Source organism: Malus domestica, chromosome 12 (genome assembly GCF_042453785.1).
Source record: "Malus domestica chromosome 12, GDT2T_hap1".
Classification (NCBI taxonomy): Eukaryota; Viridiplantae; Streptophyta; class Magnoliopsida; order Rosales; family Rosaceae; genus Malus; species Malus domestica.
Window position 1 is genome coordinate 24,527,401 of NC_091672.1, and position 72,089 is coordinate 24,599,489.

At 36.1% G+C, this 72,089-nt stretch overlaps 4 protein-coding genes and 3 long non-coding RNA genes across 11 annotated transcripts; 1 reads left to right on the forward strand and 6 right to left on the reverse strand.

Annotated features, from left to right (window-relative positions):
- Nucleotides 1–4,677: 4,677 nt before the first annotated feature.
- LOC103451209 (receptor-like protein 7) lies at nt 4,678–8,051 on the reverse strand. The gene has a single exon (XM_029089885.2). It carries the CDS (start codon nt 8,049–8,051, stop codon nt 4,869–4,871), a length of 3,183 nt encoding a protein of 1,060 aa, XP_028945718.2. The 3' UTR covers nt 4,678–4,868.
- A 12,706-nt stretch (nt 8,052–20,757) lies between these two features.
- Nucleotides 20,758–23,700, forward strand: LOC139189768 (uncharacterized). Its single transcript, XR_011573648.1, has 5 exons — nt 20,758–21,321; nt 21,405–21,564; nt 21,670–21,738; nt 22,437–22,495; nt 23,440–23,700. It is a non-coding gene; the product is annotated as an uncharacterized lncRNA (long non-coding RNA).
- A 17,336-nt stretch (nt 23,701–41,036) lies between these two features.
- LOC103423496 (uncharacterized) lies at nt 41,037–41,660 on the reverse strand. Its single transcript, XR_003767286.2, has 2 exons — nt 41,378–41,660; nt 41,037–41,235 (listed from the first exon to the last, which is right to left on the reverse strand). It is a non-coding gene; the product is annotated as an uncharacterized lncRNA (long non-coding RNA).
- Nucleotides 41,661–42,764: 1,104 nt separating this feature from the next.
- LOC139189897 (uncharacterized) lies at nt 42,765–46,019 on the reverse strand. Its single transcript, XM_070809163.1, has 2 exons — nt 44,990–46,019; nt 42,765–43,933 (listed from the first exon to the last, which is right to left on the reverse strand). The coding sequence occupies exons 1-2, from the start codon at nt 46,017–46,019 to the stop codon at nt 42,765–42,767; spliced, it is 2,199 nt and encodes a 732-aa protein (XP_070665264.1).
- Nucleotides 46,020–46,983: 964 nt separating this feature from the next.
- LOC114819944 (uncharacterized) lies at nt 46,984–49,807 on the reverse strand. Its single transcript, XM_029089682.2, has 5 exons — nt 49,701–49,807; nt 47,995–48,072; nt 47,784–47,882; nt 47,616–47,696; nt 46,984–47,514 (listed from the first exon to the last, which is right to left on the reverse strand). Exon 5 carries the CDS (start codon nt 47,506–47,508, stop codon nt 47,002–47,004), a length of 507 nt encoding a protein of 168 aa, XP_028945515.1. The 5' UTR covers nt 47,509–47,514; nt 47,616–47,696; nt 47,784–47,882; nt 47,995–48,072; nt 49,701–49,807; the 3' UTR covers nt 46,984–47,001.
- A 3,451-nt stretch (nt 49,808–53,258) lies between these two features.
- LOC139189769 (uncharacterized) lies at nt 53,259–54,690 on the reverse strand. The gene is made up of 4 exons (XR_011573649.1): nt 54,397–54,690; nt 54,198–54,298; nt 54,046–54,070; nt 53,259–53,322 (listed from the first exon to the last, which is right to left on the reverse strand). It is a non-coding gene; the product is annotated as an uncharacterized lncRNA (long non-coding RNA).
- Nucleotides 54,691–65,819: 11,129 nt separating this feature from the next.
- Nucleotides 65,820–67,507, reverse strand: LOC103450682 (EG45-like domain containing protein). Of its 5 annotated transcripts, none has more exons than XM_070808970.1 (5): nt 67,252–67,400; nt 67,106–67,147; nt 66,703–66,762; nt 66,228–66,510; nt 65,820–66,081 (listed from the first exon to the last, which is right to left on the reverse strand). In XM_070808970.1, exons 1-5 carry the CDS (start codon nt 67,259–67,261, stop codon nt 66,075–66,077), a joined length of 402 nt encoding a protein of 133 aa, XP_070665071.1. In that variant the 5' UTR covers nt 67,262–67,400; the 3' UTR covers nt 65,820–66,074. The 5 variants fall into 5 exon arrangements, with proteins under 5 accessions (XP_070665071.1, XP_070665070.1, XP_070665073.1 ...); XM_070808969.1 differs by having other exon boundaries at nt 65,820–66,086; XM_070808972.1 differs by lacking the exon at nt 67,106–67,147 and having other exon boundaries at nt 67,252–67,507.
- Between the last annotated feature and the right edge of the window lie 4,582 nt (nt 67,508–72,089).

A 72,089-nucleotide genomic window follows, 5' to 3' on the forward strand; every position in this document is an offset into this window, starting at 1 on the left:
TATTGAAACTTTGGAGAATGTTTATTTAGTCAATTATCTATTAGTTTATCAAAAAAAAAATTAGAAGGAAATGCATTACATCATGGATTTAACTGATTTAAGTTGATTATACAGCGAGCTGGAAAACATTGTGAGTGTAGAAAATATGTAGTAATTAATGAAAAAAAGATTAAACACACAATAATCATTTATATATAATGACTTACTACAATATTTTACACTTTATACATTGCATGGTAAGATACATGAGTGATTTAGTACCACATAAAGTTCCTATGAGGTTCAAAATTTTCACTATCTTCATCATCTCTATATGTAGAGTAAGTTTATTGTGAAGAGTATTCATTAAATGATAAATCCCCAAAATAGTTTTGCATGTAATTGTTAACATGCCACTCATATAAATATAAATATTTTAGCATATTATCACTAAAACATAAGTGATATATGGTGGTTACAGTGTTGGAGGAGTAAAATGGGAGGGATTCAAATCCCCTTTATGTTTTTTTTCCTCTCTTTTTTCCCTTTTTTTTCTTCTTTTTCTTTTTTTTTTTCCTTCTTTTACATCAATATTTTCGATATTTTAGCGATATTACACTGATATTTTGACAAAATATTGCTAAAGTGTGAGCGAAATTATCAACATCGATATTATCGTCGATATTGTCGATATTTGTACAATATGTACATGGATATGTTCCGAAATATCCGTGATTCGAAAAAACCGAAATATCCTCGATATTTCGTCGATATTATCGATATTTCAGACTATGACTATAACGCAGTGTTTGAATCCAAACCTATTTAAATCTGAATGCACAATTACAAAACAGGAAACAGACACTGCAACAAAGTGTCTGAATCCATAGAACAAGAAATAGGCACTGCGTTGTAGTGTCTGAATCCACAAACCTATTTGAATCTCAATGCACAATCACGAAACACGAAACAGGAAACAGACACTGCAGTGTCTGAATCCACAAAATTTAGAATTTGAAATGGAACACATAACCTAAGAAAAAGAGCATGGGAAGCGACGATTAAACTAAACGACATAACCACCATGAATAAAATACACAGAGCCAACAAATGTGCTGAAACGGACTATATTTGTTATATGCCCAAACCAATTTTAACATCCAAACAAGCTCAAATTCAAAACCAAAAGGTATAGTGTGCAAAATTACACCAAATCTCTCAAAACGTAAAAATTCAAAAACACAACTCAAATAACCTAAAACGTAAAAATTGAGGAATAAGAAGAAAATAGGAAGAAACAAATTACCTTAATCGTGATTTCTCAGTTGCAAGTGCAAATTGTTCGTTGGAATCAGCGCAAGTACAAATTGTTTGTTGGAATCATTCATCAGATGATGAAGGTGGTAGGAGGCGATGGAGGTTGAAGGTGTTGTGAGGCCGAAAAATGGAGGTTGAAGGTGGTAGGAAGTGATGGAGGTTGAAGTCTGAGAGTGTTTTATGGCTGTTGCGTGATTTAGAATGAAGGAGACGGAAATGTATGGTGTTTTAAATGATAATGGCATCGTTTGTAATTTTAATTTCATTGAGGTGTTTTATCTTAAAGTCTCATTGACCTATTTATAATTCCAATAAATTTGATTGACCTATTATTAATATCATAACTTTTAATTGATTTTATACAAAATCATCCTAATATTAATTTGTTAAAGATTGACGTTGTTATTTTATGAGTCTATTCACATCTCATATACGTAGGGCTAGAAAAAAAATTCAGAATTACCCAAACCCAACCGAAAAATCCCAAATAAAAAATCTCGAAAAATTTGGTAACCCATACCGAAAAAAATCCCAACGATTCGGTACAGGAATTGGAACTTGGTTGGCAGATGTTTGGGAATCCCAAACCAACTTTTTTTTTTTTTTTGAGTTGAAACGATAGCAACTTTATTAGAATTAAGATGGCATACAATCACCCAAGAGGATGCCCTGGATTAAATCCGGAGGGTCCTTGAACCAATGAAAATTAGAAGGAAAATCTAAGGCCAACTTGGCCATTCTATGGGCCGCACCATTAGCGGAACGACTAATATGACTAAATTTAGAAGACCCAAAACCCCTCAAGTACTCCCGAACATCCTCCAACAATAGATCCGAAGAGGAGAACCCTCGTTTCAAACTCTTCACCCCCTGAACAACCTGCAAGGCATCACACTCTAAAATAATGCACTACACATTTCGTTGGAGAGCCCAGTGAAGACCTTCTCTAGCCACCATTAATTCAACCGTATAGGGGTTACTGACATGGGTAATTCGACGAACGAAACCTCCAACATAGCTACCGGCTTCGTCCCGAAATACCACACCAATTCCCCCCACCTCAGAAGCAACACGAAAAGCACCATCCACGTTTACTTTTACCTAACCTGCAGGAGGAGGAAACCAACGGGACTGCAAAGGCATAGGTTGATTATGAGATAAACGCTGAGCATGTGTATAGGCCTCCAATTGGAGATTCACAGTGTAGCTGACCAGAATTGGGTTCTCAATCCTGCCATCCCACAAAAGAGCATTCCTGGCACGCCATATCGCATGATTAAGCATAAGAAACAAATCACATCGGGTGGGAGGAAGAAACTCAACAATCACCAAAAACCAATCCCAAAAGGATGAAGCCGCCGAAAATCGTTGGCCCAAATTCAAATTAGAGGAGGAGAAAACTGTTCGGGCAAATGGACACGCACTAAATACATGTAGCGCCGACTCCGAAGAGGAACTACAAAAAACACAAATGTTGTAACCGTTGGGTAATGTAGGATTTTTTGTGTTCCAAGAGGGATGTCAAATGAGTCTTCAAATTTAGGACTTTTTTTGTACTCATAGCATGAGCAGCGACTGTTTTCAAAATAAGACGGTAATTTTTCTTTTTCTTTTAATTTATTCGCATGACAAAAGACTTTGAAGAGGATATTAACTTGACGTTTGTTGGAGTTAACTTATAGTAATATTTATTTATTGACGATTACAAGATCATCAAGTAGTATTGCAGTCTTTTCGTTCTTTTCGTTGTGATGCCTTTATGGTGGTTCTACAATTTGCAAGGTTTAGTCCATGACTGTTATCTTTCATGTTGGTTATTATTCTGATTAAAGAACTGTATTGTATTGCTAATAAGTTTGACAAATCAATAATGCATATATTATATTTGCGAGGATTCCAATCTTTTTTTTAACGTGAAACATTTGACGCATAACATTCTATGGTGGCTTAAATTTGATATTTTCGCACCATACAAGTACATCTTTGCTCATCACTTCATGTCTCAATTTTGAAGTATTTAACTAGAATTATATATAAAGTATTTGTTACGAAATATTGGTTGCTGTGAAGAGGTTAGCAAAGATTTGCAATCTAAAGAGATGCGTATTGATGTTGTTATAGAACAAGTACAAGGATTGATCGTTTATTTTGAAAAGTACAGAGAAACTAGTTTGCAGAGGCCATAATTAATGCTAAAAAGCTTGCTATTGAAATGAACATTGATTTCGTGGTTCTAGAAAAGCATCAAGTTCGTAGCAAAAGACACATTGATGAGAATGATTATGAATCATCCCAATCAACTGAACAATCGGCGGAATAATCTTTTAGGGTTCATTACTTCTTACATATAACAGGTCAAGCTATTGGTTCACTAAAGAGAATGTTTGAAGAATATCAAGCATATGATGATATATTTGGGTTTTTGTTCACTTCAGAAATGTTGAATTCGATGGACAATGATAAATTGAAAGATTGTTGTGATCATCTTCAAAACTTTCTCAAGAAAGGTAAGTTCTTTGATGTTGATAGGGATGCATTATTTGTAGAGTTTAAGCTTTTACGAGAGCGTTTGCCGAAAGAAATGAAGACGTTCATTGACATATTGAACTACTTGAAGAGAATGAGTAGTTTCCGGACCACAAGAATTGTATACAGAATTTTGTTGATTGTCTGCAGAAAAAAGTTTCTCAAAGTTCAAATTATTAAAAGCATAATTGCAATCAACCATAAAGGTTAGATGGACTTGCTTTGATATTGATAGAAAGTGGTTTCTTAGACAAAATTGATTATGAAGGTTTAATTGATGATTTTATCGCAAAGAACGCATGAAGAAGCATCTTTAAGTGAAACTTCAATGCTAGACTTTTTTAAGTTTTGTTCATTTGTTTCCTAAGATTGAACTAGTTGTTGATTATTTAGTAATATGGTTATTTTTGTAGCTTTCTTTACTTTTAATGATATTTAGAAACCGATAATTATTGTGAGTTTTTAAGTTTGTTTTGGTATTTGCTTTTTAGCACCAATACATTGTTCAATTTTTTTTCTAAAACTGTCTTAAAAATTATCCTTTTATAAATTTGGCACAAGACCCTTAAAATATCTCAGAGGCAGCCCTGAGGTACACACGGTAAGTGCAGGGAAACAGTCCTCGCAAGTTGGAACGGCAAGGGCGGAAACAATATAGCCCCTGCAGATTCTGAGCAGCAGCGGCACGGTGGTACGTTAGGTTTTCTTTAGACCTAGCTCTCGATGCTAAGTAGAATTGTACACCCAAAATACTTTCTTATTTATTATTCACTAAAGCTGTACAATATATACACACACAAACCTTGTCTTACAAGGAAAACTATAAACACAACATATTTCCTTCCTAGTAAAAGACTCCTACAATGTCTCCAATGATTCTTACAATATATATTCTTAACGACTCAAGTTAACAGAAGGTTGTGCCTCGAACCGTGTCTTTCGACAGGGTTCAATCCTGTTTGCTGGAACTTCACAACTCATAATACAAAACATTTCAAAGAGAAAATGTTACTGCAGAGCACGGTGTATTGCTCTTCGTAATCATTTCAACGGGTCCAGCCTTGGTGTATGTGAACATGTCTTCGATGAGGGCCAAATCTTTCCTCCAGCTGAGGGAATATCTTAGCAAGGATTTTATACATGGTTTTGTAATACCATTTACTCCACCTCTTGCAAAACGCAAGTGATCCAGTAGCAATTCCAAAGCCAACAATAAATCCAACTTCAGCACCAATCAGATCCCATTCAATTCCGTGCGTAGAATTTGAATCTTTGCCTTCTAATGTTGGTGACAACCTTGCTGATCCGTCATCTATGTTACCTAGCGATAACGGTGGCCCATATAATCCTTTATTGCCTACGAAGGAATCTGCTGAAAAAGACTGAATCTGAGTGCCGGTTGGAATCTTCCCGACTAGTCGATTGTTCGAGAGATTCAGGAATGAGAGGAAATTAAGTTTGGAAAACTCTGATGGAATTGTTCCGCTCAATCTGTTGTTCGAAAGGTCTAACGATTCAAGTTGTCGTAGGTTGCCTAATAACGATGGGATTGAGCCGGTGAGAGCATTACTGGACAAGTTGAGGCCATAGAGGGATTTCAGCTCTCCCATATCCTCAGGTATTGATCCACTAAACTTGTTGCATGAGATGTCAATCAAGGTGAAAACAGTTAGAATCTTTACCAACTCCATTTGCAGACCTTTACTGGTAACTGTTATAGCATCCTGATAGTACACCTGCTCGAACTCAAGAACTTGAAATCGGAGGTGATTAATCTTTGACATGGCACCGTCTTCGTCAGCCATCATTGCTTGCCATGTTTTCAAAAAACTTCCTGGTATTTCGCCAATAAAATTATTGCGAGCTATGTCAATAATTTGAAGCTTTGTCCAGGCACTGTTGGTTTTGAGGCATTCAATGCGATCATAAAGTTTGTTGCAGCGCAAGACAAGTACACGCAAGCTGGATATGCTCTTCAGTAAGCACGGAAAGACATCTGTTATCTGATTGTTTCCCAGGTTTAACACCTCTAACATTGTGCAATTGGCTAGAGATTTTGGGAACTGACCACCAATCACATTGCCATTGAGGTCTAGAGTTTGTAGACTGCAGGGCTGAGGAAAATTATCTGGAAGAGTGCCAGAAAGTTTGTTTCCCCTTAAATTAAGTACTGCCAGTGTCTGGCTCATCGCAGTCAAGCACTGGGGAATCGGGCCACTTAGAGAATTATTGGACAAATCAAGAACCTGAAGATATGGTTTGTTGCACATTGATTCTGGAATGCTTCCATTTAACTTGTTGCTTGAAAAAGAGAAGAACATAGTGTACGTAAGGAAATCACCAATGTCAGCCGGAATGCTTGAGCTGAAATTATTTCTTGAGTAATCCAGATAAGTGGCCAATTGTGGAAGCATTGGGATTTGTCCCTGAAGCTGGTTGGAATGAAGGTCAAGCAGAGACAAAGTAGAAGTAAGATTGAGGAAAGGACCTTGTAGAGTTACCAGAGAGTTGCAAGAAAGATTTAGTTGAACAAGATTACTGATTCTCCAAATCCAGTTGGGTATCTCACCATGAATCTGGTTTTCTGATAGGTCCAAAGTGCTTAATGTTGATTGATTTCTCAAAAAACCTGGGATTCTTCTCAAATTGCCAGAAGCTAACTTCAATGTGGTAATTTTCGGAAATGAAGAATGAGAGGAATTGGTGTGATTGTAATTAATAGACAAGCTATTGCATGAAAGATCAAGACTTGAGAGATTTTTCAGCTGCTGAATATTATTCAGAAGGAAAGAGCCAGTGAAGTTGTTTGAAGAAAGTGAGAGTATTCTAAGCTCTCGTAGATTAAAGATGGACACAGGTAGAGGACCTTCCAAACTGTTGCTGCTCAATTCAAGGTTGTATAGGGTACAAATATTTCCAAATTCAGGCAACTGACCAGAGAAGTGATTGTTGGAAAGCTGTAACTTTTGCAGCAAGGGAAGCGAAAACACAGAAGGTGGAATAGTCCCATCGAGTAGATTGTGTCGCAAATCGAGGTTCACCAGATTAGTAAGGTTTTCCCAGTGAGAGGAATTAATCTGACCTGTTAGCTGATTGTAAGAAAGATTTATTATGGTCAGATGCTTTGCCATACTGAAGGATGGAATTGAACCGTTGAACTGGTTTCTCGACAAGTCCAAATAAACCAACTGTGTAAGGTCTTCCATTGATCTCGGGATTGACCCAATGAAATTGCAAGTTGAAACATCTACGTTGGACAGCAGTTTGAGGTTGCCAATAGAGTTTGGAAGGAACTGGCCCGAAAAATTTGCCCCATTGAGAACCAGGGATTGAAAAGATCCACTCTTCGGAAATTCTGGTAAGGATCCTTGAAGCTGCGGATTACCAGATAAGTCAATACTCTGTAGTGTAGGTACGAGGAAGATCTTCACCGGAAATGTACCATATAATCCAGAATTCATGAGGAGCAAGGAAGTCAAATTTTTGAACTTTGAGAAGAATTCCGGAACTTGAGTAGACAGATTATTGTTCTCTATCCGAACAACTGAGAGTGATTGAAGCTTCAGTAATGAACTATCAATAGGGCCTGAAAGATTACAAGCTGATAAGCTCAACACTCTCAAGTTTGGGAGTGAAGACGATATCGCTTGGCACCAATTGCTCCCCTGTTCTGATATCCTTACGCCATCTAGATGAAGTTCAACAAGCTCAGAAAACTTCCGAATGAGCACATTCAAATTCGGATTCTCAAGATTCAGTGAAGGATTTCCTGGAAAGTAAAAGGTAGATAAGTCAAGAATTTCCAACTTTGTCAAATGTGAAATCTCAATGGGAATTTGCCCGGAATAAGCAGTATTAGACAAGTTTAGATAGCTCAAATTGGTAAGCTTTCCAATTGCAGATGGAATTTGAGAGCCATAACCAACTTCATTGTCGGCCAAATTGAGGCTTTGAAGATGTTGAAGATCAAAGAGGCTGCTTGAATTGCCAATGTTGCCTGAAATACATTCACCACTGATGTCAAGACCAACGACACGTCCATCACTGCAACTAAGACCAGCCCAAGAACAGCAGTCAATGCTTGAATTCCACGATACGAGCTTAGAGGAAATGGAAGGATCAAATACAAGGCTTTGTTTGAAATGGAGCAATGCAAGTTTCTCATCTTGAAGACATTGGCTGTGAACTGGGATGACATTAACACAGAGGTGGATCAACTTAACAGTCATTAAAACTAAAAAGAAAGGGAGCAAAGTTTTCATCTTGATAAACTTTTAGAGACACTGCTGGAAGATAATTAGGTGCTGTTAATGGATACGGTGGCTGGCGGCTATAATCTTGTGGAAAACACCTTCATGAAATTTTTCAATATTAGCTCGACTTCGAAGTCTTTAATTAACCATCAAAATAATTTTTCTGACTCGAACCAGGAAAAATGGGGCAGGAAAATAAGGGTTTGAAATATTATATATCTCTTACGTAACAGATGCTATCAACCTTTTCTTTTATATTTTTTACTTGTTTTGCTTGTCAAACCATACAACAACAATGACTTATCCCATTAAGTGGAGTCGACAGTATGAATTTTAAAATGCTATTACGCTCGGTTTTACACCAGGTCTATTGTTAGCTCCAAGTACTTCATGTCGTTTCTTAACGTCTTTCCAAATTTTCTCTTTTCTTATGATTTTGCTTGTCAAACAAGATGCAGGAAATTTTAAATTGTGACGATGTCATTTCATCGAAAGCACTGTATATGTTACATTTTGATGACAAACAGTTTGGCTAGGTTATTACAGTTTGAATAATTCTTGGAAAACAAGATCATAGAATCTCAATTTTTTTTTTTGTTCAAAATAACAGAATAATTAGAAGAATCGGTCTTCAATTCTGACCAAGCGGTGGTTGTCTCTCACATCTATATTAATTAATTCTTGTAAGGCCTGGTTATTGCAAAACCAGACCGTCATCATCCTTAAATAATTAGATTTTAAAGATTTAAATGGTGCATGTTTTAACACTATTTTAGGGCCTAAACATATATAATGTAATAGGCTCCCTTCAATCTTATTGCCTGAAAAATATGTACGTAGGTTCTTATGTACCAAATATCTTCACTATTTTGGTTTTTAATTGGTGCTTGGCGTATTAAACAATGAACATGCGAATTTCTAATTTGGAATGCATCATTTTCTTGGTAAGAAATGTTGATTTCAATGCCAAGGATTCTAATCTATAATTTTAGGGTGTATTTTTGCTTATCACCAGGAGAATAGGCACTATATGGCCAGCATTGGCCTAGGCCTACCCTCACTCTTTCAGCTTTCTAAATAACTGGTATTATACTTTCATTTTTTCTTTATAAACTCATTATGTGGATTCAGCAGCTTTAATTGGTTTATGAGTAGTTTCTTCAAGCATTATCTAAGATTATTCATTTACTTCAAATATTTTACTTTCCTTTTGTCAATTTACACATATAAATACATTTAAAACATATAAATTGCGCGAAACACGCCGTGATTAAAAAAATACCTTATGTACGCGCGGGAACTGTGCATGAAGCTAGTAAAAAGTAAAAAGAGACCACCAACAGTGGGAAAAAGTAAAAAGAAGACCAACGAACCAAAGATAAATTGTTGTGCAAATAGGGACATCGCCATAAGAGTTGAATAATAGACAGTTAGAAAAACTTTGACAAGCACAACCATAGGACAAAGCATTCAGTAATTTCTTGAAACACCAAGAGAAAAATAATATGTTTGGCTGCAACGACTCCGCTTTATATAACACTGCAGGAGGGAGTTCCTCGGACCTTTCTGCAAAATGTAAACAAAGACATCAACTGATATTTTAATGGAGAAGGGGCATATACAACAAGAAGAAGATTATAGATTATATATGAGAGACCTTTCAACTTTCATGGGATGAAAGGAAAAGACCTAACAAAATAATTAGATTTGTCAAATTTGGGTGAATAATTTAATGATTTAATTGACAAATGGGATTTAATTAGGGGCATTAGTGAGAAGAGAATAAAAAAATTAAACACAATTAATTAATAGATTTATGTGCAAGATAAGTCCACATGACATCTTTTAAGTAGAACAGGCAAATAAAGAAGTAAGTGGGGAATGTAGCTAATATTCCTCATAGTGTAATTAGTCATTTTGCTATGTTATACTATAATTTGCATATAAAAAAAGACTCAGAGCTCGGAAACTGTTATTGTAGAAAACATTTTTGTTCATGAACGCTTTTGTGCCCATACCAACTTAGAGTCCAGACAAGCAAAAGGAGTAGTTGTGTGGTACATATTTCTCGCAGTCTTTGGAGTTCGATTAAATATTCTGCATAATCCGGTAAAAAAAATGTCTCATGCGATGTGATGTGTCCTGCCCTAACTACCCTGTTGTAAGGAGAGGTTATGCTTGGTGGATTCACGATGGTAGACCATTTTCTAGTTGGATTTTGTTGAGTGGTCCGAAGTTAGTTTGAAACCCTAAAATTTAGTGAATAGAAATTGCTCATGATAAAAAATTGTGTTAGTAAATTAGTGATCATAACATTGCTTGGGATCTAGATAAGAAATACAGTGATTGCTTTATTAAATTTCCCGAATTATTACTTTATTTGATTGGTTTACATAGTTACAATATGCATCTTTGAGTCATTGAATCGATAAGTTGATGTGATTGTGGAATGGAGTTGGAAAGCATGTAAGATATGTGAATGACGAAATGACAAATCTTGGCTAACATATGATTGTTATGTAGTATGGAACTCTATGTTTTCCGCTATAAAGTATCATGAAAAATGTTAGAGTTTTACAAAGGATGAATTACGTATGGGCTTGATCCCGTCTTAAGGCACATAGGCAATCTAACACAAAGGTTAGATGCAGCCATGATGTACAAGAAAAAGTTAATGCCCTGTCGAATCGTTGTTTTGTTTTTGGTCATGTCTCAGAGGCGAGACATGATAAATGAACAGGTACGTGGTGACGTAATTGGTCGATCCTGAACGTAGCTCGGGATCAGGGCGTGACAGTTGTTATCACCCATAAGGTGAATAGTGTTTTTGGTGTCACCAAGCTTCAACAAAAAGATTTGGACAAAAATACCCCCAAGACAAAAAAAACTTCAAAGGCATCCCAAAATATGCAACAAATAAGGTACGGGCATTTTCATCATTTTAACAATGTTTTTTGAATAATTAATTTTTTGTACATTTTTTTATTTTTTTAATTAGTACCTCACAATAGGTTAACAATAATGTGATTCATAATTCAATATTATTTTCTCTATTTTTAAACGCCTTCAAAACATCTTAAGAGGCATGTAAGTAATGTAGGTTATAAAAAAGGTCTTTCGCACGCGGATAATAATGTGGTCAAATTAGTTGTCAAATGATTTTGTTTTTCAACAAACTATATTATCAACACTAAGGGGGAGGGAGTGGACTTAGCCTCACAACGGGCTAACAATAATGTGAATCAATCAGTTGTTTATTAAATATTATTTTCTCTATTCTTAATGTAAATTCTACAGAGACCGATTTTATTATGTGGATTCAGTTGGTTTAAATGGTTGATGAGGGGTTTTTTATAGCATGATCTAAGATTATTCCTTTACTTCAAATATTTGACTTTTCTTTTATCAATTTACGCATATAAATACATTTAAAACGTATAATTCGCTCATAGCATGCTGTGATTAAAAAAATACATTTTGCACGCGCTTAACCGCTTCCATTAAGGCTAATAAAAAGTAAAAAGAGACCACCAATCAGTGGAAAAAGTAAAAAGAAGACCAACAAACCAAAGACAAATTGTTGTGCAAATAAGGACATCGCCATAAGAATTAAACAATAGACAAATAGAAAAACTTTGACAAGCACAACCATAGGACAAAACATTCAGTAATTTTTTGAAACACCAAGAAAAAATAATAATATGTTTGGTTGCAACGACTCTGCTTTATATAACACTGCAGGAGGGAGTTCCTCGGTCCTTTCTGCAAAATGTAAATAAAGACATCAACTGATATTATAATGGAAAAGGGGCATACACAACAACAAGAAGATTATAGATTATATATGATAGACCCTTCAACTTTCTTGGGATGAAAGGAAAAGACTTAACAAAATAATTAGATTTGTCTAATTTGGGTGAATAATTTAATGATTTAATTGACAAATGAGATTTAATTAGGGGCATTAGTTAGAAGAGAATAAAAAAGTTTAAACACAATTAATTCATAGATTTAGATGCAAGATAAGTCCACATGACATCTTTTAAGTAGAACAGGCAAATAAAGAAGTAAGTGGGGAATGTAGCTAATATTCCTCATAGTGTAATTAGTCATTTTGCTATGTTATACCATAATTTGCATATAAAAAAAGACTCAGAGCTCGGAAACTGTTATTGTAGAAAACATTTTTGTTCATGAACGCTTTTGTGCCCAATACCAACTTAGAGTCTAGACAAGCAAAAGGAGTAGTTGTGTGGTACATATTTCTCGCAGTCTTTGGAGTTCGATTAAATATTCTGCATAATCCGGTAAAAAAAATGTCTCATGCGATGTGATGTGTCCTGCCCTAACTACCCTGTTGTAAGGAGAGGTTATGCTTGGTAGATTCACGATGGTAGACCATTTTCTAGTTGGATTTCGTTGAGTGGTCCGAAGTTAGTCTGAAACCTTAGAATTTAGTGAATAGAAATTGCTCACGATAAAAAATTGTGTTAGTAAATTAGTGATCATAACATTGCTTGGGATCTAGATAGGAAATACAGTGATTGCTTTATTAAATTTCCCGAATTATTACTTTATTTGATTGGTTTACATAGTTACAATACACATCTTTGAGTCATTGAATCGATAAGTTGATGTGATTGTGGAATGGAGTTGGAAAGCATGTAAGATATGTGAATGACGAAATGACAAATCTTGGCTGACATGTGATTGTTATGTAGTATGGAACTCTATGTTTTCCGCTATAAAGTATCATGAAAAATGTTAGAGTTTTACAAAGGATGAATTACTTATGGGCTTGATCCTGTTTTAAGGCACATAGGCAATCTAACACAAAGGTTAGATGCAGCCATGATGTACAAGAAAAAGTTAATGCCATGTGGAATCGTTGTTTTGTTTTTTGTCATATCTCGGAGGCGAGACATGATAAATGAACAGGGACGTGGTGACGTCATTGGTCAATCCTGAACATAGCTTGGGATCAGGGCGTGACAGTTGTTATCACCCACAAAGGTGAATAGTGTTTTTGGTTTCACCAAGCTTCAACAAAAAGATTTGGACAAAAATACCCCCAAGACAAAAAAAAACTTCAACGGCATCCCAAAATATGCATCAAATAAGGCAGGGGCATTTTCATCATTTTAACAGTGTTTTTTTAATAATTAATTTTTTGTACATTTTTTTTTTTTTTAATTAGCACCTCACAATAGGTTAACAATAATGTGATTCATAATTCAATATTATTTTCTCTATTTTTAAACGCCTTCAAAACATCTTAAGAGGCATGTAAGTAATGTAGGTTATAAAAAAGGTCTTTCGCACGCGGATAATAATGTGGTTAAATTAGTTGTCAAATGATTTTTTTTACAACAAACTATATTATCAACACTAAGGGGGAGGGGGTGGACTTAGCCTTACAATGAGCTAACAATAATGTGAATCAATCAGTTGTTTATTAAATATTATTTTCTCTATTCTTAATGTAAATTCTATAGAGACTGATTTTATTATGTGGGTTCAGTTGGTTTAAATGGTTGATGAGGGGTTTTTTATAGCATGATCTAAGATTATTCCTTTACTTCAAATATTTGACTTTTCTTTTATCAATTTACGCATATAAATACATTTAAAAAGTATAATTCGCGCATAGCATGCTGTGATTAAAAAAATACATTCTGCACGCGCTTAACCGCGTGCATTAAGGCTAATAAAAAGTAAAAAGAGACCACCAATCAGTGGAAAAAGTAAAAAGAAGACCAACAAACCAAAGACAAATTGTTGTGCAAATAAGGACATCGCCATAAGAATTAAACAATAGACAAATAGAAAAACTTTGACAAGCACAACCATAGGACAAAACATTCAGTAATTTTTTGAAACACCAAGAAAAAAATAATAATATGTTTGGTTGCAACGACTCTGCTTTATATAACACTGCAGGAGGGAGTTCCTCGGTCCTTTCTGCAAAATGTAAATAAAGACATCAACTGATATTATAATGGAAAAGGGGCATACACAACAACAAGAAGATTATAGATATATATGATAGACCCTTCAACTATCTTGGGATGAAAGGAAAAGACCTAACAAAATAATTAGATTTGTCTAATTTGGGTGAATAATTTAATGATTTAATTGACAAATGAGATTTAATTAGGGGCATTAGTTAGAAGAGAATAAAAAAAATTTAACACAATTAATTCATAGATTTAGATGCAAGATAAGTCCACATGACATCTTTTAAGTAGAACAGGCAAATAAAGAAGGCAAGTGGGAATGTAGCTAATATTCCTCATTGTGTAATTAGTCATTTTGCTATGTTATACTACAATTTGCATATAAAAAAGACTTAGAGCTCGGGAACTGTTATTGTAGAAAACATTTTTGTTCATGAACGCTTTTGTGCCCATACAACCTTTAGAGTCTAGAGAAGCAAAAAGAGTCGTTGTGTGGTAAATATTTATTGCAGTCTTTGGAGTTGGATTAAATATTCTCTACGTAATACGGTCAAAAAAGGTCTCATGCGATGTGATGTGTCCTACCCCAAACTAGCATGTTGTAAGGAGAGGTTGTGCTTGGTAGATCCACAATGGGTGATCATTTTCTAGTGGGATTTCATTGAGTGGTCCAGAGTTATTCTGAAATCCTAAAATCTTGTGAATAGAAATTGCTTACGATAAACAATTGTGTTGGTAAATTAGTGATCATAACATTGCTTGGGATTCAGATAAGGAAATACAGTGATTGCTTTATTAAATTTCCTGAATTATTACTTTAGTTGATTGGTTTACATAGTTACATTATGCATCTTTGAGTCATTGAATCGATAAGTTGATGTGATTGTGGAATGGAGTTGGAAAGCATGTGAGATATGTGAATGACGAAATGACAAATCTTGGTTGGCATATGATTGTTATGTAGTATGGAACTCTATGTTTTCCACTATAAAGTATCATGAGAAATGTTAGAGTTTTACAAAAGATGAATTACGTATGGGCTTGATCTCGTCTTAGGGTACATAGGCAGTCGAACACAAAGGTTAGATGCAACCATGATATACAAGAAAAAGTTAATGCCTTTTCGAATCGCTGTTTTGTTTTTGGTCATGTCTCGAAGGCAAGACATGATAAATGAACAGTTACGTGATGACATCATTGGTCGATCCTAAAAGTAGTTCGAGATTAGGGTGTGACAGTTGTTATTACCCACACAAAAGGTGAATAGTGTTTTTAAAGTCACTAAGCTTCAACAAAAATATTTGGACAAAATGCCCCTATGACAAAAAACTTCAAAGGCATCCCAAAATAATGCATCAAAAAAGGTAGAGGAATTTTCGTCATTTTAACCGTGTTTTTTAATAATTAATTTTTTTGCACAATTTTTTTTTAATTAGTACTTCATAATATGCTAGCAATAATGTGATTCATCATTCAATATTATTTTCTCTATTTTTAAACGCGTTCAAAACATCTTAAGAGACTTGTAATACAGGTTATAAAAAGGTCTTTCACACGCAAATAATAATGTGATTAAATTGGTTGTCAAATAATTTTTTTTAACAAACGATATTATCTACACTAAGGGGAGGGTGGTGGGTTTAGCCTCACAATGGGGTAGCAATAATGTGATTTAATCAGTGGTTTATTAAATATTATTTTCTATATTCTTAATGTAAATTTTATAAAGACCGATTTTTTAATGTGTATTTAGCTACTTTAATTGGTTTATTAGGGGTTTCTTCTAGCATGATTTAAGATTATTCATTTACTTCAAATATTTGACTTTCCTTTTGTCAATTTATGCATATATATATATATATATATATATATATATATACATTTAAAACGTGTAAGTCGAGCATAGCACGCCATGATTAAAAAAAATGTCCTATGCACGCGCGTGAGCGCGTGCATTAAGGCTAGTAAAAAGTAAAAATAGACCACCAATCAATGGAAAAGGTAAAAAGAAGACCAACTAACCAAAGACAAACTGTTGTGCGACGCGCGTGCATTAAGGCTAGTAAAAGGTAAAAATAGACCACCAATAAGTGGAAAAAGTAAGAAGAAGAGCAACAAACCAAAGACAAATTGTTGTGCAAATAAGGACATCGCCATAAGAATTAAACAATAGACAAATAGAAAAACTTTGACAAGCATAACAATTGAACAAAACATCCAGTAATTTCTTGGAACACCAAGAAAAAAATAATATGTTTGGTTGCAACGACTTTGCTTTATATAATACTGCAGGAGGGAGTTCCTCGGACCTTTCTGCAAAATGTAAACAAAGACATCAACTGATATTTTAATGGAGAAGGGGCATATACAACAAGAAGAAGATTATAGATTATATTTGAGAGACCCTTCAACTTTCATGGGATGAAAGGAAAAGACCTAACAAAATAATTAGAATTGTCAAATTTGGGTGAATAATTTAATGATTTAATAGACAAATGGGATTTAATTAGGGAATCAGTGATAAGAGAACAAAAAAATTTAAACACAGTTAATTCATAGATTTAGGTGCAAGATAAGTCCACATGACATCTTTTAAGTGGAACAGGCAAATAAAGAAGATAAGTGGGGAATGTAGCTAATATTCCCCATAGTGTAATTAGTCATTTTGCCATGTTATACTATAATTTGCATATAAAAATGATTCAGAGCTTGGAGACTGTTATTGTAGAAAACATTTTTGTTCACGAACTCTTTTGTGCCCATGTTAGCCTTATAAGGTTATACAATTAAAACACAAATGAATGAGTGACTGACCTGATTCCAATGGTAGTTATCGAAGATGCAGCAACCATGCAAGCAAGACGTGATCAATAAAACTCCAATCTTTATGTTTGCCGTGACAAACAGAAAAAAACACCAACTCTTCTGTAAACTCCTAGCTTTATGACAATACTCTATGGGAAGCCTTAGTTGTCGTGTCTAGAGTTAGCAGGGACCGGTATTTATATACTAGCCAAAAAGTCTTAGATTCCGTCCATAAGGGAAAACTAAAACTCTCCTTTCTTGGCTCTCAAGTAAAATATCATAATCATATATTATTAAGGATTCCATCAATCTTATTTCCAATATAAAACACCTTATATAGAATTAATATCTTTAAGAGATTAAATCACAATTAACATTATTCTCCAATATTACATTCCTATTACATGTAGTAGACCACTTAAGGTTGATTTATATTGGATAAATCCAACATTCTCCCACTTGGTCTACAAAATGTAATATTCACGTTTATACTTGAGATTGGAGACTAATGTCACTTTAGTGGCCATGTAACAGTGATTACATCTCGTCCTTAATGCAGCTTCTGTCAAATGCATTTCTTAACATGGAACTAACAAGGTTGTAGGATTGACACAACCCAGAACCTTCATAATCACACATGCTAAGATCCTCATTCACATGAAACACAAATTATGATCAAGCGATGAAACTTTAAATAAACTTTAAATTAACTAAAATGTCTTACTTTATATCATCTCAGGCCCACCTTATTGTAACTCACAAGTTACACTTTATGCTTTTTCGAAGCCTTAAATCTGCCAATGCAGATATCCTTCATCTAATGAAACCACCATAACCTGCAGGTGTGAATACATCTCCAAAACAATCGTGCATCACTTTCATTAGATCAATAATAATACAAACGATGTTTGTAGCCAACGAACACAACTGAAAATACCAAATAGGCACATGTCCAAGTAAAATATCCCAAAAACTTCATAAAACAAATTAATTCAACACTTGTGAGCAAGATGAATTAATATGTTTTTGACACTAATCTATGCACCATACCAGTTACTTTCATAGTGATTTCCAACACCTGTGGGCAAGATGGAAATCCTCACAACTGAGGTAGTGCACAAACCATGTCATGCCATTTAATATGCAATTTGATAACAACTTGATATCTGATATATATATTTCATCAAATAATTGACTAGCATACGAAAAATGTGACTTAATGAATCCAACTGGAGATTAATATGAATACATGGATTCTATACATACTTTATAGGTCATCTGCAAATGTAAGGCATTACTAACTCGAAACTCAAACTCCCACTGATCTGCAACATCATTACTTAATTTGCAAATCAATACTTAAATCATACTTTTGAAAATATGCCTTTGGGAATAGCCTTACTTAGTCAATGACTGCATATTACCTCAATGAAAGGTACAACTAAGCATAAAAGCATTCACTGTTGTTTACACAAAAAACGTGCATCCAACAACCATCGTATATGTATTAATAAGTCCACATTTATGCTAAGTCCTTATGAGCCCCAAAACAATATGATCAATCAAGAAATCTAAATGATTGCAAGTAATAGAAAATGTACGCATATACCAAGTATCCATTCGTGCAACTTAAACATATTATAGACATTCAAGTAACACAAATTCTTGGAAGATAGAATAACGCTTTAATAGATTCATGCAAGGCCACTTAATGCTCACAATTTTAGAATAACTCCCACTAAGTTTTCAGAGTTTATACTTGCAAATAAGTTAATGAGTGTGAAGCCCAATTTTCGTTCACTAATTCTCCCACTTGGGCAAACACTCTTTCAAAGATGTACCTAAAGAAAATTTCTCTATATTTTAGACATAATAAAATAGACATTACAACCAACATAAAGTTGGCAAACAGAATTTTCAGCAACGAGTTACACTTACTTTAGAATTAATCATAATTAATTTATAAGCTTGATTTCTACCAAATTTATACTGATCAAATTAGACATACTAATCTTCATAAAATAAAAATATAGAGCCGTTTTGGGTCAAAAAAATAGTCTAAAGTCACGTCTCAAAAGACCAACACAATCTGCCAGTAAAACTGTCTAATACGAGCATGGGTTACTAGTAAATTCACCATAATTAAAATACATGGCATAAAATTACGAAAATTTTCAGAAACATATTAGACATCTATATGTTGAACATTTCCAAAATTCAGATCATTTGGTGACCATTAGACATGTCATTCACCCGATTTAAATCAAGACACGCAATCTGCCAGAAACAATTATGTGCATCTATCATGAATTTATGCATCCATAACAAATTCAATTTCATATCATTTCAATTTCGATGTCCAAAGGAAACTTTAGTAGTCAAATTTCATCCTCTAAACCAACATCATAATTCAAATTGAAAAGATTTACAAGCATAAGACTTAAACAATGTGTACCTTAGCAATCCTTGATTAACCTTCATGGGTCCAATACTTTGCATCAACAAGTCTCATGAAGAGACACAAAATACGTCATGATGCAACCGATTTCCATGCCTTCAAACCACAACCTTTTATGGGGCTCATTGTGGAAATATTTGTCACTAATGGCATGGAACTTTATCCCAATAAACTTCATGAAACTAAATTAATTTACACCTGTAGGCAAGAAAAATAACTAGTTTCTAGTACTAGATTTTATGTCACAAAAGTTCCTTCATGAAAAACTTCAACACCTGTAGGCAAGATGAAGGTTTTCACAACTTCTGCGAAATAAAACTCATACTATGCCATCTTAATTAAACTAAAAGAAGTAATCCACACCTGTAGGCAAGAAGATTATCCCTTTTATTCTAATTAAGATGCAAAGTTGACCGAAGTAACTCAAAAACATAGTCCAATCGTCAACTAAGCCGTTGCGTCTTGCTTAGTTGAAAAGGCATTGGTCAACTCCGCCCTGAAACAATACAAGAAGTCACATGGATTAATTAACTGTAAGTGACAAAATTATGATAACCTGATTCGAGCTTTGAGTTTTGCCAACAAATGGCACTAATTCCTTCATGACTCCCTTTGACATCAAATTAATCTCAAAAATACCTGACAGCATACTTGAAAGAGATTAATCACATATAGAACAAGTTTTATTCCACCACAAGAATGTCAAAACTTATCATTATGGAGTCAATTACTCAATAGAAATACTTTATGTAATGGGAAAGAACAATACATTCCTTTAATTTAAAAACTAAATTGCTCAAATGTTTTCTTAAGTCAAACGGGTTCCTTTTCTTTTGTACCTTTCTTTCCGTAGTACAAGGCTCCTAAATCATTAGCATCAAAATCGTGCATTAGCCTTGTAAATACCAAATTAAACAAAGGAACTACCAAAATTCTTTTCTTTCAAAAGAAACATCTCCAATACATGTCATACATTAGGCTTGTATAAGTTTCTTTTCTTCTCCCCTTATGACACATAAAAATTACTAATCAAAGTACTGTTTAAATTCTTTAGGCATAGGAAAAACCACAAACAATAATACATGTTTGAAAATTCATGCTTATCAATTAAGCCACATACTTTGAATGGATTACATACCTCATGCCTTCATATGTTCACCACTTCTTTGTAAACATATGTATAATCACATGACCAATCAAAATTCTCATATAAGAATAGATAAAAATACAAATGAGAATTGTCACATAATTACTACAAACCTTATTCATTTGTATAATACCCTTATTCTTGTCACTGGATGCTTTCTGTCATTCTTAGTCAATTCACAAATTATACATCAATTTTTCACAAGTAACTAGTCATGTATAATTTCAATGACTTTTGAGATAAGAAAGCAAATTGTAGACAAACTTGATTGATTAGTCATGCATATTTCTTGTGCTATTAATGGCATAAAAGTTCATTCACATCTCGTGAAAATTAGTGAAAACAACACTACAATTCACTATAGTCCAAAACCCATGGCAATATTAAAAATATGTTATCTCATGCTTGAACCAAATTAGCCATACAAGCAACACTATACATGCCATTTGCTTAACAATATTAAAATTTGGTTCAAGCAAATTAGTTACAATTTATCATATGCTACGGTCATGGAAGAAATTGTGTCACCTTACACATCTTTGAAACATATCCGTGATGCTATAGATGTCACAGCCCGTCCCGGAATTTTAATTCCGAGGACATGAAAAGACGAAAATGCCCTTAAACGGGACTAAGGGGCGAAAATTTAACAATTTGGATTGAGTTGGACACGTGGGATCCCCACACCCCTCAATCCTCTCCCTATTTTCTGCATACTGTCTCTCTCTCTCCTCCCTCACGAATCTCTCTCTCTCTGTCACTCTTCTTCTCCGTTCGAACAAACCAACCACAAAACAACCTTAAACTTCCACCAACGACGGAGTTAAGACCACCATCGAACTCCTGGAGACTCCACGATCACGTAGACACCAATTTCAGGTAAGTTTTACTTCGGAAAACCTAGATTCTAAACTCCCCGTGAAAGTGCACTGTTCATGATCTTCGAATTGACTTTGTTTTAGGACAATCCAAGCTCACAGTGAGCTTAGTGAGGTTCCAAGGAAGCTCGGAGTGCTTCGTTGGAAGTTTTTGGACGTAAGAACACGGAGATCGATAAGTTCAAAGTTTGGCCGGAGCTTTCGAGGCATTTTCCGACGAATCCCCGGCGAGTTAGGCGTCGAGGTAGGTATCAATCTCTTCGTCTCGTCAAGTACTACAACTTTCCTTTTTGTTTCACTCAATTTCGTTGAGTATTGAAGAAGTTATACTCATTTGAAAAATACCCAGTTTCCGGCGACCTCCGAGGCTTTCGAGGCAGTTTACGGCCAAACTACGGCGAACTAGGTGTTGGGAAAGGTACCATTCTCTTTGTCTCTTCAAGGGCTACAACTTTCGTTTTTGAATCACTTGATTTCGTTGAGAAATGACAAAGTTATGGCAATTTGAAAAACTGCCCAGAAAACGGCCGCCGGAAAAACCAGTCCGGCGACCCAAGGAAGAAGAAGGTGCTACAGTAAAAATAAAAAATAAAAATAAAATTATTTTAAAAATATGTCGACGTCCGTGACGTCGAGTAGATCACTGTGGTATATTCATATACCTAAATTGAACACCGTATGAGAAAGTTATTGAAGATTGTTGGTTAGGTGTTCAAATAACGTTTTATAGTTTTCACATTTAGGTGAAAATGTGAATTGATGATCTGACCGTTGGATCGTCACCAAACTTTGATACGTTGTAATACGTAATATTTGAGGATTATTGGAACTTACGGATTGGGAATCCGAGTTACGGATCTTCCGGAATTGGAATTGTAAGTCCATAATATAAAATGTTAACCGTCACTTAGTTTTGGAAATTGACGGAGATCCGACCGTTGGATGGTAATGAAATTTTAGGATGTTGTCCTAGAGGTATAATGTGGACCTCTGGAAGTTATGGATTTAAAATCTGAGGGGTGGATCTTCCGGATCAATCTACGTAGTGACGTATTTTATATAAGTTATATATTCTATCGATATGAATTCTGAGGTTGGAATTGATTATTGTTTTAGGCGCCGATCGTCATGACGCCTTGGCGTATTGTGCTAGGGAGTTGTAGGGCGAACTCCAGGTGAGTGGGCAGTTTTGTTTTCCGTATATATATATATATATACTTAACGTTTTCCCAGAAATTGAAAATGCATGAAATTATGTTTAAAATGAAATGCATATGAGTTATGTGGAAAAACGGGAAGTGAAATACCATGCATAGAATTGATATGAAAAGTATATAGAAATGTGAGTTGAAATGCCATGCATGAATTAATATATGATGCATATGTATGAATTGGTGCGGTGGACGCACAGGTAAGAATTGATTTATGATGCATATGTATGAAATGGTGCGGTGGACGCACAGATGAGTATTTAATTACTGTTATGATGATGATGATATATATTGAGCTCAAATCCTGCACCATGGTTTAGTGCTTATAGTATTCACCGCATCGCACGCTCGCCTTGGATCCAAGTAGATGCTAGTCGTACAGTCCACGCGGAGTGGGTACGACAGACCAGTCGCGAGAGTGTTAGTGAGATTCCGGCTGGTGGGTGACCTTAGATTATGTGCACAGATGATTTATGAGAAGCACTAGAGCGTAACTTGTGTGCAGAAGGCCGGACGGGTCACAGAGGTGACTCCGGTAGAGTGATAATGATAGATTTTGAGCTTTAGGTTCAACCGTATAGGGCTATTAGAGGGCCTACGGTTGATTACTTTCTTGCACCTGATATGATTATGTTGATGCATTCATACCTTATTACTGTTGAGATGATGTGGCATGGCATAATTAATATGAGAAATGTTGAGATGACATGGCATGGCATGATTGATAAAGAGATAATGTTGAGATAGTAAAAATGAAGTTTTGAGAATATATATGTATATTTATATTTTACATTTCTGGGAAAGTATACAGGTTTTACGGAGAGGGGTTACAACGTTTTGAGAAATGTTTGGATTTGGAAAAGAATTGTTTTACTGACCCACTCAATTTTGGTTTTGCGCCCCTCCAGGTTCAGGAATCACAAAGGTGTGGTGACTACGAGGAATTCGACGGTGTTCTGACAGATTGGCCAAAATTAGGACTCACCTTCGGGTGTATCAATTTAAATTGTATCTTAAAGCTTCCGTACTGTGCAAATGGTTACGTCACTCTCACGTGACGGCCAGCATGCCCTCCTTCGGGACGGGGTGTGTCAATAGATGCAATAACAAAAATTGCCAAAATTTATATTGACCTGCTTTCAAATATAGACATATATAAACTTAGCACATGCATTCTTGCAACACAACTTTAACATATGTTATCACAATCATAGGCACAACATATCCCAATAGTATTGATAAATTATAGAATATGACTAATTCCGTCTCCTACAATCAGTAAGACGTCACGACATGGTTGGATTGTGGGAACAATATAACACTTTATGAATCCAACATAACCATTCCTTATATAATTTATCATGAAGACCAAAAGGAAAGATCATACCAGAATTTCATATACCGATGTAATACGAACCTCTTCATTGGGCTTGTTCGACTGAGGGATCTTAAGAAATTCTCCAATGCAAGGTTAGAACAAATGTAAATACATATACATGCTATGCGAACTATAGATATATAATTGGCTTTAGAAAATTATGTATACTTGCTTGATCAAACAATTGCTAGCACTTATGCAATTGTTTCTTGTCACATTAACATATCACCCGTAGCAATTCATATAGAATACAATTCATGGAAAATAATATTAGTTCTTATTCAATAAGCATATGCCCATTTAGATATGTATTGCCCAAATATATCCAAAATTGGATCCATATTCATGACATACTTAACCGATACAACGTATTCAATGTATGTACATGCTCTACAATAATTAGCACATCACTCATGCAAGTATATCTTTATCTTATTACCAATTTAAGCCTTCAGGGATCAACCCAAATATATATCAGCCAAAATACCATAAACCATCATGGAAATCAAAGTCAATGAAACAAACCATTTTGCTTTGGGAGATGACTTCGTTCTGCTTGCTAATTGAAGGGAGCTCTTCAGTAAGGTCTATTCAAATATAGCATGCTTACAAAAATTGAGATCATCAGTGGCACATGGTAAATCAATTCAACCAAAACACTAGCATGAAAATTGAAATAGGACAAAACTATTATTCTTCTCAGTGCCTGGTTCGTGGCTTTATACTTGTGACTTGATGTGTCCCTAATGCAAGCTATTTTCGATGGCTTAATATGGCTGGTCAAAAGGAATCACTCTAAACTATATTTGAAATAGAAAAATCTCCCATGGTTTCCATTGTAAAATAGTTATGATACCATGATTTATATATAAGAATTGATACCATGATTTGCATTCGTGCCATAAAATTATTAAAATTCTTGACTAAAACCGAATGGTTATATAACTTATTAACAATCATCAATTGTACCGATTGAAACAACATGGTGGTGTTGCCAAGTATATGCAATCATATGTGGAAACGTACTATGCAGTTTTCAAGCAAGTCCAACATGGTGATGTTGCCGAATGCAATAAGGATTTAAGATCAAAACCGCAGTCCAAAAAGAAAGATATTATATAACCAAACTTCAAACCTAATAGGTTTTAATCATATAACCAGTGGCTCTGATACCAATTGTTAGCCTTATAAGGTTATACAATTAAAACACAAACGAAGGAGTGACTGACCTGATTCCAATGTTAGTTATCGAAGATGCAGCAGCCATGCAAGCAAGACGTGATCGATAAAACTCCAATCTTTATGTTTGCCGTGACAAACAGAAAAAACACCTAACTCTTCTGTAAACTCCTAGCTTTATGACAATGCTCTATGGGAAGCCTTAGTTGTCGTGTCTAGGGTTAGCAGGGACCGGTATTTATATACTAGCCAAAAAGTCTTAGATTCCGTCCATAAGGGAAAACTAAAACTCTCCTTTCTTGGCTCTCAAGTAAAATATCATAATCATATATTATTAAGGATTCCATCAATCCTATTTCCAAACGACACCTTATATAGAATTAATATCTTTAAGAGATTAAATCACAATTAACATTATTCTCCAATATTACATTCCTATTACATGTAGTAGACCACTTAAGGTTGATTTATATTGGATAAATCCAACAGCCCATACCAACTTAGAGTCTAGACAAGCAAAAGGAGTCGTGTGGTACATATTTCTTGCAATCTTTGGAGTTGGATTAAATATTCTGCGTAATATGGTCAAAAAAGGTCTCATGCGATGTGATGTATCCTACCCCAACTACCCTGTTTTCCCTTGGAAAAGGACACCCTGAATCTTGTTGTCAACAACAAGGGAGACTTGAAAGCTTATCGGTTAGCTCACTCATCTCCAAGTCTACCCTAACGTTGTAAAAATTTCTTCAATTTTGATCCGGTTGATTATTGAGTGTAATTTCTAAATTTATGATTCTGCGTCCTAAAACAATTAACCATGTGAATAAATGATATCAAAATTGAAATAAATTCCGAAGAAGTTGTTGAAGCTTCATAAGAATGAAACCTGAAACTTCACGTTCATTCAAACTTCACAAGATTGAAAATTGAAAGATTTTGCTTAAACCAAACTCATTTCATGCCAAACATTAAAATTACATGACAATAGTTGACGAATCGAGCAATTCAGCAACTGTTAATGCATTCAAAACTTTAACATGCATTTACCTTACTAAGAACAAGATCAGCTCGTCGATTTGATCAGACGGCTTCTTATTTGCAAGGTACGTAATGAAAATTTGAAACCAGAAAAACCAGAAAATTTCAATATCTCCAAAATTTGTTAATGTAAACATGTCTCAGTAACCGCTTCTTTTACCCAGACGAGGGAACATCTTGAAGATGTTCTCCACAGTTTTGTAGTACCATTTTCTCCATCTCTTATAGAACACGAGTGGCCTGATGAAAACTCCATAGCCAAAGCTACATCCAATCTCAGCACTTATAAGATCAAAATCAATTTCAGGTTGAGCATTTTAGTGTTGGTGGTGGTGGTGACAATCATGAGGTGATAACAACTGTCACACCTTAATCCCGAGCTATGTTCGGGATTGACAAATGATTTCACCACGTACTTGTTCATTTATCATGTCTCGCCCCCGAGACATGATCAAAAACATAACAACTATTCAACAAGGCATTAACTTCTTCTAGTATATCATGGCTACATCTAACCTTTGTGTTAGACTGCCTATGTACCTAAGACGGGATCAAGCCCATACGTAATTCATCCTTTGTAAAACTCTAACTTTCTCATGATACTTTATAGCAGAAAACATAGAGTTTCATACTACATAACAATCATATGTCAACCAAGATTTGTCATTTCGTCATTCACATATCGCACATGCTTTCCAACTCCATTCCACAATCACATCAACTTACCGATTCAAAGATGCATAATGTAACTATGTAAACCAATCAAATGAAGTAATAATTCAGGAAATTTAATAAAGCAATCACTGTATTTCCCTATCTAGATCCCAAGCAATGTTATGATCACTAATTTACCGACACAATTGTTTATTGTGAGCAATTTCTGACCAACTCCGGACCACTCAATGAAATCCCACTAGAAATGGTCACCCATCATGGATCTACCAAGCACAACCTCTCCTTACAACCCTAGGTAAGCAGTGATCACCCGTCGCGGATATACTCAGCATGATCACCCCTAGAGTACGTATGGTTCCCCATTGTGGATATACCAAGTAGGACCATATCCTATAGTACTTGGTATTATCACCAATCGTAGATATGCTAGGCATGATCAGCCCTAAAATGTGCATGGTCCCACCATGTGGAAACTAAGCATAACCATATGCATAACCTGATCATGTAGGCAGTGATCACACATCGTAGATATATCAAACATGATTACCCCTAAAATACGTATGGTCCCCATCGTGGATATACCAAGCAGGACCATCCATGTACCACACTGGTACATGGTGCAGTCACATCATCACACAACATGCCTCCTACATCGACACGACAACACCTATGATTTACAGTGTGAGCACATACATTATCAATTTCTCATGACAATCTTGTCATACAGGCATACAAATTTTACATAATACTAATAATAGGGCTTCAAGCTCATATTTTCATGCTAGTAATCATAAATACAATTTGTAACATCTAGAAGTTTAATAAACATGTATATCACGATAAGGTATCACTTGCACATAAACCAAGGTGCACATTAACTGGGATAGCTCGCTAACTGAGATAGGCCCACTAGGCTCTACCGAGTCTCTAGTAATGTTAATTTTATTTATTTAAGAACGATTTGAAACTTGTTGACCAAAAGTCAACCCTTGGTCAACTTGGACAACAGAATGGTTAACAACCCTAGTAATCCAATCTAGAAAATCCATACATCAGATTTCCAATTCGTAACTTCATAAGGCTCATTTTTCTCCTAGAACAACATACTAACATTTTGTGAAGATCCAACAGTTGGATAGCCGCCAATCGCAAATTTAAATGGCGAACCACTACGAAGCTATTAAAACATCGGAATTCCACAAAACAGATGCTAAAAACAGATTCAGGGCATCGAAATTAGCCTAACAGGTGTCCCGGGCCTAAACCCGAAATCAACATTGGACGGAATATTCACAAAACGGATGCTTTTACCAATTTTGTTCATCTGTTTTTATACTTTTTGATGACTAAATGACTTTAGTTTTAATTGTTTTTTTTTTTTTTTTGAAGAGGCGATATTTATAGAATGATTTATAACATGAACGTTTGTTTATCATAAACACGAAGTTCAATGTATCGACAACGAACAATTTGAGTAGGAACTCTTACACATTTTTTAAGTAGCCAAGTATTAGGTTTGAATCTTAGGAATAGTTCTTATAGCTATTTTGTTTGGAAAATTAATACAATTCGATGACTAAATGACTTTAGTTTTAATTGATTTTTTGCAGATGCGATATTTATAGAATGATTTATAATTTTGATCATAAACATGAAGTTCAATGAATCGGGAAAGAACAATTTGAGTAGGAACTCTTACACATCCGTTGAGTAGCCAAGTATTAGGTTCAAATCTTAGGAATAATTCTTATTATTCAGAAAATTAAGTTCGTTTAGTCAATCTGTTGTAGCAAATACATGAACAGTTTGTAATACTTTTACCAACTCTGTTCATCTATTTTTATACAATTCGATGACTAAACGACTTTAGTTTTAATTGATTTTTGCATAGGCGATATTTATAGAATGATTTATAATATGAACGGTTCTTATCATAAACACGAAGTTCAATGAATCAGCAACGAACAATTTGAGTAAGAACTCTTACATATCCGTTAAGTAGCCAAGTATTATTCAATTTTTTACGGCAATTTTATGTGTGGGTACTCTTTAAACAACCCGACCAATCTACAATCTACCCTACACACCTGTGGTGGGGTACGTTGAGTCGAGTTTAATAATCAACTTTTGGATTTGTGTTATAACCCGCCCACCCACCTAGATATGGATTAGTTGTCAGTTTTAAACTGTTAACCCAAAGAAACTCACACTCGCTCAAACTCCATTCATTTCGTTATGAGATGTTGATAATGCTTATTACTTGAAAGCATAAGCAAGCAAGGTCACAAATCTTGGAAGCATTAGTCCATCTTCAACCTGCAAAAACACCTAACCCAAACTGAATGTAGGTAGTTTGGGTAAGTTGGTGATTAACGTTGTTCGGTCACACACAAGTTCCACCAAATGATAACCCAATTAATTGGGTCGGCTAAGAGCAACTCCAGCCCAAGTTTTTAGGCTAGCTTAAAGTCCAAAAAAGAGGTCGGCACCCCCAAATATCACTCCAGCCGAGCCAAATAAGCTGGCACCCAGCCCAAGCCAGCTTCTAGGTCGGCCCAAAATATGTTAAGCAAAGGCCCAACCTATGTGACGTGTCTATGGCATCAACATGACGTCACATAGGCCCACTGATTTTTTTTGCGTCAGGCGCGTGCGAAACACGCGTGAGTAGGCACGTGTTGGCGACAGGAAAAGCACGACGAGGACCGTCATTGCAGTGCACTAACTCAGGGCTGTAGATGACACGTGGTGCAGCTTATGCCGTTGAATTTTCAACGGCTAGTTTTCTGGACCGTTGGATTTCCAACGGTCAAAAAAATTGAATTTCTAAACCAACGGCTAATGATGTGGCGCGTTCTAAGCCTAAGTCCAAAAAAAATGATTTCAAAAAGGAAAACAAAAATAGCAAACGGTCATACACGTGTCCACATCTGGACTGTTGGATTTGAATATTTTTCAAATCCAACAATCCAGATTAATTAACTTAATAAAAATTAATAAAAAATTGTTTAAAAATACAGAAAAAATAAAAAAATATATAAAATTTTTCTATAAATACCTAACCAAAGAAAAAAATGAGTTCTTCCAAAAATGACTACACAAAATATATGGACGAACTTGCTCGCCAAGGTGAACTGAACATAGCACGGGAAGCGGCTAGAGATGAGACAAAAGCTGCGACTATGGAAGCAATCTTAGCAGCTACTGAGAGATGTGATGCGGCCAATGAGAGACAAAGAGAAATACTTAATCAAGAAAGCCAGATGCTTTGAGAAGAAATGACGGCTCAAGCAGATTGTGACACTATGAACAAGCTTCTAGTAGGAATGTCTCTGAATTCTAAATATTTTTGGACATCGAAAAAAAGAGACGTGGCATTCAAGAGACGAGGAAACAAGTCAAGGGGTTCTAGCTACACATATCCTAGCAACAAAGATCCTAGCACCACATATTCTAGCTCCTCAGACTTTGTATAATTTATTACGTATTTACTTATTTTTAATACTAGATGTAATTTCTTATTTATTTTTAGTACTTTATTTAAACACACCAAATAAAATTACATAAACTCACCAAAAAAACTTAAAAAAAACACATCAAATAAAAATACATAAACTCACCAAATAAACTTAAAAAAAAAACATCAAATAAACTAAGAACTTTATTCTTCCACCACAAGCTCCTTTTAATTTTCTTCACCTTGTTGCAATCCCCATGGTACTCAATCAAGTCACTTTGACGACTTAAGTGCATGTATGGCTCTTGCATTGAAGTGTACCACTCAACGATCAATTGATTGTAACGTCCATCCCGTTCCAATGGCTCGTGTTGCACCGGATCTTCGGTGCAATCATGAGCACAATAGATACGTTTTCTTGAGTTGTTCATCGTGTTTGGCTCGTATTCATCGATGACATCATAATCATACTCATCTTCCACAATCATGTTGTGAAGAATAATACACGTCATCATGATGGATCGAAAAGCCTCAACATCAAACATTCTGGCAGTAGGCCTGAAAATTGTCCAACGAGTTTGCAGGATACCAAAACAATGCTCCACATCCTTCCTACACCCCTCTTGACATTTTGGGAAGTGTTTTTCTTTTTCACTTTGTGAATGTGGCACTGTTTTGACAAACATTGTCCACCTTGGGTATATGTCATCTGCTAGGTAGTATGCTCCTTCGTATTTATGGTCATTGACCTAATATGTGACTCTCGGTGCTTTTCCTTGCAGCACCTCATCGAACACTAGAGATTGGCCAAGGACATTAATGTCATTTTGAGCTCCTGGAACACCAAAAAAAGCATGTCAAATCCATGTATCAAATGAAGCCACTGCTTCCAAATGATATTGGTGACTCCTTTTTTTCGCCATAAGCTCCTTTCCACGCACTTGGACAATTTTTCCAAGTCTAATGCATACAGTCGATGCTTCCAATCACGCCAGGAAAGCATCGCATCTCACCCTTCTTTAGAAGCTTTCGTAAGTCCTTTGGCGTGGGTTTCCGGAGGTACTCATTGTTGTAAAGGGCTTTGATTGTGGAGTAAAACTGCATCAGGGACTCTAGAACAGTTTATTTTCTCATCCTCGCTATCTTATCCACTTAATCTGTAGATCTCCATATGCAAGCATCTGCAAGACAGCAATAATTTTTTGCTTAGGAAGAAGACCTGGAACATGAAAAACATCCTCTCTTTTTTTCACAAAGTATGGATCATGGTTGCAAATAGCACTCATGATTTTGTCGAACAAACTTCGTTGTATTTTAAAATGACGTCTAAAAATATAATCAAGGAATAAACTGTTGGGGATAAAATAATCTTCCAAGAGATTTTTACCTCATCTTTCCCTCTTTCTATCCAAGTTTGCGGCAAATCTGGGTTTGGATATCTAACCTACAGCTTCCATGACACGATAGGAATGTGAGGCCATCTGCCTTCTATGTTCATCATCCTCATCCTCTTCCATTGCAAAAGTCTCATCTCCACCTTCCTCAAGATTGAACAATTATTCATGTTGTGCCAACAATTTTTTCTGTTACTCATCGATTTCATACAATCTCCTTGAAAAATACATTGTAAGAACTCAAGATTTAAAAACGATGAAGAATAATTCTGAGCTAAAAAAGAATGATTGAGTTTGGTGTATGAATGAGGATGGATGTAGGGTTTTTATGGACAAAAAAAAAGGATGAGGTTCTGGACAATGCCACGTGGCACTACGTGATTGGTTGAAAATCTTACCAAAATATTGACTAAATTATTGTAAACAAATAATGACACGTGACGCGCTGGGATTGGTTGAAAATTTTATCAGAAATTTATCCACAAAATAGTACGTTTGGATAATGACACGTGGCGTGATAAGATTGGCTGAAAATCTGATCGAAGTCTTGGCTAAATTCTTGTAAACAGATAATGACACGTGGCGCATCGGAATTGGTTGAAAATCTTATCAAAAATCTATCCACAAAATGGTACTTTCGTGTGACAACCCGTCCCTAATACTACGATTTTATAAATTTTAAAAGTGTGAATTGACGAAAATGCCCCTAGAGGCAAGGACTTTGACTTCCGCTAACCATTGTTTAGAGAGATGTATGACTCATCCTTTTAAAAAAAAATCCTTGTAGTACTAACGTGTAGATGCAAACAAAACGGAATTCGGAGTTACAACGAAGATTCTACAAAGCACTGAATATTTGGGGTAAATTTGTAATTTCACGTCACAGGGATATCTTGTTCTTTTTATATATTTTATGGCTTTGGGCTGTGTGCCAAGTGGGGCCCACACTCCACTATTCTCCCTCACCCCGTGTCTCCTTCTCTTTTTTCCCCATTTTGTGGAAACACTCTCATCTCTATCACCTAACTCTCTCTTCTTCTCCTTCAACCTGTACCATTCCCTTCTCTCTGCAAACCGAAGAAAAATCATCAAACACAGAAAAACAAGCTTCAAAACACCACCATCATAATTCTCTCATCCTCACAAGTCCATCCACATAAACATAATCGAAATCGATTGAGTTTCGAAACATCGAAAAAAGGTCCGAGAGCTTTCAAGCCATTTTCAGTCCAATTTCGCCCACTTCTTGGACTTTCAAAAGGTATAAACTTGTTCTTCTCTTTCTAAGCTTTATTTCCATATAAAGATTATCGATTTTGGTTAAGAATTGAAGAAGTTATAAACATTTAAAGTTTACCCAGTTTTCGGCGACCTCCGAGGCTTTCAAGCCATTTTCCGACCAAACCACGGCGAATTAGCCATTGAGGAGGTTACCAATCTCTTCCTCTCATCCCGAGGTATGATTTGGATCACTCAATTTCATTAAGTGTTGACAAGGTTATGGACGTTTAAAGTTTGTCCAGTTTTCCAGCCAATTTTCCTAATTTCCGACGGACCAATCGTCTTTCATGCCATTTTCTGATCATCTTCGGCAACCATTGGGCTTCAAGTAGGTATAATCTTGTTGTACACTTTCCTAGCTTCGTTCTAATATATTATGGGCAAAATTTGGTTGTGAAATACATCTGAACGGAGCATTTGAATTCATCCTAGAAAATCTGCAAAAAAAAAAAGGGGTCTAAGCCCAAATCCGGCCCAAACCTTTGGGTCTTTGTCCAAGTCCATTTATGAAATTAGAGGATATTCCCCTTGGAATATTCCATTAACTCCCAAGTAACCTTAACAGAATATTCCTTCTGATGAGGAAATATTCTGTTAAAGTTAACCGTTGACTGTTAGTTGACATTTTCAAAATTTTCTCGGAAACCTTGCTAGACTAATTTTGACGGTCCGAGTCCATTTTTGACATCCATTTAGTGAAATTTCGAGGTTTTAGCATAGTTGACCATCAGGACGTCTCGGTTCACTTTTAGGGTTGACTGTTGACTTTTTGTAAAAATTTTCAGGGACCCTTCTTAGCGTATTTTGATACCCTGATTCCAAATTTGCACTCCGTTTTCTCAAATTTGATTGTTTAAGTTGAGTTTTACTAACGGGCCCCAATGTTATGCTTAGGTACGATTATTATCGGTGACTCCAGCTTTTCTAGTTTGAACGACTGCGACCTTGCCAATAACTATGAGTGGGTCTTTGCTTTTAAATATTTTATATTTATATAGTTTCCATTTATATGTTTGAAAAATAATTTCTTACGTATGCCCGGATTAGACTAATGCTTATAAGAATTAGCGAAATGACGAAATTTACTAAATTATTCTCAATTTTGCGGAATGCATAGGTATGCATACTAGTATGAGATGCTTTAATTATATTTGCGGCCATGAATAGTGTTATGGTTCATTAGAATTATCGATTACTATTATATGATCATGATTATATTTTCTGCTCATCGTGTGCTGCATTGGTGTTGGTACTCGCCCGGGCTAAGGCCAGTCTTTCACGTGTATGTTCACATCGCACCGTATGCTCACTTTGGATTCATTGTAGGTGCCAGTCTTGTCCTAGATTGCTATAGGCAATTAGGACTCGCATGTGATGCGCATAGCGCCAATCTTCATGTGATTGTAGTACTAGAGCGTAAATCATTATTACACTTAGTCTTGTTTATATCAGAATACCTTTGCATGAACTCATGTGTCAGCATATTTCGATGAGCACTCGATATGATATGCTTATGTATGTGAGATATTGTGATTACGAAAAATGGTGACGAATTGAATTCTTGAGATATTGCAGGTTACGGTAAGCATTTTCTTACTATATGTAGTATGTATATTTTGGAAACTATACTTGTTTTATAGCAAGGGGTTATTATGTTTTCGAAAATATTTTTATAAAACTTTATTTTTGGCCCACTCACCCTTGTTTTTCGCCCCTCCAGGTTTTAGTGGCTGAGCTTTCATGTTGATGAGGATTCTTGGCAAACTTGAGCTTTCGTATTGATGAGGATTCTTGGCAAACTTTGGTAAAAGTGATTACCTTCAACTGTATAATTCTTATCCTACCTTTACTATACTTTCCTTATGCTCTGACATCATGTATGAATTGAGTCCATTCCCGCTCACAAGCACACTCTTACATTTAGGCACTTTTAGGTTTAAATTTATTCACATTTTCCACACCACCACATTTTATGGCTTCGTCACCCTCCAGGTGTCTGCCAACACAGCTCGAGTCGAAGTCCAGGTGGACATTCTGGGTCGAGATGTGTCATTTCGGATAATGACACGTTACGTGACAAGATTGGTTAAAAATCATATCCGAAATTAAAACTAATTTTTTTATTATTTTATAAAAAAATTAATAATATTTTAAATGGGTTGGATGCTAGCACATTTTGTAGGGTTGGAGATGCATTTGTGCCAACGTATTTTTAGACTTTGTGCCAGCGCATTTTTAGAGGTAAAAGATGCATTTTGCCAATTATTGTTCATTATGGTCAATCACTATTTATTTGAATGGATTAAATGGACTGAGTACCAGTGCATTTTTAAGGATGGAGTTGCTCTAATGGGTTGAGGATTAACGCGGCTCAACCCACCCATGTCCACTCCTAACCATTGTGCCATTGTGCATGAGCACTAAGGCGTATCTAACCCTAATCTGTTTTGAGTGAAAATGAGGCGATGGTCCATCAGATTGTGCTGGGTGGATTTGACAGGTCGCTTTAACCATATTATTGATGTAGTGTAATTGAAATCATAATCACAAGCCGACCTAGATTTCCCAATATATAGCACTTGTATGAAAAATAAAAAATAAAAAAAATAATTCTGAAAAACTGTCAAAAAATAATAAGCCGACCTAGATTTCCCTATATATAACTGTTTAGAGTATCTTCAAAGGAGATTTCAAATTTTAAACATAAAATTTAAGTTTAAAGGCTTATAAATATGTAGCACATTGATCTTTTTTTTTAATTTTGTTATCCAACTGATATGTCAAATGTAAACCATTATTTATTACATTATTTACTTTTATAGTTGTAACTAGTATTTTTTTAAACAAAAGATAAGAATAAAAATTATGAAAAGCTATTATTAATTTCTAAAAATAGATTTGAAGCAGCTGTCACTTCATCTGCCACCATTTCATGTCATGTCACATAGGAATTGGCAATTCGGTGGGAAAACACTGGTGATGTTTTTTTTTTTACCGTTATTGCTGATGTGAACTTTTTGACATCTCATTTGAAGATGTTTTTAGAAAATAAAATAATAGCGGAAATTTTTGAAATGTCATATAAATTTATACATATTTTTAATTTGTCATTTGTACTAAAATTTTAAGCAATTTGTCATACGAATTTTCTGAAATCATTAATTTGTCATCTCACACTAATTATGTTAAGTTTTTCATCCAAAAGAATGTTATTTTGGACCTTTAACCTCATTTTTCATAAGTTTATTTATTTATACAAAGATATATGTACGCTAGGGTGGGCGATAAATTATTTTTCATGAACTTATGGTGAACTATTAAAATAGTACATTAGGCTCACTAACATGAAGCTTAACTAATTACAAGCTTTGAGAATTCAACGTGGTTAATCATGTTCGTTAAAAATAAAAGGCAGTTGAAATGTTCCAAAGAACCTTGAAAATAAGTCATGTGCCTTGAACATCGTTTATTTTGGATAGAAAACTTAAAGGAGCTAGGGTGAGATGACAAATTAATTGTTTTCAAAATTTGATATGATAAATCACTTAAAATTTAAGTTTATATAACAAATCATAAGACAATTCAAAAAAAATTGAAAAATAATATTTAGTAACAACATTAGACATGAGAAAGCTACTAAGAATGCACAAGGCACATGTCAAGTGGAAACAGGTTAGTGTATCTTTTTATAGTTGTTGTTTTCAAAGTTTATTTATTTATTTGTAGTTGGTTACAGAGTCATTTTTCTCTCTAACCAAAAAAAATGTGAAATGTAGAAATTAGATTACCAAACTTACCATTTTGCCTTCTATTGTCAAACAAAAGTGAAGTTCATTTCCTCTAATTTTTTCGGGTGAATAAATTTAATGTGTAGCTTCAATCATATAAGAAGTAAAGAAAAAAACATGATTGATTCCTAATATTAAAAACATTTTTACCTAACCGAAATGTTTTTCTTCTTTTTTGTAGGCAAAATCGCATTTACCGATTCTTTCCAATTGCCCATTGGGCATATAGTAAGCCCAGATGCATTTTATATGGCCCAAACAGTGTTCGTTTTAACGGTTTAAGGTCCAACAATGACTCCGTCGCAAGACCCACGGGCAGGAACCGTACGCGTAGCAAATCTAACAATTTCCAACACTTGTCACTTTGTAACTACTGTCTATTATTGTTGCTCTTCATTTGTCAGTGAGAGTTTTTAGATGAGAAATTTTATTTAAACCCATCTAACATATTTCTACACCCAACTTACTCTTTGCTTCCATTTGATTTTTAACTAAACTATTAATATCTCTCTAAACCCAAATTTAATACCTAATGTACCCCATAAACCCAATTTAATATGTGGATTTATTTTTACACCCATTTCTTCAACAATTGCTTCAAAGTTTTTTTTTTTTTCGAAGAATGAAAAATGTAACAGCTTTATTCTCGATTCTTTTATTCAACCAAAGTAGATGAACAAATATATATATATATCAAGGCAATTCAATCATATCATGCCATGCAGCATTCTTAGTCCTTTATTTTCCGAAACGTTTTCAATTGTAAAATGATTGAATTCAAATGTACTCATACAAATTTATAGAGAACAAGTAGACCACCTGAAGTTCCTCTGGGGTACTTTCCTCAAGGACTACTCCGAGTAAACGACAAGTTACCTACAGATAAGCTTAAAAGGGTGAATTTGTTGATTCAAATTGTCACCCCTATAAAATCAAACAAATTCTCGGGACATTAAATTATTTCACAGGGTATCATGTACCAATTATTAGCCATTATTGAACATTTGAAGCTTAGCAGTTTTAATCGTGAAGTACAGAAACATCTAAAAGTAAAACCCAGAGGTTCCATAACTTCACCACGAAATTTTCACAACATGCAGGTGCCTGCCGCTTTGGTTGCCTTCTTTGTGGTCCACCGGGTGATCTAAGTAGCCTCCATGTGAAAACTATTGCAACAGCAAATCCGGTGATGGCCCCAATAGAATGCGAATTCTGACACCATTTAAAATTTCTTGAGAGAACTCAACTTTACCATCTCCATTCGAACACAACTTTGATACTTAAATGCCAAAGATGAAGCAACTGACTGGGATAATCCCAAAAGTGAAGAACTGATACTAATCGTAAGGCAATTCACATATTCCTCGACTCGAGAATCATATCATGCCATGCAGCACTCTTAGTCCTTTATTTTCCGGAAAGCTTTCAATTGTAAAATCATCTTCCAAGATTGTATTTGTAAAATAGAATAGGATTGTATTTAGTCAGAATGAACGTAGGATAAACAAAGAATGATCGTAGGGTTTAATTATAGTGTTTGGGTTTATTGATAAATTTGAGATTTATTATTAATTTCATTTTGTACTTAATAGTAATTATGCAATAGGGTAAAATAGACAATTAACATTCAAAATTTTAAGTTGGGTGTAAAAAGAGGTTGCATGGGTTTAAATAAAATTTCCCTTTTTGGATTCGATTCCCGTCAAAAGCGAACTTGAACCACACTATAGCACAAGTACGAGGCTAAGCTCACCCTCCTTAATATGAATAATATCGTTTATTAAAAAAACTAGTACATGACCACAAAGTGTGTGAAATTTTTTATTTTTGTTTTTAAAATTGAATGAGAGAGGGAAAAATGAGAGAGAAAGTGGAACTGGAGAGAGGAAGAGAAGTTTATTTTTTATTTTCTGAGAATTAGAGATATTAAAATCAAGGAAACTTTAATGAAAAACTTCATGTATTGTTCACTTTAACGAAAAACCACATTTTTACACTAAAAAGTCAATCATGGTACTATTCATTTTACCATTTTATTTTGTCCTTATCATTTTCAAGTCTTTTTCATTAGTTTTCTTTAAAATCAATTGTAGGTGAAGCTTAAACAAAAAATAAAAGCAAAATTTTGTTTTGTGAAATTATGTTTTCACCCCTACCTTCTTTTTCTTGTTGTAATAAGAGATTAAATAGTTTTTTAGCCTTTTTTTTTTTTTGGGTCAATTTTCAACTTTTTTTTTTTTATTGACAAAGAAGTTCTATTAGGGAGGGAGGGATAGAATGGCGCATTTCTGTTCACGTACTTACCCTATAAATTTCCACTTTTAGCCGCTTATTTGGTGTACTAGTTTAATGGGGAAAGGCATCCTCTCGTTTTAATCCTCATGACCCACAAAACCAGATCTTTCAAATTTGATCCAACGGTTAAAGCTATTATAACTTTTAATGAAACTTCCTGTTTTTAGCTGTTGGATCAAATTTCAAAGGTCTCGATTTGTGGGTCATGAGGATTAGAAGGAAGGGATCCGGAAATGATCCCTTTCCGTTTAATGGCTCACCACATGTTTGATGAAAGTCCTTGCCGGCATTTTGGGGTTTATAATTTTATGAACGTATCACACGAACAAAGTAAAAATTAAGAAAAAAAATATGAAGAATAACCCCTCCCACTCCACTAAACTTGTTGCATGAGATGTCAATGTAGCTTAAAACAATTAGAATCTTTACCAACCCATTTCCAGTCCTTTATTGGTAACTGTTATAGCATCCTGATAGAATACCTGACTGAACCGTAGAACTTCAAATCGTATGTGATTAATTTTTGACTCAGGCATCATCTTCACCAGCCATCATTGCTTGCCAGGTTCTCAAGCATCTTCCTAGTAATTCACCACCAAAATTGTTGCGAGCTATGTCTTTGAAGCTTTGGCCAAGTACCACTGGTTTTGTTGCATCCAACGCGTCCACAAAAAGGATTGGATCGAAAAACAAGAACACTCAAAGAGGACATCTGCTTCAACAAGCAAGGATAGATACATGGTCTGATAGATCAGCAGGATGCCTGGCAGGCACATGGCTTAACATAGCAGCAGGATGCTCCACAGATGCCTAACACCAGCAGCAGGATGCTTCACGGACACAGGGTCTCAAAACCGTATGGAGTCGGAGAAATCCAACCAGTTACCATTTGCGGAGCACATCAAACAGGAAGTATGCTGGATGCTTCCCTGGAATCTCATCCTGAATATCTTCCAAGCCAAGCTTTAACATCAGAGTTACCATTAGGCCAGGAACTTGAAGTTATGAAGCAAACGCTGGAACCATTAGATTCTACCCTTCCTAGATCAGTCCTGGCCCCTGAAGCTACTGTGGTCAATCTGGAAGACATGCCACCATTGCCACCTTTACCACCAATGCAATGGAGGATGGGAATACAACATGCCTCCCCTTTTTTCACAGAGAGAATTGGTTGGAGTTGGTTAGGATTCTTTGCTGCCAATACAGCCATCGGAATCAGTTGAGAAAGCTCAATTTGATATGCCAGCACCACAGGACCTGGTAGATTTACCAGAGAGTTGCAAGAAAGATTTGATTGACTAAAGACTGCTCAACTTCCAAATCCAGTTGGTTATTTCACCATGGATCAGGTTTGCTGAAAGGTCCAAAGTGCTTAATTTTGATTGATTTCTCAAGAAATCAGGAAATGTTCTCAACTTTCCAGAAGACAATTTCAATGTCGTAAGTTGAGGGAAGGAAGAATAAGAGGAACTAGTATTAGAATAAGTAATCAACAAGCTATTGTATGACAAATCAAGACTCGAAATTCACAAACCCTCCGTGCTGTTTTCAAATTAATTGTACAAAAGCTATAAATTTGAGACTAAGACATGTCTAGACAATATTCCAACCTCCGAGTATTGCTTCACAGTTAGTGCAGACACCAAATTTACAACCAACAGTGAAGAGAAAGAACGGAACTCAGTGAAGATGAATCAACTTTCACTAACAAGGAAATAAGCTTACAAGTTACAACACTCTCACCTAGAGCATGAACAGTACAGCCAAAAGGAAAGATGAAAAAACTAACTCAAAAGTATAAGCCACATCTAGTTATCAATGCAATTGAAAACTATGGTGTGGAAGGAAAACCGAAGCATAAAGGAGTGCCACCGCACCATGAAAACATGTGGGTTTCCAAGACAGCCACAAACAAGGAATTAATATAAGTTGTTTGGTATGTGGGAAGTCATTCTAGAAAAACACTTCAATTTTAACAGATTTCAGTACCAACAAGGAAACAATAAAGATTAAACATATGAAAAAACATCCTATTTAATACAGTTGAAGTAAGAGATAATACAGTTGAAAGTATTATCGACCATTATTATATAATACAGTTGAAGGATGAGAGCTAAGTTTTAAGAATTAGAAGCGTTGGCCGTCGGAGAGAGTTCTTTGAGAAATATCCTCAGCTGTATGTGATCAGCATATAGATCTGGTTCAGCTGATTTCAGATCCTGCACTTATCAAACCATCGACATGTATATTAGTGTGTGTACATGTGTGTGTGTGTATATATATATACATATATTTATACGTACATAGATATAAGGAAACCAACATTAGAATTATAAGGGAGTGGAAAATTTAGATATTTACTGGACATATTCGATGTTGATTCGTGTAGAAGGTGAGTGTGAGATGGCTGCAAAAGCATCGGTTGACATGGCTATGGTAGAAGGGCAAGGAGATTGACGGCAAAGGTCGACCACCTTCACCTCCACAGTAGCACCACCCTTGCAGGGCATATTAAATCCACTCAGGCACCTAATTTTATAGAGCCTTCCACACGCAGAACCACCGTCCCACAACCCTTCACTCACCGCCACAAAAAGGTACATCGTGAAAAACTTTGTATTCGAAACTGTTTTATTATTTCACTACACTACTTACAATGGACAGCAGAGTTTATATTTATATACACTGTTACAGACACGCATGCAATAAACAAATGCAATGCAAGTGATGTCCTTGCTGCCCACGATGCAGCAATCAGAACACAAGTGCAGAACCCATGTGGTAGACAAGCTGTAAAGGAATGTGTGTCCATGTGCACCATTCCTTTTGTCCAGGGTGTACAGCTAGTGGTTTAACAGTTATGATCCTTTCAGTTGCAGATTGCAGCGGGAAGGTTTGGTGGTGCTGACGTGGACCGGTTGTTCATTAGGGTTTCCGAACTAGGTTTATCACGCCCCCGCAAGCTGACGGGGCGTTGACGAACAGGAAGCTTGGAGATAAGATAATGAAAGCGGACAGAGGACAAACCCTTGGTTAAAAAATCGGCAATTTGATCTGTGGTAGCTACATAACCAACTTCTATTTCCTTGCGAATGACCTTGTCCCGGATGTAGTGATAATCCACTTCAACATGGCGCATGCGAGCTTGATAAACAGGATTGGAAGCAACAGCAATGGCGCTGATATTGTCACACCAGAGACGAGGTGGCTGTAATGGAAGATATAAATCACGGAAAAGATTGCGAAACCATGAGAGATGAGCAGAAGTATAGGCAAGTTGACGATACTCTGCCTCTGTGCTAGACCGTGATACTCCACGTTGCTTTTTCGAACTCCAGGAAATTAAATTATTGCCAAGAAATATGCAGTGACCGCCAGTGGAACGACGGGTATCAGGGTCGCCAGCGTAATAAGCGTCAGCGAAGGCAGTGAGAGTGAGAGGACTGGGTTTGTAAAGTAAGCCGTGATCATGTGTGCCTTTCAAATACCGTAAGATGCGTTTGACTGCAGCCCAATGCGCAGTAGTTGGAGAGTGCATGAACTGACATACTTGGTTGACAGCATAAGCAATATCAGGACGTGTAAATAGAAGGTATTGAAGGGCGCCCACAACACTGCGAAAAGAAGATCCATCTGAGAGAGGCTCACCATCATATAAACTCAAGCATTTACCACTGGGAATTGGCGTTGAGATAGGCTTGGCATCAGCCATATTAGTTTTCTGTAGAAGCTCCAAAATATACTTGGATTAAGTGAGATAGAAAGCAGAAGGCGTCCGGGAAACCTCCATCGCCAAGAAGTAGTGTAAGGGCCCAAGATCTTTCATTGCAAAATGAGTACCAAGCTGTGTGATAAACTGAGACAAGTGAGCATTGTTGTTCCCTGTGATTAAAATGTCATCCACATAGATGAGAAGATAAATGATTGTTGAGCCATCAAAATAGGTGAAGAGAGACGAGTCAGCTTGGGAAGCAGTGAAGCCCAAGTGTTCTAGTTTCTGGGAAAAACATTGAAACCAAGCACGGGGTGCTTGTTTCAAACCATAGAGAGACCGTCGAAGTCGACACACATGAGAGGGAAACTGTGGATCAACGAACCCTGCAGGTTGACGCATATAAACTTCCTCATTCAACGTGCCATGAAGGAAGGCATTTTGAACATCAAGTTGGCGGATAGGCCACTGAAAGTGAAGAGCAATAGAGAGAATGAGCCGAATGGTGGCATGTGTGACCACCGGACTGAAGGTTTCGCAGAAATCAATGCCCTCTTGCTGATGAAAGCCATTGGCAACTAGGCGAGCTTTAAAACGCTCAATGGAACCATCAGAGTTTGTTTTGATGCGATACAGCCATTTATTTGGTAACACGTTCATAGATGACTTGTAGGGTACCAAAGTCCAAGTGCCAGTACACTGTAAGGTGTTGAATTCATCCGCCATGGCTTGGCGCCATTGTGGAGACTTATTTGCCTGTGAGAAACATGTGGGCTCAACCAAAGTATTAGTAACATTAGTGATGCAAGCATATATGGGATTTGGTTTTCGAATTCCTTGTTGACCACGCGTGATCATGGGATGAGTGGAAGGAACAGTATGTGAAGTGGTGTTGGCAGGTTCAATATTCACGTGAGGAGTGGAAGTTGATGGGTGAGAATGGGAGTCTGGGGTAGGTAGTGGTAGGGATTGAGGGAGGGAGGTGGCGACAATCGGTGTTGGAAGGGAAGGAAAGGTCAGTGGTTGGGTGTAATGGAAGGTATCAATGTCGAGGACATGGTCCAACGGACGAGGGTTTGACAAGGTCGGAGGAGCAAGTTCTTTAGATGGAAAACTCTTTTCATTGAAAACAACATGACGAGACAGAAAAGACTTGCCAGTGGTAGGATCATAACATTTATAACCTTGATAATTTAATGAGTATCCTAAGAAAATGCATTGTTTTGATCGAAACTTAAGTTTAGAATCAGTATAAGGACGTAAATAGGGAAAACAAGCACAACCAAATACTTTGAGAAAATCATACTGGGGTGATTTTGAAAACAGTTTTTGGAAAGGAGAGACGCCATTCAAGATTTTGGTGGGAAGACAATTAATGAGATAATTTGCAGTTTGAAAAGCGTCATCCCAAAAAGTGTGAGGGAGAGACGCATGAGCAAGTAAAGTTAAGCCAATTTCAACAAGATGACGATGTTTGCGTTCCGCGAGACCGTTTTGCTCAGGATGATGAGGACAACTGAGTCTATGATGAATGCCATGTTGAGAGAAAAAGTGTTTAAAAGAGGAATTGACAAACTCTCATCCACCATCAGATTGAAAAAATTTAATTTTGGTGTTGAACATATTTTCTGCAAGCTTTTTGAAATTAACAAAGGTTTGAAAAACATCAGACTTTAATTTTAAAGGATAGAGCCATGCATAACAAGAAAAATCATCCACAAAAACAACATAATACTTGTAACCATTAATTGAATAAGAAGAAGAAATCCATACATCTGAATGTATTAATTCCAAAGGAAACGATGACTGGGAAGAAGATAAATTAAAAGGCAACTTATGACTTTTGCCAAGGGGACATGATGAACAAAAGTCGTAGGTTGCATTACCAGTTAAAGGTAATTTATTTTGGGAAATTAGACTACGCAAAACAGAACTTGCAGGGTGACCTAACCTAGAATGCCAAATAGCATCTGACACTCTAACACCGACAAATGCATAGACTCCATGGTTGACCACAGAAGAATTGAAAAATGGATAAAAACCATTTTTACTCCGGCCTTGCAAAAGCATCTTCCCCGTTTGAAGGTCCTGAACACGGTAGGAATTGGGATATAAGGTCAGTGAACAATGGTTGTCTTTGGTAAATTGATTAATGGAAATAACATTAGTAGAAGCATTAGGGCAGTGAAGGGTGTGGGGAAGGGTAAATGAGTGATGGGGTATGTGAATAAAAGAAGTGCCAACATGAGAAATGTGCAAACCTGATCCGTCCACCACGCCATTAACATTGTCAGTGCCATTGTAAGGACGAGGATTTGAAACTTGATTCAAATCATTGGTGATATGTGCATTGGCTCCAGAGTCAAAAAGCCAGTTGTGGATGCCAGAGGGAGAGGCAGTTGCCGGAGACGGTGCAGTAGCAACATAAGCTTGGAGACGTGGAGTAGGAACACGTCCTTCATAGGCCATATTGAGGCGATTGAAACAATCGATTGCAGAATGGCCGTGACGACGACATATTTGGCATTGGATACGGCCACCAGATTGGGTTGGAGAAGGAGGAGCACCAAAAACGCCATCATAAGGTTGTCGGTGTGGAGGAGCATGGTGTTCCTGGCCTTGAGGACGAGGAGGAAACTGGCCACGGCCACTATTGAAGTGACCACGGCCTCCGCAAGGAGCACCGCGACCACAGGAAGGTCCTGAACGACCTCTTCCAGCAGCAAGGGCAGTGAGCCCATTTTCAAACACTGTATGAAGCTTTTGATGTCTCTCTGCACCAAGAAAAAGAGCCTCCAAGGCACTGTAAGTAATGGCCTCATCCCGTGCTTGTGCAGAAGCAACAGTACTCTCATAAGCAGGCTCAACATTATTTAAAATAATTGCAACAAGATCAGAGTCAGTCATAGGAGAACCAGAGAGGGAGAGAGTGTCGGCAAGACAATTAATGCGATCAAGAAACTCAGCAATAGAGGAATCACCACGATGGGTATTCATAAGCTCACTACGCAATTGGAGGAGATGGCCAGTAGACTGAGAAGCATACCTGTCACGTAAACAAGTCCATGCAGAAATAGAACTTGTCTTACCAATAAGAGAGGCAAGAACTGTGGGATGGACCGAACTGTTGATCCAAGAGAGAACCATAGCATCTTGCTGAATCCATGCATCAAAGTCAGGATTGACTTTATCAGTGAGTTGGCCAGCATCATCCTTCAAGAAGGCATGAGGATATGGGTTGGTTCCATCGACAAAAGACACCAGATTCCTGCTACGAAGCAAGGGCAACATCTGGGCATGCCATAGGGGATAGTTGGTACGATCCAACTTGATAGTCAGAAAGTTGGAAGCATTTGGAAGAGAGGGAAAAGCAATGGGATTTGAGGGACTTGAACTGGACACCATGAGAGAAAAAAAAATAAAGCTTTTGGTCGTTTAGACTGTCAGCTCTTAGATACCATGAAAAACTTTGTATTCGAAACTGTTTTATTATTTCACTACACTACTTACAATGGACAGCAGAGTTTATATTTATATACACTGTTACAGACACGCATGCAATAAACAAATGCAATGCAAGTGATGTCCTTGCTGCCCACGATGCAGCAATCAGAACACAAGTGTAGAATCCATGTGGTAGACAAGCTGTAAAGGAATGTGTGTCCATGTGCACCATTCCTTTTGTCCAGGGTGTACAGCTAGTGGTTTAACAGTTATGATCCTTTCAGTTGCAGATTGCAGCGGGAAGGTTTGGTGGTGCTGACGTGGACCGGTTGTTCATTAGGGTTTCCGAACTAGGTTTATCACATCGGAGGGAACTGGTCTGGCCTACTCCCAAAGCATGTTCACTAGTACAAAAAAGACTTTGCGCGACGTAGGACCGTCGTCGCGCAAAGTCAAAAATACGTCGCCCAAAAATTAGCCAAACGTACCTTCGTCGCGCAAGAACCGTCGCGCGAAGGCAGTGAAAGAAGGGTTTGCGCGACGCAGTGCCTACTTGCGTCGCGCAAAGATACTTTGCGCGACGAAGGTCCTACGTCGCGCAAAGATACTTTGAGCGACGCAGGTCCTACGTCGCGCAAAGTATCTTTGCGCGACGCTACTTTGAGCGACGTAGGACCTGCGTCGCTCAAAGTAGCTTTGCGCGACGTAGGTAGGCACCGCGTCGCGCAAACCTTTTTTTTTTTTTTGTCATTTATATTTTTTTTATTTAATTTTTAATAAATATTATAATTAAATTCTAAACAATAATTAATAAACCAAGAAAAAGTAATTAATTATAGAATATATGAAAATGTACGTTTGTCCGAACAAAAAAAATAAAAAACTGCAAGTCTTCTAAGTTTAATACATCATGCTTCTCGGTATCGTTTGGGCGAAATGGTTGGGAAGTTGAAGGTGGAGCAACATTAGGTGCTAGCATCGTCGGGATTTGGAGGCCGGACATCGCTAAGGCCTGAACAATCATATTCATCCTCTCGTCCTGGGCCCTAATATGGTCGCCCTGGGCCGCAACCTGACCTCTTAGGGTTGTCACTTCCTCCTTCAAGGAATTGACCTCTCCTGTGGACAATCTGGAAGAAGAGGCACCCGTTTCACGAACCCCCGCCTTCCCCGTACACCGAACAACCTTACCATGACGACGACCGAACTTCTGATCTAGGACCTCAGTCACGATCTGAACATCTGCATCCTTGGGTACACTGCCGTCCTCGATCGGGGTCTCTGGAGGAAGCTGCGATGTTGCTTCTTGGAGAATAGCAGTGCTCTTTTCCACCATATCACCCTGTAATAATAAAGAAAAAACATATAATGTTTAATAACAAAATATAAATAATATTTGAACGATTCATAAAAATAAGAAAAATAACAATTACATATACTTACATAAAGCTGGTCACTGTTCTCATTGTTGGGATGAACGTAAACATACTTGAACAGGTCAATCTGTGGGAACTTAGAACCCTCCTACAGAAAAAAAAAACATTAAAAAAAATTTATTAATCAATAATAAAAAATAAATTGTATAAAATTTCAAAATTAATATACTTTTACCTCACGTCGTGCCTCAACCCTATACGAAAAGGGCTTCGAACCGGAATGGTGGAGAAGTGTCTTTGAGTCCCGAGCTTTCTTGCCAGCAATAGCTTTGTTCTGTTAAACATACAATATATATGTTAGTGCGACTATTTGAAAGAAATTATTAAAAAAAGCTTAAATAAAATAACAAAAACAATAAATTATTATTAAAGTATTATGTACATACCAGAAATTTTGGATCCGTAAAATGTGTGCAGAGCCACTCCCAATCCTCTCGCCGCTCCTTATACTCGAGTGGGCAACCCTGTAGGCGAGCAAAAGCTAATAAATAGTGTTCTTGATACTTACTCACTGCTTAGCAACAGCACAACTAATAAAAAGGTTCAGCACGATAATACTATCGGGAGATGAACTCCAAACAGGATACAAGGACACATACAGAACACAACCTACAACCCTAGTGAAAATAGGGTTTAATCAAAGTGACAAACCTCATCCACATACAGAACACAACCTACAACCCTAGTGAAAATAGGATCGTTTATCGATTCATAACCAACTCCGTTGACCGATTCTCAACTTGTTTGCAGCACAAATCAAGTTCTTCAACATCGAAACCATTTTCTTCAAATAAGCTCATCAATAACTCATTAGAAAAGTAAAAAGCGTGCTGGAAAATAAAAAGGGATTACAACCAAGCTTGTCAACCAAGAAAAAAGTAAAAAGTAGCTCAATGTACGAGCGCGTGCTAGTAAAACTTTCAGTGCCATCACCCCTGACATAAAAGATTTCACTTATCTTTTGGTCCTTGCAATTCAATCTTTCCTGTCAATTACCATTACATTAACAAAGAAGTAAACTTCAATATCTTGTAACCATCTTTCAAAGGAGGAACAAATCAATCTATAATAAGGATGAACTTCAAAATACACACACATATATATGAACCTGAGCAAGGTCACCAGTAGCAGAGTCACGAAACAGCACACAAAGGTTTCTTCGCAACATAATAAATTGAAATGGCAGGCATTTCATCATAATTAAGCTCATCTAAATATTAAATCCAAATATGAACCTCAACAAAGGTTTCTTCGCAACATAATTTGGACTTCAAACACAAGATGATGGCTGCAAGGAATAACTCTACACACCCACTTCACACTCTTTCACTGAGTCATGAGTACACTTATGAACACATAATTTTTTTCATTTTTTTTCTTCTGTTTTAACAGATTAATATTGAGAGGACAAAATGGATTGGAATACAGAAGGACAAAAGCTAATAAATAGTGTTCTTGATACTTACTTACTGCTTAGCAACAGCACAACTAATAAAAAGGTTCAGCACGATAATACTATCGGGATCTCCTCAATGACAACCCCGTTAGCGACTCCAAAACTCAGTGCAGAAACTTAATAATTTGTACGACAAGATTTGTAGCCCAGGACACTAGCCAAGGTGTGTGTTCATGTTTAAGTTTGGTAAGCTGAATGACAACTGATGGTTTACCAGGAATCACTAAAGGGGGTGAACAATAAACAATCCCGGTATTCTGCTTCCAACAATTTTTCTACATAATCCCCCGTGTTTCATTTCAATCTACCAAACCATCTACTCAGAATATCACCGCGATACGAACAAGGCCATACTATTGACTCGCATTTTACCATGAAATCAAATCAATATCAATTCACTATCACCGACTATAGAGAAAACGATTATAAATACCCCAAAGAAAACTAGTTAAGCAAAAACCCATCACAACCTCGTATGCATCTCCAACTAAAAGAAAACTAGTTAAGCAAAAACCCATCACAACCTCGTATGCATCTCAAACTAATGTATTACAGAATTAGAGAAATTTGGTAACAGATAAATTTGTGGCAAAAACCCTAAATAACAAAAACCCATCGAAAATCAGAAACCCTTACCTTGATTTTGGGACTTGATTCGCGTCGGCTTCGAGATTCCCCTGGTGGCCTGTTGTTTGGGTTCAAGGTCTGGGTTCGACAACCCAAGAGGAAAGACAGGATTTGGGGTCAACGGGGAAAGAAATAGGGAAAGAAAGAGAGGGGGATTTGGGGTCTAAGAGGAAAAAAAAAAGGGAGGGTTCAAGATCTGGGATCTACGGGGATAATTGAAAAAAGAAAGCCCATTTTTCACTGTTGTACTGCCAAATTTATCACAACTCGCGCGACGTAGTTATACAATTTGACGTCGCCCAAAGTGGTTTTGCGCGACGTACACATAAAGGGGTCGCGCAAAGTATTTTTTCAAAAAACAAAATTATTATAAAAATTACTGAAAATATGATTTTCCTCCTTTCAAAATTAATTTTTTTTTTTAAATAAACCACACAAAAATATATTTTGCTAACAAAAACCCACAATAATTATATATATATATATATATATATCATTCAATTTCTTAAGTGTTATAAGTACAAAATAAATAAATTAAAATCTACTTTGTAAATATATATACCATTGAACTTGATGGGATACGCATTGTACGAAACTAGTTTCAATGATCTAACCGTCAAACTTGTTTGTATATGCTTCGAGATCGCATACACCAAAAATTGCAAAAAAACAAACATATAGAGATTAAGTAACGGGACAAAACATTTCAACGGATATAAACGAAAAATCACGATTTAACGGTTAATTTAACTCCGATTTTGATGAATTTTTACAGCCACACTCTTTAACCCTATATCAATACAATCAACTAATTTGATCGTCAATTTAAAACATTGACACAAGTGGATACCACAAAATCTTATGTTATACTTAATGAAAGTAAAATAAACTTCAAGTGTTAGTGAATCTAATGTTTTGATGGGATACGCATTGTACGAAACTAGTTTCAACGATCCAACCGTCAAACTTGTTTGTATATGCTTCGAGATCGTATATGCCAAAAATCGAAAAAAAATAAAATTCAGAGATCAAGTAATGGGACAAAACATTTCAACAGATATAAACGAAAAATCACTATTTAACGGTTATTTTAACTCCGATCTTGATGATTTTTTATAGCTACGCTCTTTAACCTTATATGCATACAATCAACCAATCCGATCGTAATTTGAAACATTGACACAAGTGGATACCATAAAATCTTATGTTATACTTAATGAAAGTAAAATAAACTTCAAGTGTTAGTGAATCTAATGTTTTGATGGGATACGCATTGTACGAAACTAGTTTCAACGATCCAACCGTCAAACTTGTTTGTATATGCTTCGAGATCGTATACGCCAAAAATCGTAAAAAAAAATTCAAAGATCAAGTAATGGGACAAAACATTTCAACGGATATAAACGAAAAATCACGATTTAACGGTTATTTTAACTCCGATCTTGATGATTTTTTATAGCTACGCTCTTTAACCTTATATGCATACAATCAACCAATCCGATCGTAATTTGAAACATTGACACAAGTGGATACCATAAAATCTTATGTTATACTTAATGAAAGTATAAATAAACTTCAAGTGTCAGTGAATCTAATGTTTTGATGGGATACGCATTGTACGAAACTAGTTTCAACGATCAAACCGTCAAACTTGTTTGTATATGCTTCGAGATCGTATACGCCAAAAATTGTAAAAAAAAAAACATTCAGAGATCAAGTAATGGGACAAAACATTTCAACGGATATAAACGAAAAATCACGATTTAACGGTTATTTTAACTCCGATTTTGATGATTTTTTACAACTACGCTCTTTTACCCTATATGAATACAATCAACCAATCCGATCGTCAATTTAAAACATTGACACAAGTGGATACCACAAATCTTATGTTATACTTGATGAAAGTATAAATAAACTTCAAGTGTTAGTGAATCTAATGTTTTGATGGGATACGCATTGTACGAAACTAGTTTCAACGATCCAACCGTCAAACTTGTTTGTATATGCTTCGAGATCGTATATGCCAAAAATCGAAAAAAAATAAAATTCAGAGATCAAGTAATGGGACAAAACATTTCAACAGATATAAACGAAAAATCACTATTTAACGGTTATTTTAACTCCGATCTTGATGATTTTTTATAGCTACGCTCTTTAACCTTATATGCATACAATCAACCAATCCGATCGTCAATTTGAAACATTGACACAAGTGGACACCACAAAATCTTATGTTATACTTAATGAAAGTATAAATAAACTTCAAGTGTTAGTGAATCTAATGTTTTGATGGGATACGCATTGTACGAAACTAGTTTCAACGATCAAACCGTCAAACTTGTTTGTATATGCTTCGAGATCGTATACGCCAAAAATTGTAAAAAAAAAACATTCAGAGATCAAGTAACTAGATAAAATATTTCGACGGCTATAAACCAAAAATCACGATTTAACGGTTAATTTAACCCCGATTTTGATGATTTTTTACAACTACACTCTTTAACCCTATATGAATACAATGAACTAATTTGATCGTCATTTTCAAATATTTACACAAGTGGATACCACAAAAGAAAAAGGCAATACAAGAACCCCAAAAGAAAAGCAAAAGGGGACAAAAAAAATAAAAAACAAAAAGAAGACTTTGCGCGACGTAGGTACTCATACGTCGCGCAAAGTCTTCTTTATTTTTAATTTTTTAATTTTTTATTATATGGAGATTAAATCTCTACCTTTCATTTCTACCACTGACTCTCGCCTCCTTTCTTGACTTGTCCAGGATCCATCATTCTCTCTTAAGATGGATCCATCCTTTCTTAAGATGGGACTCTCGCCTGCCACCGCTTCCTCAGCGCCTACTCCACCGCGCACTCCTCCTCTCGTTGAAGCTACGGTGGTCTTCATCGGCGCTACCACTACGGTGCCACGACTCGATCCCAACTATCAGGTCAACTCGCCCGTTCGACGACGACGGTTACCTGGGCTACGACCCCCGACTCTTCTCCCAGCGATTCGAATCCTTCGTCGACTCCGAGTCGCTCAAGGACTCCGCCACTGATTCCCCAATATTCCACGGCTCCGCCGCAGACGACGCTTTCGAAGAGAGAGATGGGCGATGGAGGTAGCTGCTACAACTGGATATGTAGTTTCTGCCTCCCAAACTGATCAAATGAAAGAAAAAAAGTTGTTGACTTTGCGCGACGCATGCCCACCTACGTCGCGCAAAACAACTTTGCGCGACGTAGGTGGGCATGCGTCGCGCAAAGTTGGGAAAAAGCGGTAAATTCTTTTGGTTTGGCGCCAAAATTTTGCGCGACGAAGGACAGCGTCGCGCAAAATTACGTCGCGCAAACGTGTTTTTGTACTAGTGGTTGTTGCTACACAACAATTACAATAATGGCATAAGAAAAGCTAATTGTCATTGACATGATCCAATTAATTCTCAATGCCCCTGCAACTAACTAGACATAAATTACTCACTTAAAACCATTTAAACCCCCTAATTGTGATAAGGCAATCACAAGAATACAGTAATCATTGCGTTGAGATGAATAAGTTGTTTACTTACACATATAAGGAGGACCGTAAGAAGTTGCTGTGCCGAGATCGCCAGAAACTAGCCTTGATTCTGTGCAAAAAAAGCCTAAAACGATCAACATGAATAAGAGTCCCATGTTCATGGAGCCTGCCCAGGATGTTGTGAAAGGAGCGGCCACAGTTTTAATGGGTCCTTTGATTTTGAGGGTTTTGGGAGCTATGAATGAAAAAAAGAGGCGGGGGGCATCCCATTCATCGCATAATTGTTTGTGGGATGACACAACCCATGACACAACTGGAGTCTAATTCTACAGAACCCATGACACTACACAATCCAAAATTAACAGATTACAGTGACAACATTCCAACAAAAGAAAGAAGACCAAAAAAACTATCTATTCTAAAGTAATTTAGTTCCATCATGCATAAATCAAGGCAGTCACGTAAGGCTAGTATCTATAGTAATCCCTCACACAGTGCAGCCCCCTAGCAATCTAACAAAGAAAGATTTATGTCAAAAGAGAAAAAGAAAATGAGCTTTAAATGCGAGATGTTTGGTGTGGTTTTCGTTTTCTCTTCTTCTCTTACAAACTAAGCTTACACCTATCCATCCATCCTCCCATTATGTATAAATCCATACGCAAACACATATTTATATACACAGACAACATTGAGTTCAATCCAAATCTATAGTCCTAACAATATACTTAACACACAAAAAAAACTACATTCAACTTAATAATTTCACAAAGCTTATAATTCACAAAAAACAAAAGAAAAACACTAACAATTTCAACCCTATAATTTCACTAACCTTGTGGCTCATAAGAAGTCTTTTACTGCAAGAAAAAAAAAAGAGTGAGCAACAATTAAAACACAAATTTTCAAACAAACAAAAAAACCTACATTCAACTCAATAATTTCACGAACACCAAAAATTACAGAAAGTAAAGGCAACGGCAGTACCTCTCGGGGTTGGGAGGAGGGAGTTCGCCATAGGCGGGGGCGAAGAGATCGAGAGATCGTTTGAGGAGTTTGAGACTGAGCTTCATCCATTAACAATATACCTAGAATTCCCCAAGTTTTCAAATGGAAATTAAACATTTACATGCTTATATAAAAAGCCAAAATATAAAAAATTAATCAAAAGGTTGAGAGAACTCACATCCCAATCATGCTCATTACTGATATTAACAGCCATTGACAGCAGCCCTTGATTTGTGGAATTCCCACGCCCAACTCCATGAGCTCTGTCTCTGCCATCCCTCTTTCCCTCACAACCATACCCATTTTGGACCCACCCCTCAATCCCGACACCAACCCTTGATTTGAGGAGGAAAAATCAATCCAACACTCTTTTTGGCAAGCCTCACTCCTCCCTCTCCCTTCCCCTCCCTGCCAATCCACGCCCATCTCCCTCGTTGTAGCTCTGCAACCCACGTTTTTTAGCACCATCTCCCTTCCTCTACATGGCATTCCACACCCTCCTCCCCCATTCCATAAACCCAGCCCAAGCCTTACCCCAACTCCGGCCCCCTCACTTTCTCGAAACCAACTCTCAAACCCTAGAACGCAGCACTCTCACTCTCTCGCAACCCACTTTGAGTGACACGGATGCAACAACCCTCATCCTCTCTACCGTCGTCGCCTAACCCCAAAATCGCGCGCTCTCTCTCTCTCTCTCTCTCTCTCTCTCTCTCTCTCTCTCTCTCTCTCTCTCTCTCTCTTTCTCTTCCCAAATCGAGCATCATCACTCAATCCCCTCTCTTTCTTTCCCTCGAATCGTACACCACCTGTGACTCTGTCTGTCTACAAGCCGCATGCCTTCCTCTCACCAAATCCCTATCTATCTCGCTTCTCTCCTGCTCCCTCACTCTCTCTCTCTCCCGACAGCATGGTCTCACCGAGTCCCACTGCAGCTTCGGAAAGGAAATGAAAGTCTCTAACCCACCCAATCCGTTCGAAACCCTACAGACTAAAATGGCCATTGCACCCCTGCCTTTCCACGATTATCAACACGCGGCATGAAGATTAGCGGCAGAGAGAGTCAATGGCAGCCTCGTAAATAAAGTGAAATTCAGCCCAAATCACTGTTCATTTTTACAGTGCCAATTCCAATGCTTTCTTTAGACTAAAATAATAAGAGATTAAATAGTCTTTTTAAACCTCTTTTGATTGACAAAAAAAATTCTATTCATATGTAATTTAGATAAAAACAAGTTCCAACACTTTGCCCAGAGAGAGATAGGGAGAGAGAGCATGAATAGCGCACTTCTCTTCACGTACTTACCCTAAAAATTTACACTTTTAGCCGCTTATTTGGTGTACTAGTTTAATGGTTCACCACATGTTTGATGAAAGTCCTCGCCGGCATTTCGGGGTTTATAATTATATGAACGTATCACCAATGCGATGGGGGATGAGAATACAACATGCTAGATCAGTCCTGGCCCCTGAACTCTTCCAAGAACAGTCCTGGCTCCTGAAGCTACTGTGGTAAATCCGGAAGACATGCCACCATTGCCACCTTTACCACCAATGCGATGGAGGATGGGAACACAACATGCTGCCCTTTGTCCACAGAGAGAATTGGTTGGAGTTGGTCAGGATTCTTGGCTGCCAATACAGCCTTCGGAATCTGTTGAGAAAGCTCAATTTGATATGCTAGCACCACAGGACCTGGTATTAGGACATGTCTAGACAATATTCCAAACTCCAGAGTATTGCTTCTCAGTTAGTGCAGACTCCAAACTAGCCCAAGACTTACAACCAACCGTGAAGAGAAAGAATGGAACTCAATGAAGATGAATCAACTTTCACTAACAAGGAAATAAGCTTACAAGTTGCAACTTTCATTTTAACAGATTTCAGTGCCAACAAGGCAACAGTAAAGATTAAACATATGAAAAAACATCCTATTTAAATTATTGAATAATAGTAAAAAGGTCCAAATTATCGACCATTATTATGTATACAGTTGAAAGTCTGAGAGCTACGTTTTAAGATTTAGAAGCAGGCCGTCGGACAGAGTTCTTTGACTAATATCCTCAGCTGTATGTGATCAGCACATATCTGGTTCAGCTGATTTCATATCCTGCACTTATCAAACCATCGACATGTATATTAGTGTGTGTGTGTGTGTGTATACATATACGTACAACAGTAGAAAGAGAGTGGAAAATTCAGATAGATATTTACTGGGCATATTCGATGTTAATTGGTGCAGAAGAATTGTGAGAGATGGCTGCAAAAGCATCGGTTGACATGGCTATGGTAGAAGGGCATGGAGATTGACGGCAAAAATCCACCACCTTCGCCTCCACGGTAGCACGACCCTTGCAGGGCATATTAGGTCCACTCAGGCACCTAATTTTATAGATCCGTCCGCACGCAGACCCACCGTCCCACAACCCTTCACTCACCGCCAAAAAAAGGTACATCGGAGGGAACTGGTCTGGCCTAGTCCCAAAGCATCTTGTTGCTGCTCAACAATTACAATAATGGCAAAAGAAAAGGTAATTGTCATTGATATGATCCAATTAATTCTCAATACCCTATTCAACCTGCAACTAACAAGACATGAATTACTCACTGAAAACCATTTAAACCCCCTAATTGTGATTAAGGCAATCACAACAATACAGTAATCATTGCGTTGAGATGAATAAGTTGTTGACTCACGAATATAAGGAGGACTGTATGGAGTTGCAGTCCCGAGATCGCCAGAAACTAGCCTTAATTCTGTGCAAAAAAAGCTTAAAACCATTAACATGAATAAGAGTTCCATGCTGAAGATGTGGTCAAAGGAGCGCCCACCCATTATTTAACGAGGGTTTTGGGAGCTGTGAATGAAAAAAGAGGCGGTGCAACTAGAGGCTCAAGAGAGACGAGGCCCCAGTATGGGGCACGTGGAAATTTGATTGCTAAGATGGTGACCACTCACAACAACGAAAGAGATTGACATGAGTCAAAGTTAATGGCTGGACAATATATGAAAATTCATTTATTCAACAAGACGCATCCAAATATGATCATTAGAGACCTTACCTTGGCCGTAATCGGAGATAAAATTGCCAGAAGAGTCGGTCCATTTAAAAGCTTCTAGAACTCGGTTATTATTATTATTACTACTATTTTGCTACAATTGGACAAATTCAAATGATGAACCTCTCCCTATTCTAATCCACCAACTTACCCTACCACGACTAATCCACCAACTAACCCTACCACGACACCAAGGACGGATCTGTATAGGGCCTAGGGGGGGGCATCCGCCCCCACCCAAATTTTTGTGTGCGTGCATGTGTGTTCTTTTGCATTCCAATTCCCAAGCCCTAATTAAACTACAAATGAAAAAATGGATTGCATTTCAATTCCAACGTAAAAAAAAATGGTTCAATGGAAAAAATACAAGGTGTATCCGTTAGTTTACATGCTTGTGACATTAGCACTAACTCTTCCAGTTGCTACTGCCACCGTTGAAAGAATATTTTCAGCCATGAAAATTTTGAAGAATCGATTGAGAAATCGAATGATAAATCAATAGATGAATAATGTCATGATTATTTTTATAAAGAGAGATATTTGATGGTATTAGTAATGATGTTGTCATGCATCGCTTTCAAAACATGAAAACACGTCAAGGAATATTGTATAAAAAACTTTATGAATTAATATATAGAGAACTTTAACGAAAAGCTCACGGTACTGTTCACTTTAACGAATAAGTGTTTGTACAGTAAATTCTAAAGTTTTTTAATGTACCTTGTTGTTTGAGTAAATAGTCCAAGGGTTCAACTTTTTCTTAATTTGTGTTGTTTTTTACCCTTGCACGTGAAAGGAGATTTAGCGGCTGAGTTGCCCATAAATATTAGGAAAAATTGCACCAACAAAATCTTGTACTCAGGTTAAAAAGATTTACATAATTCAACGACCAGACTTCGAAGTGTTTCAGTGTATTTATCTTCTCCCAATTTTCATCTACTATATTGTGACAAATATGAGCACATTGTGAGTTTCTCTTCCCCACGTTCGTTTCTTGTTCATTCCATAATTATATGATCTCTCATATACATGGGTGGATGGGTATAAATTGCTCTGGGTCCGACTGTGAGAGATGAATTATGACCATCCAAAATAATAATATAATAATAATTACAGGTAGGGAATATGCCGTAATTGTGACATTTTGTAAATATGTTTGATACAAAAGCTCCCCCATGTGCTCTTCTAGTGGATAGGGTGTCAGCAAAATTTTATAAAAAAAATGATATAAAAAGCTTCTTCTCACTTAACATAATATTATTGGCCCGATGCGTTATGTGAAAATATTTATGTGCAATGTTCGTTGCTCTTCAAGACAAGGCAACATTTTATGACTGTCACGCTATTACATAATACTATTAATCAATTTATGTAACATCCCACATCGTTCAAATGAGTGGATCATCTAAGCCTTATATGTATATTCTCATCTCTACCTAGCATGAGGCCTTTTGGGAGCTCACTGGCTTCGAATTCCATTAGAACTCCGAAGTTAAGCGAGTTCGCGCGAAAGCAATCCTATGATGGGTGACCCACTAAGAAGTTCTCGTGTGAGTTCTCATAAACAAAACCGTGAGGGCGGTCAATGCTCAAAGCGGACAATATCGTGCTACGGTGGAGTCGAACCCGGGATGTGGTGGGGGTCCGAGCCAGGATGTGACAATTTACATGTTATAATATAAATGAATGATTTACTCATTTTTCATATACCCCATTTGATTACTATTGCACTACAATGAAATTGATACTTTTTGCTCAAGATCTTGTGCTTTATAAACCTTATTATGTCAATTTAGGCCATAGTACAAAATCAAACAAATATATAATTTGCTGCCGCAATTTTGAAGAGAGACTTGCAACCACAAATCGGTAAGTAGGAATAGCGTAAGCAACTGCTTTAATAAGGACCTCACGTCCAGCAGGAGAGAGAGTTTGATTTCCATCCTTGAATTTTTTTTGTTTTATAAGATGCTTAACAAATGCCAAGGCCACCCATTTCGACCGGCCCCAAATGGAAGGGAGTCCAAGATATATCCCCGGGTCATTCGATTCCGTCATACGAAAATTTTGGCAGAGGATCTCTCTTAAAGGCGTTGGGGTATTTTTAGAAAAATAGATGGTGAATTTATCTGGGTTTTACGAGTTGTCCGAAGCCAACGAATTACTACAATGTTTCTCTATATCATTATAAACTTGAGTTCTACATAAACTACAAAGCCGCTATACTTGATAATATATATCCTCAGCTGTATATATATATATATATATTATATGTAAGGTAAATTACATTTTATTCCCTCACATTTGATTGTAAGTGCAATTGAAACCTCATACGTCATTTTAAAAACATTTCAATCACATACATTTACTTGTTTTTATTACAATTCCATAATTCCGTTAATTGAATTGTTAATTTGATCGTTAAATGATGTAATGACAACTGTGGGTCTCATGTTTGCCCGTCAAATTTGTCCATACAGATAAAAAAAAATTATAAAAACCTTTTGTTTTTTAAATAGGATGCTTGTAATATCTCAACATTAATCTGTCTGTTGCATTCGATACTTACTCGTTCCTCAAACCACCCAACAATTTCACGTGGATCTCCCATACATTTCAAGCTGTATTATCATCATCACCGTCCAAAATTCCACGTGTAGGCATGCATGGAAATAGTCCTCCACCAAATATCTTGTCAAACTCCGTCCATCAGACTCACAATTAGACAAAGATCAGTGAATTATTGTCAAGTTGATATGAACCTGTCCTTATCCTAACCCACCATCTTAACCTACCTCAACACTTTGACTATCAACTTTTTCTTTATTTGTGTTGTTTTTGACCCTTGCGTGTGAGTTGAATCTTATACTCTGGTTAAAATGATTTACATAATTCAACGACAAGACTTCAAAGTTCAAAGTGTTTCACAGTGTAATTATCTTCTCCCCTACCATATTGTGACTTAATATGAGCACATTGTGACTTGTACGCAAAACCCCATTTCGTTGGTTCCCTAGTTCACTACACTTGAACTGATATTGAATTACTAAGATGTATTTATTATGTACTAATTATAATTACTAAGAAATGGGATCAACCATTTTAATGAGATACGCACCATTCTTATTCTTTTCACTATCCTAAAAGTTTGAAAAAAATTGAAACACTCTGTTGAAAATTAGTGAAGGATGAAAAATTATTTTAGAATTTGCAGCCATCTTGAACAGTGAAAAGGTACGGCGCTCATGGGTCGATTTGGGGAAAAAATTACAAAAATCATAATTGATTCCTAGTCTTTATGAACGATCAATATTGCGTGATCAGAAAGTTCTGCATAATTGAATCCGGAGAAGATCCTAATCCTTTATGGAAATCTAGACATATATAAAGAGAGAGAGAGACAGAGAAAGAGGATGTGCAATATAATATTTACCAACCTCAACTGCTAATTTTTTTTTTACTTCGACTGAGGATACTAAGTTGAAAAATTGTTGTTTATAGAATACACCCACGCATATTAGAAAATATTTCTTTACACCCACGCATATTAGAAAATATTTCTTAAATCATCCATATCATTGTCACGGTTGAAATCAATTTGCATGTCTCTAGTTGTCTAAGAGAATTTGTTTAATTCTCTTACTATTGGGCTAAAATAAGCTATGGGAAGAAAATTTATCTTGTAGCTAAATTATATCATGATGTAAGCTTGACTTAAATTATTATAGATCCACCAAGTTATATTTCAAACAATTTTTTTTTTGTTTTTTTTCTTATAATCTAATGGCTATGACCAAATGAGATCAAATCTAATGGTAAAAAAAAAAAAAAAAATTGATTGTCCAAAATTAAATCTAACTCTAAAATAATTTAAAAAAAATATATTTAAATCAAATTTAACTTAAAACTTTATAAATACCTATGTATTTGTATGATTTTTAATTACTTATCAAAATTTAAATATTTTTAGATTAAAATGTTCATAAAAATAAATTAGGATAATCTACATAAATTTTATTTTTTAAAAAGTTACCAAAAAAATTAGGCTAAAATCATTATTTAATAATCTCGGACTAAAATTTTAAGACCTAAGGGTTGGAGGAGAAAAATAGTTTCTGGGTTATGGCTTAGAGTTGGTTTGAGATTGTGATGCTATAAAAAAACAACTTATTAAAAAATTTAGAATATTAAACATGTTTGGTAAAAATTAAAAAAAATATTTTTTTTTAAAACTGTTGTCAATAAAAGTAGAAAAACAGAAGCGTCTAACATGTTTTTAGAAAGATTGTTTTTTTTTTTTCAAAGCATAGTAACCAATGTACATATATCTTGCACATGTTTTCAAACACAAAGTGTCAGTGTCTTATATCTCTGACCCACAGCCCAAAACAGAGAGAACCCCAACCTCATGTTGGGACTTGGCTAAAACCTTATTTTTAAGGTAACTTTAACGAAACTCTTCCGGTACTGTTCACTTTAACAAAAAACCACATTTTTACACTAAAAAGTCAATCCTGGTACTATTCATTTTACCCTTTATTTTGTCTTTATCATTAAAACTCAAAGTTTTCAAGCCCTTTTTATTAGTTTTTCTTATTTTTAAACATCCCAATAGCGATTAATCTAAACATATTTGGTTCTCCGTAACTTCGGATATTATATGGGTAAACATCAGCGTTCTTGTATGCTATTTTGGAAGTGGTGTGCTATCCACACACACCCCAAATTACTTCTCACACACTCCTTGTTAATTTATGTCTGTTGATCTTCTTCAATTTATCCGATCCAACGGTTGAAAATTTATTGACAATATCAACTCATATGCGTGGGCCCCGCCGGTGTGTTTCCACACCAGATGCTCTGCAAAAAAGACACAATCTCGAATTAGAAACACATAAAGAAGAAACATATAGTATACATATATAGCAAGGGAAAGTAAAAATAATGAAAAGTTCAATCAAAGGGAGTGGAGGAAACCCTTTTTTCTTACCCAAAGCATTGAAGTAGCAGAAGCCATTATTTTGTTCTCTTTTTGCCCTCTTCCCGTGTCCCTTTCCTTTTTTACCTCTTTAAAATGATAACTGATAAGAAAAATAAATAAATAAATAGATCTCCGTACGTATGACTTTTATGCTTCTTTTCTTCCTCTTTCCCGACAACACATTTCTTATTCGGCAACTTTATACTTTGAAATTTTGGCTTTTTATTTTTTTAAATTTAAATTTCTTCATTTTATAATATTCAATTTTGTTTTTTGTTAGTCTACAATGCCCAATTGCCAATGATTCTAACTATACTCTTGCCTTGCCTACAATCTATAACAAAAGAAAAGAAGAAAAAGAAAACTCTAGAAAAAAAATCCTACTGAGCCATGAAATTTATATCTACCACAGCTCAAAATTCAAAATATGAAAATTAATATATCGGCAATGTTCATTTTCATCTAATAATTGCGTATTCAATTTAACGAATCAGAACAGCAGAAAATGATCATATGTTTTCCTTGACAGGTATCAAGGAAAACACGTCAGAGGGAATCAAGCAGATGGATTCATCAAGCGCGATGAAATTCCTTACCTGGGAAATGTTTGGCTTGGTGATGTCTACTTCCTTGACTTTGCACATCCACAAACTAAAAAATACTTGGCTACTTGTTCATCATCGTTCAATCACTCTTGTTAATTTTCCTTTTTTTATGTTTCGTTTCGTTTCGGCTTTTCTTTAACAGCGTAGCACACATAACCAATCAAATTGATTCATTAACTTAGAGCATCTCCAAAGGAAATGTCAAAATGTCAAAATCAGCAATAACGATAATAAAAGATAACAATAATGTCTTCCAATCGAGAAGACAAATCTGATGTGGCATGACATGGAAAGACATCTCTTCCCTTTTTTCTCTCTTACCAAAAAAAAAATATGTGAAATGTAGAAATTAGATTACCAAACTTACCATTTTGCTTTCTAATGTCGAACAAAAGTGAAGTTCATTTCCTCTAATTTTTTTCGGGTGAATAAATTTAATTTGTAGCTTCAATCATATATGAAGTAAAGAATAAACATGATTGATTCCTAATATTAAAAATATTTTTACCTAACCGAAATGTTTTTCTTTTTTTTTTAGGCAAAATTGCTTTTACCGATTTTTTCCAACTGCCCATTGGGCTTATAGTAAGCTCAGATGCATTTTATATGGCCCAAACAGTGGTTCGTTTTAACGGTTTAAGGTCCAACAACGACTCCGTCGCAAGACCCACGGGCAGGAACCGTACGCGTAGCAAATCTAACAGGTTCCGACAATTGTCACTTTGTAATACGGTTATTGTTGTTGCTCTTCATTTTTATGAGAAAGTTTTTAGATTTGATTCCTGCCAAAAGCGAACTTGAAACACATTATAGCATCATTATGAAGGTAAGCTCACCCTCTTAGTATGGACAATATCGTTTGTTAGAAAAACTAGTACATGACCACAAAGTGTGTGAAATTTTTTTTTTTTGTTTTTAAAATTGAATGAGAGAGGGAAAAATGAGAGAGAACGTAGAACTGGAGAGAGGGAGAGAAGGTTATTTTTTTTATTTTTTTATTTTTTAATAATTAGAGGTATTAAAATCAATTGTAGATGAGGCTTAAACAAAAAAAAGCAAATTTTATTTTGTGCAATTATGATTTCACCCTTACCTTTTTTTGTTGTAATAAGAGACTAAATAGTCTTTACTCTCTTTTAATTAACCAAAAATTTTCTATTCATATGTAGTTCGGAAGATAGAACAAGTTTCAACACTTTGCCATGCTGCGCACCACGTTTTGAAGGAAGAGAGAGAGAGCCTAAAAATTTGCACTTTTAGCTGCTTATTTGGTGTACTCGTTTAATTGCTCACCACATGTTTGATGAAAGTCCTCGCCGGCATTTAGGGGTTTATGATTATATGAACGTATCACACGAACAAAGTAAAAATTAAAGAATAAAATATGAAGAATAACTCCTCCCACCCCATAACCCACTCCACTAAACTTGTTGCTTGAGATGTCAATGTAGCTGAAAACAGAATCTTTACCAGCCCATTTCCAGTCCTTTATTGGGAACTATTATAGCATCCTGATAGTATACCTGACTGAACTTTAGAACTTCAAATTGTATGTGATTAATTTTTTACTTGGTATCATCTTCGCCAGCCATCATTGCTTGCCAGGTTCTCAAGCATCTTCCTGGTAATTCACCACCAAAATTGTTGCGAGCTATGTCTTTGAAGCTTTGTCCAGGTACCACTGGTTTTGTGACATCCAACGCGTCCATAAAAAAGGTTGGATCGAAAAACAAGAACACACAAGGAGGACATCTGCTTCAACAAGCAAGGATAGATACATGGTCTGATAGATCAACAGGATGACTGGCAGGCACATGGCTTAACATAGCAGCGGGATGCTCCACAGACACTTGCCTAACACCAGCAGCAGGATGCTTCACGGACACAGGGTCTCAAAACCATATGGAGTCAATCCAACCAGTTACCATTTGCGGAGCACATCAAACAGGAAGTATGCTGGGATGCTTCTCCGGAATCTCATCCTGAATATCTTCCAAGCCAAGCTTTAACATCAGTTACCATTAGGCCAGGAACTTGAAGTTATGAAGCAAACACTGGAACCATTAGATTCTACCCTTCCTAGATCAGTCCTGGTCCCTGAAGCTACTGTGGTCAATCTGGAAGACATGCCACCATTGCCACCTTCACCACCAATGCAATGGAGGATGGGAATACAACATGCTTCCCTTTTTTCCACAGAGAGAATTGGTTGGAGTTGGTCAGGATTCTTTGCTGCCAATACAGCCATCGGAATCAGTTGAGAAAGCTCAATTTGATATGCCAGCACCACAGGACCTGGTAGATTACCAGAGAGTTGCAAGAAAGATTTAGTTGACTAAGCCTACTGAACTTCCAAATCCAGTTGGTTATTTCACCATGAATCAGGTTTGCTGAAAGGTCCAAAGTGCTTAATTTTGATTGATTTCTCAAGAAATCAGGAAATGTTCTCAACTTTCCAGAAGACAATTTCAATGTCGTAAGTTGAGGGAAGGAAGAATAAGAGGAACTAGTATTAGAATAAGTAATCAACAAGCTATTGTATGACAAATCAAGACTCGAAATTCACAAACCCAGGACCGTTCTGTTTTCAAATTAATTGTACGGAAGCTATAAATTTGAGACTAAGACATGTCTAGACAATATATTCCAAACTCCAAGAGTATTGCTTCACAGTTAGTGCAGACACCAAATTTACAACCAACAGTGAAGAGAAAGAACGGAACTCAGTGAAGATGAATCAACTTTCACTAACAAGGAAATAAGCTTACAAGTTACAACACTCTCACCTAGAGCATGAACAGTACAGCCAAAAGGAAAGATGAAAAAACTAACTCAAAAGTATAAGCAACATCTAGTTATCAATGCAATTGAAAACTATGGTGTGGAAGGAAAACCGAAGCATAAAACCACTTCAAGGAATTAATATAAGTTGTTTGGTATGTGGGAAGTCATTCTGGAAAAACCACTTACAATTTTAACAGATTTCAGTACCAACAAGGCAACAATAAAAGATTAAACATATGAAAAAACATCCTATTTAATACAGTTGAAGTATGAGATAATACAGTTGAAAGTATTATCGACCATTATTATATAATACAGTTGAAGGATGAGAGCTAAGTTTTAAGATTTAGAAGCGTTGGCCATCGGAGAGAGTTCTTTGAGAAATATCCTCGGCTGTATGTGATCAGCATAGATCTGGTTCAGCTGATTTCATATCCTGCACTTATCAAACCATCGACATGTATATTAGTGTGTATATGTGTGTGTGTATATATATATATATATATATATTTATACGTATATAGATATAAGGAAACCAACATTAGAAGTATAAGAGAGTAGAAAGTTTGGATAGGTATTTACTGAAGATATTCGATGTTGATTTGTGTAGAAGATGAGTTTGAGATGGCTGCAAAAGCATTGGTTGACATGGCAATGGTAGAAGGGCACGGAGATTGACGGCAAAGGTCCACCACCTTCACCTCCACAGTAGCACCACCCTTGCAGGGCATATTACGTCCACTCAGGCACCTAATTTTATAGAGCCTTCCACACGCAGAACCACCGTCCCACAACCCTTCACTCACCGCCGCAAAAAGGTACATCGGAGGGAACTGGTCTGGCCTACTCCCAAAGCATGTTGTTGCTGCACAACAATTACAATAATGGCATAAGAAAAGCTAATTGTCATTGGCATGATCCAGTTAATTCTCAATGCCCCTGCAACTAACTAGACATGAATTACTCACTTAAAACCATTTAAACCCCGTAATTGTGATCAAGGCAATCACAACAATACAGTAATCATTGCGTTGAGATGAATAAGTTGTTTACTTACGCATATAAGGAGGACCGTAAGAAGTTGCTGTGCCGAGATCGCCAGAAACTAGCCTTGATTCTGTGCAAAAAAGGCCTAAAACGATCAACATGAATAAGAGTCCCATGTTCACGGAGCCCGCCCAGGATGTTGTCAAAGGAGCGGCCACAGTTTTAATGGGTCCTTTGATTTTGAGGGCTTTGGGAGCTATGAATGAAAAAAGAGGCGGGCACGTGGAATGCTGATTGCTAAGATGGTGGCGTATCACAAGAAGATTGACACGAGTCAAAATAATATATTTAATGGCTCGAACAATGAAATATTAATTATCAGTCGAATGAAATGAAGAGGAGGAGAAAGAAAAGAATTATAGAATATTATGAAAACTTTAAATATAAACTTATGATAAAAATAATATTATTACCCGCCGGAAAACTCATCGGTTTCTGGAATTTTTCGCCGGTTTCTGGGTGAATTTCAAATGATCCATATATGAAAATTCAACGATCCATATATGAAAATTCATCTATTCAACGAGAGGCATCCAAATATGATGGTTAGAGACCTTACCTCGGTCCATTTAAAAGCTTCTAGAACTCGGTTTTTCTTCGGCCTTTCACGAATCCGGTTCGTGGATACGAGAGGAATGTTTGATGGTGGTTTTGGTGTTAAATTTTTGCCATTAAAGTGATGGGGGTTTGTGGTTGTTCACGTGGTGGCATTCCCGCTATCTAAGATCTCATTTTTCAGCTTGAGGTGGCAGGTATGTGAACAGGTGTCCTTTAGTTCAAACTACAACACAAACGCAAGAGAGTGGCAGGTATGTGAACAGGTCTCCTTTGGAACTCGGTTTTTATTAAGAAAACTAATGAAAAATGTTTAAAATTTTTGAGTTTTAACGACAATGATAAAATAAAGGGTAAAGTAAATAGTATTAATATTGATTTTTTAATGTAAAAATATGATTTTTTCGTTAAAATGAACAATACCGGGAGCTTTTCGTTAAAATTCCTTTTTTATTATTGTGTTAACTTTTATTCTTTCCATCAAAGTTTAAGGGAACCGGATCCCCTCCCTCCTGAGATTAGTATACTGACCCCTGAGTAAAGGATCCGGATCGTTAAAATTTGATCCAACGGTTACAATATTATAACTTTTAGAGGAACCTCCTGTTTGTAGTCATTGGATCAAATTTCAACGATCCGGATCCCTTGCTCAGGACGCTCAATACACTAAGTTCAGGAGGAGATCCGGTTCCAAGTTTAAGCTTTTTTTATTAAAATTTAAGTTTTTTTTATTAAATAAAATAATTAGGTGTTTTTTCTGGTTAATAAAAAGTTATTTTGTTTTTTCATTAAAGTCCCAAATAAAGGAAATATCTTATACATCGGGGACCCTAATTTGAGATAATTATCTGAATAGGTGAAGACAATTCTATTGTTGATTAATTTAGAGTAATTTGTTTACCAGTTAATTAGTTTCCATCAAATCGTGTTGGTAGGTATAGTATAGATAACAATTATCTTCCTATTTATTTCTAGGACAAGGATTGTCTGCCCTCCACTTCCAGTGCCCTCTTGTTTTGTGTGGTCACAGTTAAGCCACGTCAACATTTTATATATTTTTTTTATAGATATAATAAGACAAAAATAAATAGTAATATAAAATGTTGACGAGGTTTAACCGTGACCACACAAACAGGAGGGTACTGGAAGGCACCAGAAGTGGAGGGCAGACATTCCTTGTCCTTATTTCTGTCCCAAAACAAGTTGCAAGTTGATATGTGTGCCCACTCTTGAAAAGGGAGAAGTGCCTCTTGGTTGTAGTTGCTTTTGACAATTTGAAATTGTAGTCAAGTTGATATGTACCTCTTGGTTTTTTAATTTCTATGAAAAGTGAAAATAATTATTATTAATTGTTATTATCATTCAAAAAATCTTATGTTGCATTTGAAATTTTAAAATATTAATAATAATAAAAGTAAAAAATATGTAGAATAAAATTTTAAAGTGTTAATAATAATGACGGAGAACCATAACAAAGTAATTTAATATATTCGACAACGGAATATTCTCCGTGTATCTTGACGGCTATATTTAATAGCTTTGACAAGTTACCGGTCAAATGAAATGAGGAGGAGGAGAAATAAAAGAATTATAGAATATTATATGAATTAGAATATTAGGGTATCCAAATGCGCATAACTCACTCATTTCTCAATTAAATTCAACGATCCATATATGAAAAATCATCTATTCAACAAGAGCAATCCAAATATGATGGTTAGAGATCTTACCTTTGGCCGTAATCGGAGATAAAATTGCCCGGAAGAGTCGGTCCATTTAAAAGCTTCCAGAACTCGATTTTTCTTCGGCTTTTCACGAATCTCAATGATGAACTTTTCCTTATTCTGACCCACCATCTTACCCAACCTTGCGTGTGAGTTGCCAATAAATATTAGGAAAAAATCCACCAACAAAATCTTATACTCTGGTTAAAATGCTTTACATAATTCAACGGCAAGACTTCAAAGTTCAAAGGATTTCTCGTTACTCATGCTAGTATTCTCGCTTCTGATATTTCTATTTCGTTAGTTCCCTAGTTCGCTACACTTGAACTGATATTGAATTATTAACATATATTTATTATGTACTAATTATAATTACTAAGAGATGGGATCAATCATTTTAATGAGATACGCACCATTCTTGTTCTTCTCACTATCCTAAAAGTTGGAAACAAATTGAAACACTTCCAATTTTTTCTGTTGAAAATTAGTGAAGGATGGAAAATTATTTTAGGATTTGCAGCCATCTTGAACAGTGGAAAGGTACGGCGCTTATGGGTCGGTTTGGGAAAAAATTACAAAAATCATAATTACCCTAGAATCTGAAAAAGATTCTAATCCTGTTTAGAAAGCTAGACAGAAATTGAGAGAGAGAGAGAGAGAGAATGTGCAATATAATATTTACCAATCTCAACTGCTAATTTTTTTACTCCTGTTTAGAAAGCTAGACAGAAATTGAGAGAGAGAGAGAGAGAGACAGACAGACAGAGAGAATGTGCAATATAATATTTACCAATCTCAACTGCTAATTTTTTACTCGTTGACTATTCCACTGAGGATACTGAGGTGAAAATTTGTTGTTCATAGAGTACAATACACCCACGCATGTTAGAAAATATTTCTTAAATCATCCATATCATTGTCACGCATTTTTCAAAATCAAGCATTTACAATTACAAAGCACAAAATTGTCAATTCATTTAACCTTTCATGTGTCATGGTCGACTCATCAACTTCAATCGTATTACTTCTTTTTTAGTTTCTTATGTTATGAAAGAACTAAAACTAGGTTAGGAACCTATAAATATTTGAAGCGAGATTGAGAAGTGTTGAAATCAACATCAGTCCAATTGGTGTTTGAATTCTACTAGCAGCAAGTCTAGAAGACAGAGCTTCTGGAAGACTTGCATTTTGTCCAGGTGCAATGAACTAGATTTTTCTAGTTTAAGTATGCAAGAAGTGGCGGTGCATACAGAAATATATAAAGCTAAAGTAGTTTCTAGAAAGACTATAAATAGGAAAATATGAGACCAATTTGCAAAGCCATATATCGGTGGCAATGCATGATTAGTAGCTAGAAAGTTCTAGCAAAATTGAAACCGAAACACGAACCAAATCGAATCTCACCGAACAACTTGGTTTTGTGGTTTTGAAACGGTTTTGGTTCGAAACCGAACCGCAATGTAGAAAAACGGTTTGGTTTCGGTTTTGACTTTTGAAAACCGCACCGAAACCAAACCACACCACAAATATTAATTAGTTGTTTGTTACACTTTGTACATTTAATTAGTTGTTTCCTGCTCACTGCTACTCTCGGTCTCATTTGGCATTGGGGACAAAACATTTTACATAATATTGGGGACAAAGCATTATCATAATATTAGTTCATGTGTGTGCATGTAAATCAAATTTAGATATGTATGTTTTTTGTCCTCAATTACTTTGTTTGGGCGATTATTACTTTTCTTAGGCGTCGATGGTGGATCTTGGGCAAGGTATTGAAGGCTTCAATATTGGTTTTTGGGTGATGAATGTGAAATGGTAATAGATATTGACAAGGGTACCTTAATTTGTAAAAAAAAAATGGTTTATTCTGGTTGAAAATAGAATTTATTTTCATTTTGTATGTAAATGGTTTGAAACTGAACCAAAACTGTTTGAAACTGCACATAACCGAACCAAACAGTTTTGTTTTATTTCGGTTTTGACTTCAAAACGGCACCAAACCGAACCGCAAAAAATTGCAGTTTCAATTTTGGTTTCACTTAAAACCGTACCAAACCGAACATTGCCCATCCCTAATTGTAATATTTTATAAGTGTAATACAAGTAATTTGTTTACTTGTCTTATCTTTCCAACACTTAAGTTAGAATTATGTACTTTAATTTTTTTCCTCAACAAGAAGGACAGAAAGGAAATAAAAAAGACGGAATATTGTTGTTTGCACGATAGGTTTGGGAAGATATAATTTTATTTTTTTTTCGTTTTGTCAATATATATAGCTTGTTTGAGCTCCTATGCCACCGTTGTCTTCTTGGAAGAAACAATATTTTTTATGTACACTATTGTTATATATATTAACACTTCAAAAATTTGATTGCACATTCCTCATAAGAATAATTTTATTTTTAAATATAGAAATTTTGAAATGCACAATTTAAAATGTCAATAATAGTTCTCTTTTAAATATGTATACTAATATATATATATATATATATATATATATATATATATATATATATATATATAAAATTTAAGGCCTTGAGCGGTCGACCTTCCCACCCTTGCTCAGGAAGGGCCCTAACTATAAAGCTAGGTTCTAACAACACTTAAGTATCTAGGACAAATTGATTTTGTTTTATAAGAGAGACTGGGCGTCAAAGAAAACTTGCTATTTTTCAATGAGCAATGCTTGGCTATTCAAGGATTAGTATAAATTTTTATTCAAAATTCTTTGTGTTGGAATTACAGAGTTTTGTACTTATGATCAAAATTGTTCATATTATGAATCATTTTGTAAATATCATCTCTACAAAAAATGAATTAAAACTGAGATCATTTAGTTCATCTATTGTAGTAAATCCATAGACGGTTCGTAATGCTCTTATCAATTTCGTTCATTTATTTTTATACAATTTGATAACTAAACGACCTTAGTTTAATTGATTTTTTGCAAAGTGTGATCTTTATAGAGTAATTTATAATATGAATGATTCGATCATATACACGGAGTTCTATGAATTGACAGCGAACAGTTTTGAGTAGAAACTCCCACTCATCCTTTGAGTAGCCAAATATTGTTCTTCTTCAATTATGTGTAAGTTCAGTAGATAAATTGAA

Bases quoted from the DNA above. Each gene is read 5' to 3' on its own strand.
- LOC103451209 (XM_029089885.2), bottom strand. From the start codon at position 8,051: ATGACTGTTAAGTTGATCCACCTCTGTGTTAATGTCATCCCAGTTCAC.
- LOC139189897 (XM_070809163.1), bottom strand. From the start codon at position 46,019: ATGTTGCCCTTGCTTCGTAGCAGGAATCTGGTGTCTTTTGTCGATGGA. The intron at 43,934-44,989 runs GTTTGCACATTT...GCATTTTCTTAG, and splicing joins TGGCGTGGTGGACGGATCAG to GATACTCATTAAATTATCAA.
- LOC103450682 (XM_070808969.1), bottom strand. The intron at 66,763-67,105 runs GTAATAATATTA...TTTTTTGCACAG, and splicing joins ACCGATGAGTTTTCCGGCGG to AATCAAGGCTAGTTTCTGGC. The intron at 66,511-66,702 runs GTAAGTAAACAA...ATTGTTGTGCAG, and splicing joins TTACGGTCCTCCTTATATGC to CAACAACATGCTTTGGGAGT.
- LOC114819944 (XM_029089682.2), bottom strand. From the start codon at position 47,508: ATGGTGGAAAAGAGCACTGCTATTCTCCAAGAAGCAACATCGCAGCTT.